General features: G+C 37.5%; 1 protein-coding gene across 1 annotated transcript; it reads right to left on the bottom strand.

The window, feature by feature from the left end:
• Nucleotides 1–28,843: 28,843 nt before the first annotated feature.
• Nucleotides 28,844–64,109, bottom strand: LMNTD1 (lamin tail domain containing 1). Its single transcript, XM_058557401.1, has 8 exons — nt 64,021–64,109; nt 61,056–61,147; nt 58,106–58,304; nt 44,359–44,545; nt 43,686–43,805; nt 38,733–38,947; nt 37,999–38,164; nt 28,844–28,891 (listed from the first exon to the last, which is right to left on the bottom strand). The coding sequence occupies exons 1-8, from the start codon at nt 64,107–64,109 to the stop codon at nt 28,844–28,846; spliced, it is 1,116 nt and encodes a 371-aa protein (XP_058413384.1).
• Between the last annotated feature and the right edge of the window lie 7,980 nt (nt 64,110–72,089).

Below are 72,089 nucleotides of genomic sequence, written 5' to 3'. Positions count from 1 at the left end.
CTTGCTGTGCTGAAATAGGGACCTTACGATGACATAAGGCTTATAGTTCACGTGCTTTCCGTATATGTATGTTATGTAATCCTAACAATATGCTTTCTCTCAAATAATTACCTAGGTTTAATATAAAGCAAACAAAAGTCCCAAGTATCTTATGAAAGAAGAAAAAATAAAGCTAATATTTGAGTATTTGAAGACTTGAGAGCAGAGCTTTGCTTTTATGGAGGGCTCTTGAACGTCACACTCTATTTCTGGCTTTGAAGAAGAACATCCAGGCTTGCATGATAGACTTCGTCTCTCAGGTTTTTAACCACTCTTCATCTAGTTGTGTATGCCAAAAGCTGTTTTTTCACAGACTCCCCTTTGTACTCGCTTTCTGTGGTAGAAGGCCTAAAATTAATATTATGTGCTGCCTTGACAGCTGGTAAAATTGGGAGGGCTTGAATGGCCTAACTACAGGTTCTCCTCCAGACTCTGCTCTCACAAATAAGGCCTGCTAGCCAAACCACACTCCTTATCAAGGCACAGTTCCTGCTTATTCCTGAGGAATGGGTTTTTCTGCCAGGCGGTAGAATTGTTCAAACAAGCCAATCACATCCTCCTGCGGGAACCAGGGGACACCCCACCCTCTTGATACTACAAACACTGCCTCCCACAGCCCCTGGTTGTTCACTCTGCCCCTGAGTGCAACCTCTCTGTGGCCCTGTGTGGGGTGCTGCGTTCTCTCTCCCTGGGCTCTGAGTGTATGTGACTAATAAACTGCTGTTGATCTCATCTGTCCCATGTTGGGTGTCATGTGTTTGGCTATCCTCATAACCCTAGGATGGGAATCTCTCCCTCGACAAAGGAATAGAAGGTGACTAAGACACCATCCGTGTCACCAACTTGAACTGCCTCTCCTCATCTTTCAGTGCTAATGGGGAAATGTGGAGGCAGTGCCTCCAGATTAACTCCATTGAACAAAGAAATCAATTTAATGGGTCTGAGAGGGGAAGAAAGGGCAGAGAGAAAGAAGGCACTTACAAGTGTGCTTGCTAATACTTTGAAAACTCTGAGATTATAAAGACACAGTTTCCCGTAATAGGTCAGGAGGGGGAATCAGGAGCCAGCCCCAGCTTCTCCTGCTCTGGCTCTGAGCGCTGGCTCTCCCACAGTGGGAGAGGATAACATGGAGTGTGGTGGGACAGGGTGTTCTTCCTATGCACTCTCTTCTTCCCTTCATCCTCACCTCTGATGGGGAAGGAGTCTTTTAATCTGATTACATATCTAAGATATGCTGTGAGACGTAGTCAGTATACGAAGAGGACGGCTTGCTTGTCTAATAACTTGGTCAAGTTGCTTGTATACGAAGCAGTATATGAAGAGGAAGTCTTGCTCGTCTAATTCTTGGTCAAGAATTCCACTGAGGATATTGGAAGCCACTGTTACACCCCAAAATCAAACCAGGAGCAATGGTCTGGTTGGCTTTGGGCAAGTGGTGGGTGGGAAGGATGGAGCCAGGGCCTTTGAGTGGGAAAAGGGATAGAAAAGGAAGAAGTATCAGTAAAGTGTCTGTTCTGTTGGAACTGATATATTTCAGGATATAAACTATAATTTCCACCAAACCTTTAAATGAAAGAATATAAGTAAATAGAAAGAAAAAGAAATATATGATGTGATTCTGACTATAGTTTATTCCCCTAGAAAATTCCTAGTTTTAGACTCATTAAATTGAATATATTGGGGACCCAAAAGTTAACTTCAGTTAAAGGAGAATTTGATGAATCTGGACATTTTTCATAGGCAGCTGATTATAAAAATCTTTCTGCTAGCTGGTAATTTAGTGTGGTTGTTTTAGTTGGTAAAGATCTCTTTTCACGTTGACTGAGTCAGATTGGTCTCTCCTAAGAGACTGAGGCAAAGAATCCTACTAGGACTCATTGTATAGTCTGGGAACCACACACATAATACACCAGGCTCTACTCCAAGCACTTGCTTACCTGCATTATCTCATTTAATCCCCATAACAGCCCTACGAGGTAGGTACTATCACTGGCTGTGTGACTTCTGGCAAGTTATTTAACATCTCTGAGCCCCATCTGTAAAATGGGTGGAGTCACAATAACTATCTCATAGAGTTTTTGTGAAAATTAAGTGATAGAATCAATGTAGAGCACTTAGCCCAATTCCTCGTATACATTAACTGTGGAGGGCAGCAGAATAGGCCACTCCAAAGTATGCCTCTTTGGCATAAGGATTATTTTGAGAAACTGCAGACACAGGAGAAAGTCTGAAAACAGACTAGAAGGGAAATTTACATTGGAAAGGGGGCCTGTATTACGAAGAGAGCTACTACCAGAGATAACAGTTTTCACCTGAGAGATTTATCTGCATGGCAGGGCAACCTTTGTTTACCAAACATTTCCTCTTCTTCACCTTGAAGCCCCAGTGCCCTATCTATTTCCTTAGCTCAGCATGGTATATATGCTTCAATTGTCTGGCTGCTTTTGAGTCTTGTATCTTTGTGGGGCTCATGTATGTATGTACATAAAATTGTTTTTTTCCTTTTGCTAATCTGTCTTTTGATTATGACATCACCTTAGAAAGGTAGAGGCAAAATTATTTTTCTTCCCCTATAACTGCTAAAAGTATTAGCTGTTAAAAAGCTGTGCTATTTTTATTCCTGACTGTCTAAGGGAAGTGTTTACAGACTATGGATGCTAAAAATATTTGAAATTTTAAAAGCATTCAAAACAGTAACCATTCCTTACTGGGCCCTCATTTGAGTGCAGCTCAGATTAGTACAGGAGGCAGGCCTTTTACTGCTTGACCATCTCAGACCACCAGCTGTGTTTGCATCTTCCAGCCCGGGGCACACAGTAGGCACTGTGGTGTGTGGTACAGCACAGCAGCTAAGACATGGACTGTGGAGCCAGATTGCCTGTATTCTAATCCCAGTCCTGCTCTTTAGTAGTGTAACCTTGGGCATTTGGTTAACCTCCTTGTGCCTCAGTTTCCTCATCTGTAAAACGGGGAGAACAGTGGCACCTTCCTCAGAGGATTGTTGTGAGGTTTGAAAGAGACAGTGCATCTGAGTGTGCCTGGATGTCGTGAGCACCCATGAATGGTAGCTGTGATGCCTCGGCGAACAGCATTTGAGTAGACGACCACTTGAAGTAGATCCTAACACAAAATACTAAAAAGGTGTTCACCGGGCATTCTCACTCCCATCATGCGGAGAACTCTGAAAAGAATGGTTCTGGGTACTTAAACAGCTAACATTTATGCACTTTTATATTATATTTTATATATGCAATTTTATATTATAACACTATTTGCACTTAACCTGTTTTAACTTAATCTTCTAATAATGCCATAAGATAGGAACTATTGTTCTCATTTTACAGATGAGGAAACTGAGGCACAGAGAAGTTAAGCACCCATTGCTCCAAGCGGTAGGCGGGACTTACTGTGCTGAAGGGCTATATGGATGTGGTTTGGGGCACTGAGCTAACTTAACCATATTCACATGCTGAATGCTGGGCTGCAGATCAGGAGGCAGCAGCCTGGTCTGGGAGGGAAAGGGGACATGCTAAACCTTTGCAAACGCCCTGACTTGTTAGCAGAGCGGGTGGTGGTGGTGAGAGCCTGCAGAGCACATTTCTTCCCCCCTCCCCTAGAAGCCTCCACAAGAAGCCACTTCACTGAGCCTATTAGCAGAAGAGACTGCAGAGAAATGCTTTCCCAAACCTTGGGTACCCAGCATTCGTGCAAACTGATAAAAGCAAGAGAGAGAGGGACGGAGTCAGCTTCGTGGGGTAACGTGCCTCTCAGTACAACCCTGAGATGAGTCGGAAACGGCTCCTTCCTGCCCAGAAATATCCATCCTACTACTTGTCTGAAAAACCCCTCTGTTTCCAGAATTTCCTGTTTACAAAGGGAAGGACAGAGGGAACGTGTAAAACTGTCTTCAGGTGACACTAATCACCAGTTAATCCCTTGGAAGCACTGCTTTATGTGTATTTGTCGAAAATATTGAATTTAATGTCATTGGGCTGAGAGCAAGAAAGGGAAAAAGAATAGGAAGGTAAATGGGGTGAGTGGTTGGGGGTGGGGTGGCGTGGAGAAAAGATGGGGGTCGGGGAGGATAGGGGATCTGAGAGGGAAATTGGTTGGGCACCAGAGACAATTCTGCCTGCTTCCAATTTCTCTTACACCGGCCTTGGAAATGCCGTCCAGGAGGACCTCATGTGATTCTTTGGCATGGATGTTGTATAACGCTGGCCCTTGGAGAGAGCGTACAGGAGTATTGTCTCTTTCATCTTTAAAAACACTTTACTTTCTATTCAGCAGCTGCCTTCTTGCAATTTAAGTTCCCATCAGTCAAGTAGACATTAAGTGGCTTCTTATATAAATACTTACAGAGTTCTGACTTTGCAAGGGTTTCTGAAAAGCTTTCTATTTCTTATAACTTCTTTGAAGTTTTCTATTGGCTCCAGCAAGTGTGTACAGATATATCCAGAGACAGAAATGTTCCTGTGAAAATGAACTCCACAACCTTAAAGTTATGTAAAAGAAAATATGCTCAAAATTTACTGCTGGAGCAGCCCCCAGAAAGGTCAACAGCAGGTCATGTGATCACTTTTGCTGTTAATTATTGTCCTCATTTAGAATAGAAACTTCAAGAATTTTTTTTTATTTTAAAATGTTCAACAATTTGAAGGATATGGATAAATGAATTGAAGAAAATAAAAATAACTTGTAATTACAATACTGAGACACTTTCCATTAATGATTTTCTTTCAGAATGTATCTGTATCTCTGTCTTTGTCTCTACTGACCTACCAATCTATCTATGGCCATGATAATATTGAGATATCAACCAATTTTTTTTTTTTTTTTTTGTGAGGAGGACTAACCCTGAGTTAACATTCGATGCCAATCCTCCTCTTTTTTGCTGAGAAAGATTGGCCCTGGGCTAACATCCATGCCCATCTTCCTCTACTTTATATGGGACGCCGCCACAGCATGGCTTAACAAGCAGTGTGATGGTGCGTGCCCGGGATCCGAACCTGTGAACCCCGGGCTGCCGTAGTGGACCGTGAGCACTTAACCGCTGTGCCACCGGGCTAGCCCCTCAACCAATTTTTATTGTAAGTTTTATCGAAGTATAATATACAGAGAGAAAGGTGTACAGATCATAACTGTACTTATGCATGAATCGATGTGTTTTATAAGCTGAACCCACCTGTGTGCCTAAACTAGCTCAAGAAACAGAAAGTTACCGGAACTGGCGTGCATTGTCTCTACATTTACTCACACTCTAAGGCCCTTTCTCTACCTTCAGTAGCTAGAGTTTTCCAACTTCATGTCTTGGAAGATCACAGATATCACACAAGAAGATCACATGTCTCAGCAGATCCCAGAGAAAAGAACTTTACTTTTTGACAGAGATCCAAGAATAGAATAAGAGATTTAGAAGAACGTGAATCAGTTTGATTTTTCTAAGCCTAAGCCTAAGCCTAGATAAAGGATTCTTGGATGGAAGGAGAGGAGAGAGGAAAGTAAGCAAATACAGTAAAGACATTGGTGGGTCTTCTAAAAGGGGCATTAGCCCTGCCCTAAGTTCAGCAACTCTATCAGAGAAACTGTGGATAGGAATTTTGATCCACGTGGAAATGTTTCTAGATCCAATAACATCCTGCTTTCAATCCAGTGAAGGCCTAAACCCTTGTTCAACTTAACTAAAGCAGCCCCCACATTCCATTTCCCAGTGTAACTTTCCGTATCCTAATGTGCTCATCTCAGACATGCAGGTGATTCTGATGCGTATGGTCCTTGGGCCTCACTTTCAGAAACACAGGTGTAGGTATTTGTCCAGGCCATGACCATTGTTCCCAAACTTGTCTGTGCATCAGAATTACCTGGGGACCTTGTTAAATAAACAGATTCCCAGGACCCACTACTAAATTTAATCAGGCCTGGCAATCTGAATGTTGACCAACTCTCTAAGTGAGTATTATGCAGCCAGTCTGGCATCCGTTGGAGGATTAGATTAGGGAAGTGCTCTTCCGGTGGCCTGTGGTCTATACCATTTTATGAGGACAAAGATTCAGTGCAGTGGTGTCCAAGTGACCCAGTGGAGACCATTTAGAAGCTGGTGATGGGGAAGGGAGCAGCCCAGGTGGTAAGGCTCCTCTCTTGACCCTCGTTCAACCAGACCAGAGCCTTCTACCTAAATGTACTTGCATAAAGAATTCCAAGGTCAAGAAAGGTTTGCAAACGACTGTCTATACCACAATATCAACCATTACCAACCACATCTTTTGCTCTGTCATTTATTATATCAGCAGAGGAATTTATGTGAGGATAAGAGTACCCCTGGGAATAGCTTTGCAGGCCCAAGTCCTCTCCTCATTCCCTGAAGAAGGGATGGTGCAGCTGTGACACTGTTGGTCTGTCTTTTCTAGCACCATGCCAGTGTCTGCAGGCCTCCTGAGGCTCCTGAGAGATGCTGCTGTGGATTAGGTTGTGTCCTTCTGACTAGAGGGTCCTCTGGGCTTAGCTATGGAGGCTTTTAGACCTCTGTTCTCAATTACTAAAAGCATAGCAAGGGTGCAGAGAACATTTATAGTAATAATAATAATAGTAATAAAAGAACATTAAAAACCAAGGCTGTAATAGACGAATTTTTTTTAACCCTTCTAGAAAAGCTAATGTAAAGTGAGACCTCCAAGTATAATAACCCACTAGGACGCTATGTGAGCCATTGGTCAGTCACATTTAGAATATGTACTGCTAAAGCCAGCGCAGGGACTGGGCAGATCCTGTTGAGGGTTGCCACTGAGTGGGATGAAAGTACAGTTGAGGTTCCCTGTCTGCCAATGGGAGCAAATGGGAAAAAATGGGAAGAGAAGGAACAGGATGGAAGGAAACCTAGAATTTAGGAGCCACCCCGCCCCCAAAATAATCCTCCAAATGTGGTGCTGGAGGAGAAGTGAGGAGACAAGAAAGCTCACAGGAACCAGGTGATTTTCATTCAAAATACAGGACTATCTAGGAAAAATAAAGGATGGAGAAGAGGTGATCATCTGTCACTCAAAATCCTGGTGCTGGCTGCAGGGTCAGATGGTGAATGTTCTAACTTAACCAGATTCAGGAAGCAAGAATGGGAAAATCAGGATCAGGTGGTGGTTTTTTAAAAAATTTGCTTTCATTGAGGCTGGCCCTGTGGTGTAGTGGTTAAGTTCGGTGCTCTCCACTTTGGCAGCCCAGGTTCGTGGGTTTGGATCCCAGGCGCAGACCTCCACTACTTGTCAGCCATACTGTGGCAGCGACCCACATATAAAGTCGAGGAAGGTTGGCACAGATGTTAGCTCAGGGCTAATCTTCCTCAAGCAAAAAAAAAAAAAAAAGAGAAAGATTGGCAACAGATGTTAGCTCAAGGCGTATCTTCCTCAGCAAAAAAAAAAATTTGCTTTTATTAAAGTAAATTTCTTATTGAAGTATGTCTTACATCCATAAAAATACAAAATCATAAATGAAAAGCTAGGTGAATTTTTACAAAGTGAACTTATCTCTTTTACAAAGTGGGCCCAGGATAAAGAAATAGAACACTAACAGTTCCCTGGGGGGCCCCTCTTGCCTCCTAACCACTGCTTCCCACAAGGGAAACCGCTATCCTCACTACTAACATGGGGGGTTAGTTTTCTTACTTTCGAACTTTACATAAATGGACACATATGGTACACACTCTTTTGAATCTGGCTGTTTTACACTACACGGTGTTTGTGAGTTCATCTGCGTATTTGTGTGTAGCTGTTCATTTTTGTTAGTATACAGTCTTCTATCCTATGGATGTACCACAGATTCTCTGTTCTGTTATCAGGCCATTTAGGTTATTTTCAGTTCCTTCCTGTTACAAGCAGTGCTGCCATGAACTTGTTTGTGTGCTTTTAAAATAATCTTTATCTTTTAAGTTATTATAAAAAGAATTTAACTATTGTTACTTAAGAAGAACACGTTGAATATATGGGAAAATATGGTCTTGGAACTAAAAGTCACACTTTAGCACTACCATTTTCTTTTAATATAACAATAAAATACTATTAGTTGCCTGTTATCAGTGGTACTCATCACGATCTCCTCTTTTACTTTTTGAATAGTCAGAGAAAACTGCAAACATATGATTAGAGGATTGAGACAGTATTAAGTATCAAGAAAATTACATTTACACGTGGGGATCCTTTGGTGGAGAAGAGAGATTTATAATGTAGTTTTCTGCATTTCATTATAGTCCATAATCTTGGCAATCTTTTCATGATAGCAAATCCTTAAACCAACTCATAATATCTTATAACTCTACATTAAAGGTTCGTTTAAAATTGTTCCCCATGCGTGTGCTCTAACTCTGGTTGTCTTGGTAAGGGCGTGATGGATGACTGCTGCTTTCTTCCTGTGTTCTATAACATCTATGTTGTCTGTATGTATCAGGTCAAGTTCAGCTCCATATTACAAAACAAGTCTATGAAACAAAATAAAGTAACAACAGCTTAAACTTGATATAGTTTGTTTCTCTCTTAAGCAGTCTGGGGATATAATATGATATCTTTAAAACAATATCAGAGATTCAGGATTTTATTTTCCTTATCTATCATCCTAAGCACATAACTTCCATTCTTTTGGTCACCCTGTGGTTCAGTAAGGTTCTAGTGATCTAACTGATAATATGTCCATGTTACAGGCCAGAAGCAGGAGAGAAGGAGGAGGAAGGCATGGCCTCTGTCTGGAAATATTTCCTGAAAGTCACGTGTACTTCCATTTACATATGTTACTGGCCAGAATTTCATTGGGAAATATGGCCCTTTAGCTGGTCATATTGCCACCCCATATGAATTGGGGCTCTGTTAAGGAGGAGGAGAAAAAAGTATGTTGAGTAGAGGTAGGCATTTAAAGTGTTTGCAATACCTTTTAAGATCCTAGGCAAATGCTGGATTTTGCTCAGGGGTGTGGGCCAGTGCTGTGTAGCAATGTGAGAGTTAGGACAGAGGGGCACAGAAGACTGTAAAGAGAAAAACACACGGGAGAAATGCCAGGCATTAGGCGTGCCTGACTTGGCATAAGGAACTCCGGATAACTGTCTTAGGACCACCTTACTTAGTAGCATGTTTTTTCAAAATATAAAAGATAAGGAAAGTGAAAATAAATTCTTTAGTTTTATCAAGAGCATGAAGAGACAATGTGTTTTTGTTTGTTGGTTGGTTTTATTTTTGCCAGCGAGGCAAAGAAAGGAAAACGACAGAATCTCCTCTGGTGATCTTCATTTATAAAGGAAAAAAATCTGGCTAAGTTGCTTTTAAGTGTGGTCCTGCCCTAAAGTGGGAGGATGAACTAGATTACATTTTAATGGGTTTTTTGAAGTAGTAATAGAAAATAAATCAAAGTTTAATAGCTCTTATTGGATTTATTTTATATTTACCAAATAACTATTAGCAGTATATAGTGTTCTCACATTTTAAAAACTTTAACATTTTTTAGCACATTTAATTTTTTTTGAAATATAATATTCACTCTATTTCTGAGTATTTTTTCTGAAGTGACTTGGATTCTGTACTATTCATTCCTCGAATAATTTGTTTGGTGTGTTTGTAATAATAGCAACAGCAACAAGAAAAATAAACGATGATGAAACTATGTTAGTTTAATATTATCACTTAAGTGAAATGGGCATGTAGGCTGAGAACAATCTCAAACATCAGGGAACAATGTTGCTCCCTCCAGCTTTGTGCTTGGGCACAGATCTCGTTGTGGAAGGCAAGCCTCCGCTGAATATTTAATGAAATGTGGCGCGGTTATGAGGAAAGATATTTACCAGTCAATGTAAAATGGCTAAGTAATTGCACACGCTCTTCTTTTGTGAGGTCTGTACCCAAAATAACTTCACTAAAAAGAGAAATCTAAGGCAAATAACAATTGTATTCATTAATAACACTAAGCGTCAGCTTGTTTTTCTCAGGAGTTTGGAAGGCACGAGTGGCAGAAGTCTATATTTCATCGAGTATCTACCACGCACCAATTTTATACAATTATACAGATTTTTGGATCCTTCTTGCCTACAAAAATGTAATGTTTTCACCTTCTCATGGCATAGGGGGGAGGTTGCTGAAGTGGGCTGCGTGGACTTGACTTTTTTTGCTTTGTTAGTCACTAGTTGGGGGTCGACCCGATTAGTAATAATCACACAAAAAGGAGAATTGTCTCTTATTGAGTTCTGTGTGTCAGGCACTGTGCTGAATTCTTTACATTCCTGTCTCAAGTAATGGAATCCATTCCATAGCTCTATGAGGTGGGTGTGTTTACTGGCTCCATTTTACACATCAGAAAACCAAGGAGGTAAAAGGTGAAACACTGGCTCAAGGTCACATGGATGCCATGGGGTTGAACTGGTAGAACTGAGAGATCTAGACTAGATATTTCTAAGGTTTCCCCCAGTTCTGACCTTGCTGTCTCCACTTTATTTACACGGATGTTAAAATCACGTTGGAAAGGCATCTGTGAGCTTGCTGGGCAGCGCTCCTGACTGAAAGCAGGAAACACAGCCCAGGATGACTCAGTAATGGAATATGGTCCTCAGCGTCATCTACCAGACTCATTCACAGAAATGATTTTCGGACTTTTCCGGGATTTCCAGGGCTAATCTAATAAGCAACCAAGGCGCAGCAACTACCAGTAGCCAGACTCGTCCAGTGTCACCACCACCACACCAGGTGAGTTTCCTGAGTCAGTGTAACTTATATTCCCTCTATCCTCATCCCCAGACCCTTGCAGGGGCCATGGATGGCTTCAGGGGATCCATTAACCTCCTGAAATCAGATGAAAATTTTGTATGTAGGTGATGTGAACATTTTTCTGAGGGGAAAGCCATGGCTTTCATATGAAGAAATATTATATTATTTTTTTCCTAGAAGTTTGGCATCAAAGAAAAAGTCAGATATCTTGAGGGGTAAGTGGAGTTGATGGGAAGTTTATTTTAACATATGAAGGAGCCTGGGGCATCTTTGATCTCAGGGGAAAGAGGCAACAGAGAGGGAAGGACTACAGAAGCGGGGGAAACAATCAATAGAGCATTGTTCTGTTGGAGGTTGGTGGAGAGAAAACCAAGATCACAGATTGTGGTAGAAAGTAGCAGGGGCAACTTTTTCTCCTGAGAGGAGAGGAGTGACGGTGAAGATAGAGAATAATGAGCTGGAAGGAAGAAAAGTTGAAAGATAAGTTACTAGTTAAAAGTAAAAGGCCAAGAAGGAGATTAGGGATAGGAGAAAAGTAGGTAAGATTTGGAAAACCTGTCTTGGGGGATGTAACCCGCACAGAGGCCCAGCTGGGATGGAAGAACGTGGATTGGTTGTGGAATCAATGAGTGTAGTCGTTGGATTTTTCCTGGTCATTTTGAGCAGCCTCAAAATAGTTCCTGCCTAGCCTTATTCACAACTCCTTCTACATACACGGCTGCCACACATGGTTGTATACTTTGTGCAGTGTGCAACTTGAGAGGGTGCGCTCCCATTGTAGACATAGTGCATGTATTTTATCATGACTCTCTGGTAGATGGCAGTAAAGCATCTTGTTTTCACAGAATCAGTATGCTATAATTTTCCAATAGATGGAAGTAATGCGTCTTGAAGAGGGGGAGCCTTTCTCAAATCGGCAGAAGGGTGCTGTGTGGTGTGGCACAGCTCTGCGTGTAGAGGGTAGTAGAAATAATATGGTGGGTGGTAGGACGCAAGCAGGCTCTTGGACCCTGTGCTGCCATCAAACAGATCAGGCCTCTGCCTGCAGAACAGACCTGTGCTTTTCTCCTTTGCCAATGCAGAATTGTCCTACTTTGTGCTGCCCTTTTCCAAATACCATGGATTGTTGAAAACCTAGCCTCATTCTCCCTTCCTCCTCAAATCCTTTTCTGATTTCAATGCCTGATTTTTTCTCTGCTGAAGTCTATTTGCCAGCATCTTGTCTGCTACTCACAAGGCACTATCTTATATTATGTATTTTCAGATGTATACATCTCTATAGTCCTGAAATGATTTGAAATCTACAAATAACAGCAGAATGATGGTTGAGCCACTGAGGCACCATTGGTCCATGTTGTCCAACCGTGGGCTAGAGAACCTCTACCTCACAACCTTTCTCCCTTGTTGCCCAAAGATCAAGGCTTGTGACGTTCTTTAAAATCAAGAATCCTTAGGCATCAGAGTAATTTATTCCATAAGGCTCTATAAGACCTGCTTCACCCCTTGCTCTCTAATATGACATTCTTCTACTTTCCTCCTCTACTCCACAGTTCCAGTCATGCCTCCTCCCTGTGCCTTACACACAGCAGGCACAAACCTACCCCAGAGTCTCTGTACTTGCCATTCCTACTGCTGAAACTCTTTCCTCTGTGTCTCCACATGGCTTGTTCCCCCATCTTCCTCAGTATCGGCTGACATGTCACCTTCTCAGTAACATCTTCCCTGTCCAACTTACTTAAAATTGCAATAAACCCACTTTAACATTCCCTTATCACCCTTCCCTGTTTTGTTTTCCAGCATAACATCACCTCCTAACATGATATATTAATGTACTTATCTTGTTTGTTGTTAGTCTCCCACCACTAAAATATGAGCTCTCTGAAGGCAGAGATTTTTGTGTTTCTTGCCCCCCTGCCCCTATCCAGGATACTCCCACCATGGAGAACAGTCCCTGTGACAGCAGGCACTTAATCACTCTGTGTTGAATATATTGCTTGCAAATGGCTTCATCTGTTACTCTTCTAGATTGTATGTGGTGGTCTAGTGGTTAAGATTCGGCGCTCTCACTGCCACAGCCCTGTCAGGGACCCACACCACCCATCTGTCAGTTGTCATATTGTGGCAGCTTCATGTTGCTGTGATGCCAAAAGCTAGGCCACCAGGATTTCAAATACCAGCAGGGTCACCCATGGTGGACAGGTTTCAGCGGAGCTTCCAGACTAAGACAGACTGGGAAAAAGGACCTGGCCACCCAGTTCTGAAAAAATTGGCCATGAAAACTATATGAACAGCAGCAGAGCAGTGTCTGATATAGTGCCGGAAGGTGAGAGGATGGCACGAAAAGATCGGGCAGGATTCTCTCTGCTGTCCACAGAGTCGCTAGGAGTCAGCTATAGTGACTCCATAGCACTAACAACAAAGATCATATGTACAATGATGAAAGTATTTTCTAAACCAAAATTTGGTCAGATATTTTTAAGTCATTTCCAGATTTCTATGCAACCTGGGACATAGAATTTGGGCACTAATGCTCTTTTTTTTTTAAAAGAAATTTTGATGATTCAAAGACAGTAGAACAGTGATTTGAGATCAGCACGGTCATATAAAATCTTTAGAACTTATCATAGCTAAATTGTGCCTAGTTAAGCAATAGCTAAAATCCTAATAGAAATCCTTTAAACCCTAAAAGAGTCTCTGGTTTAACAGTTGTGACAGTAGAGAGATTCTTGAGCAGTCAGATTTCTCAAGACTTCTTTCAAATGAAAACTTAAGTGACCACTTAGTTTACTTAATAAGTTAGGTCAGTGGATACATACTTAAGTCACCAACATATATTAACACATTGTCTCTTGTTATCTATACCTATATTTAAAAATAAATTCCTCTAGGTTTTCAAGTAAGGGCCTTAATTAAGCAAGAAACCCAAATCTCTTCAGCAGTATTTTTCTTTGTGATTAATGAAAGATAGCTGAGTGTAGACAATTAGACAGAAGTGAAATATTTGAAAAGAGTTCAGAATAAGTATAAGAATAAAATGGAGGCAAAACCAAACACCACCAAAGAAAGAATTCCTCATACCATAAACTTCAGGCTATAAAAAGCTGTTGTCAGTAGTACACATTTGAACAGTTATGAGGTAAAGTGATTAATTGGCTGACCTTGATTAAAATCAACAGAAGATAACATGTTGAGACCAAATAACTTAACACTGCTTATTGATCCTAGAACCACATTACCCTCAACGGTCTCCATCTTTAATTTTACACTTCTCAGTAATTATATTTTTTATAATTGTCAGAGATCATTAATCTTGAAGGTCTAAGACAATCTACTTTCATGAAGAAAAAAAATTAAAACCCAGGATTTAAGACAAATCTAACTGCGACAATAAAGAGCTGTTAATACTTATCTGTTGACCCATTATACATAGAGGCAATGATTGGGAGTTGTCTCTTTTCCTTGTGAACAAAATCAGTTAAATTTTGGATAGATTCTTTGCTATTGTTCTCAAGTGAGATTCAGTAATAAAATTCAAGAGGTAGAGACAAGTGGTTCCTCCCAAAATGAAGAAACAGGAAGTAAAGTGGGATCAGTCACGTTTTCGATTTTTCCAGAAGACGCCACTCGCCTATCTCCAGAGCAAGCACAGCATGTTCACCCCCAACTCCCATCCTCCTAGTGCCTATCTGGGTGATTGTGTTTCTTTTCAGCCCCCTCACTCGAGAAGGCACACGCTTAGGAAACAGCTGTTCACAATTAAATTAATTATCATTTGTCAACAGCATTTGAGGCCCAGAAATTCTGTGTTCTAGAAAGAATGCTGCCAGGCCACAGTGCACTTCAGAATGTGTGTTCACTTACGTTACCCATCTAGTTTGGGAAAGCACGTATAAAGTATTCAAAACAGTGACAATATCTTTTTACAACTATTGCCACACAGTCCACTCATCTTTTTCTCTTAACTTGAGAGCGTTTGCTCATCATTTGTCAATTTGTCAATTTGAGAATTTTTTTTTCCCTTGAGCTTTAACACACCACTTAAAAATGAAAGACGAATAGCAGAGAGTAAAGTGGGTATAAGAAATGTCAGCGTGGTCCTCTAAGAATGAATAGTTAATGGCTGAAGCTAAAGTTCCTTGAGTAGTAACCCTGCAAAAGTTTTGAATTGGAATTCTAACCATTTAACCCCTTGGTTAAAACACTTCTTTGCTGAAGTAAATAATCTGAAGCTAAATAGGACTTGGAGGACCAAGAGCTTTAACTGTCCCGACTAACCCTAAGGATTGTGTCTATTCACACAAAGTTTAGCTAGGAAGGGGGTTAACCTCAAACTTGCTAGGTAATTGAGAAAAAAAGCAAGTGTGTTTGTTTATCTGGATAGTTACTTTTGGATTTTTCTTCTGGAAGTTAAAAAAAATCTTTTTGAGTTGAGAATGGAAGATTCAGATTTAGAAAATATTCATGTTTTATCCAATTAGCATTTTCAATTAAAGTTAAATTCTCTCTAAATTATTTTTATTTTTAAAATAACTATGTTCATTAGCACTTTTGGACACCAAATAAATAATCCAACATGTAGAAAAACAATATGCATGAGTGTTTCTTGAAGCATTGTTTACAATAGGAAACATTTGGGAAATAATTTAACTGTCCCATAGGTAGATAAATAAATAATTATGAGATACAACCTGATGGCCATTTTCAGTAGTTATGAAGACTCTGATGCAACATGTACCATGCTTATGATAAAATTACAAAAGAAAATCCAATGATATTATTGAAAAACAAAAATGAGAATAAATCAGGATATAAAGATTGTGTGTACTGATTTCAAGTACACTTATTTTTATATCTTTCAAAATCTTTATGATGTGGCTATAAACTTATTAGTTTAATTTGAAATAATATATTAGATTTATCTTTATACCAAAGAGAGACTGTGAAAACCTTGCTGATAAAATCTAAAGGAAACTGGAAAGTTTAGTTTCTTTTTAAACTATTTGAACTTAAATAAAAACTGGTTCAGCAAATATCCTTTTGAGCTGTCTGCTCCCCTGCCCCTCATTTGTTAAACATTTAAGGTTTTGAATAATCCTATAATGTGTAATTTATTCTTCTGTAACACTATCCCATATATTTTTCTTATCTCTCCTTTTTAAAAAGTTAGCAAGAAATAAGTAAACAAATCTGCAGCTAGTAAAGAAACACTATGGATAACGACAGACATCTGTAGTGGTTTATTTATTTATTTATTTTTGCCAGCTGCAAAAGAACTAGCAAAAACACCATTTGGCAACTTCAGAGAGGGTTTACTTATATTCATTAAACTTTCCTAACGTAAGTGAAGTTTAAACTATAATACCTCTTTCAAGGACATCATTTCTGAAACACTTGGTATTTACAAATCTTAACAAGGTGTATACTCTTTAATTGCCAATGAACAAAAGTAACAAATCTGTTATCTAGATGGAATGGATCAATTTATAAAAGTTAAAAGTGAAAAATTTAAGATGTGTAAAAGAGGAAAACTTATTTTATGGGGGTGTGAAAGGGAACTAGAAACATGAAAATCACTTTTTAAGTTTTTGTGAATAGCTTAAATTCAGAACTAATGCCTTTCCTTTCTCTTTACTTTTGCACTATTAAACTATTTTGCTTTTTTTTTCTGGGGATATAAGGTCCTCAACATCCTCTTATGCTGAGCCAGCAGTGCTAGTTGAATACAGAGCTTAGCTAACAAGTATTTGTGAAGCTTCTGTGATCCTAGTAACATCCTGAGTATTCCAGATTAGTGTTTTTCCAACTTTGATGTGCGTACTAACCAACTAGAGATAAATAGAATTAAAATGTGGATTCTAATGCAGTAGGTACAGAGTGGATTCTAATGAGATGGATTGCTTTTCTTTTTTTCCCTTTTCATTTATTTAATCAACGTTTATTTTTTCCAGTTTTATTGAGATATAATAGACATGCAGTACTATATAAGTTTAAGGTGTACAGCATACTGACTTGACTTACACGTATTGTGAAATGATTACCACAATAAGTTTGGTTAATGGATTTCTAACAAGCTCCCAGGTGATTCTGTGCAACTGCTCCAGAGACTAATCTTTGACTAGCACTGCTCCAGAATATCAAAAGGCAAAGCCGCATGCCTTTGTGAAAGTGAAATAGACAATTGACTGAGGTGAACCATAGAGCCCTTGGCCAGATGTAAATGGAGCAGCTGTGACTGAGTCCTAGCTGACTGCTGGTGTTGGGGACCAGTGTTGTCTGAGGATAAAATGAGAACTTAAAGCATCTAGTTCAGTGGCTGGTACAAGGTAGGTGCTCAAAAACTGTTTTTTCCTATAAAAATAATTACCAAATGAAACTATTAGGGAACATGACCAAACAACATTTCAGCATTTTATACTGATAAAATCAAATGCTGATTAAAGAACATGCCAATGGGCTAATGTAGTGTGTAGAGGCATTACTTAATAAATCTGAAATCAGTGTTCCTTTTGGAAGAAGATTGACTTTAACCAAAAAAAGCTAGAAAGATTAACTTGCCATAAGAGAAGTAATAGGAAAGTCAACTGTGGTGGTGGTGGGGTGGGTGGAGAATTAGAACTGGATTATGAAGCTAAGGAAATGAGGCTAAGAAGGAAGGTTGATGGAGCAACATGCCTTTATGGGGGGAAAGTCCTTGAGAAGTTCCCAGAGATGGGAATGCCGGAAAGACTTCAGAACAGAGATGTTAAAATTCAATTCGAAGTTATTTGCTGTGCTGTAGACTAAGTGACATAAGTCCTCTCTATTGCCCCAAGGCAATGTGTGCTGGACACATACAGCCTTTTGTGGGAAGTACTTTGGGGTGTGGAAGATTCTGGTGGTGTCCGGCCTAATGGTAATACGATGCAGAGAAAGGACAGCGTGTGCAGAAGGCACGATAATGGCCCATGCAGAATTCAGCAGGAGGTCAGTAGTGATCAGGGGAAACACCTCCTAAACAGTCAACAATCCCCAGAGACATTGGGAGAGAGGAGGGGTTTCCCTTGATGGGGGCAAGATAATTGGAGTCTTTGGGAACATTTAGGGTGTTGAAAATTTACACAAAAATAAGGTGCTAGTTGAGGCAGTATTGTACAGACAAATACAGCAGGGAGAGACATAATGTGGCCAGAAATCAATCAAAAGACATAACACACCTTAGATTTCACACTATAGGGGAGTTAAGAGTCATTGTGGGCTCTTGAACAGTAACGTGAGCTAAGTGGTACAGATTTTCACTTTGGCAAAACTGATAGGACAGATTTAGAAAAGCATATTGACCAATCTTATTAGCCCATTTTTCAAAAGTCTTTTTAAAATTGGAATATTTCCCCATCCCCTGTGAGGTTTGTACCCGGAAATTTTATAACATATGCTTAGAATAATTCAAGTCGACTTTTCAATTGAGGTTCACACATCCAGCCTTTCGCTTTAATAGGATACCTTCCTCACCTCCTGAGACAGCTCCTTGAAAATGGTAATTTCCCAATAGTGTATTTTCATAATGGAGATTGGACAATATGTCAATTATTAATTAGGGAACACGAGTTACTTTGTACAGATTGATACTGGCTTAACACTGAATACTGGGGCAGGGGCAGGGAACCTATCACACAAATCAGGGCTGCCTTCTTTGAGTACAGATTTGTTTGCTTTGTTAATGTAAAGTATGATGATGAAGGTGAGAATTTTAAGAGACCTATCCTGATAGCAAAGACACACTTTAACTCTGAAGCCAAAGCTAGCTGTAATCGAACACTGTATTTGCTCAATGATTTTGAGGTTTTAAAACTATCTATATGTAGCTAGAAACGCTCTACTCCCCATTTTTTTTTCTCATTGAAGTTCTTTTGTTTTTTTTTAAAGGAAGTCTTATAAAAAACAAGTTTGGAAAAGTTGAGTTTTCTTAGAAAAATATCCACCATATTATATGTAACCAATTCTATTTCCATCTCTCACTATCTAATGTACTGCCAGATTCCAAAGGAGAATCTGGAATTACTATTTCCCTTCTGTAATGTATGGAGGCAAGTTCAAACACTTGGCCCCGGAACACGAAGCTCATGATTTGGCCCAATCTACCTTTCTATCCTCATCTCCTTGATCCTTCTCTCAATCTGTATTCTAAACACATCAATATAAATGACCAATTCTCAAAACCATCCAGTGCCTTCCATTTATTTGCTGCAAGTGCTGATCAGCCTTCCTTTTCTCCATTTGCGAGAAGCATCTTAACCTGTCTCTTAAAATCAGCTCCATGGCACCTACCTGGAATTCTTCATGCTCTGAAGAACCCACAGGATTTTGTATTTAGCTTTATTATAGTACCTCTTTGATTCTTTATTTTGTTACAAGTGTGTTTCCCACTTGTCTATGACTCCCATAAAGTCACAAACCATGTATTTTTTAAACTTGAGCGCTTAGCATATAATAGATGCTCAAAAAATATTTAATGTTTAAGAATGCGCAAGAGGGAAAAATAAGCTTGCAAAATACAAACTAAACAGACAGATAACTACAAGTCATTCAATATATATCTTCAGCTAATCCACGTAGATCTTAGTGATTTAAGGAAGAGGGAGAGATGTTGAGGGGCCCTAGAAAGGTGGTGCAAGAAATTAAGAGGTAATTTATAATCTTTAGTGCCAATTATTGCTTCAGGGCAATATTTCAAACAGGTTTCCCTTGCTTCAATTAAACCCATAACATACCCCAATAAAGATGAGGGGTCCCAGTTTCTTGCCTGTTTTTTTTTTTTTTTTTTTTTAATTTTATTTATTTATTTATTTTTCCCCCAAAGCCCCAGTAGATAGTTGTATGTTATAGTTGCACATTCTTCTAGTTGCTGTATGTGGGACACAGCCTCAGCATGGCCGGAGAAGCAGTGCGTCTGTGCACGCCCGGGATCGGAACCCGGGCCTCCTGCATTGGAGCGCACGCACTTAACCGCTAAGCCACGGGGCCGGCCCTCTTGCCTGTTTTGTTGTGATTCTTTGAAACATCAGGATTCAAAGGGTCGACTAACCGAACTTGAGGATATACTTGATTTTCCAAGATTGGGGCAGATATTCCCAGTTTAGATTAAGAAGGTTTAAAACGGCAAGATCAAGTTGAAAAGCAGTATGTATTTTCTTGGTGATTTACATACAGTGGTGGTTTTAAAACAAGGCCACAAAATTCTTTGATGGGCCTCCCATCGGGAAGTGGGGTCTACGTCCTCTCCCCTTGAATCTAAGCTCTATAACTGCTTGACTAATAGAACGTGGCAGTGATACTGTGTCAGTTTCTGTGTCCAGATCTTAAGAAACTGGTAGCTTCCACTTCCTGTTTCTTAGGCCATTCACTCTTGGAACCTAGACACCTTGCGTGAGGGAGCCCAAGCTGCTTTATAGAGAGACCAATGTGGACATGAACGTGCAGTCAGCACCAGTTTGCCCGCCATGTGAATGAGACACCTTGGGAGTGGCTATCTTCCCCACCTCACATCTATCCCTAAGTCTCTTGTAGTTCCCCTGTTTTCTGCAGGGCAGAGTAAGAGACATGAACTTGAAAACCAGTTCCTATGGTATTTCTGCTCATGGTTACTGTGTTCCTCCGTCTAGACCTGAACTCAAATTATTAGTTGACTAATATAATGTGTGATGCAGGTAGAAGGTAGGGAAGAGTATTACTACTCACCTTTGCAATTGGTAATCGTATTGATCTCTCAGAGAAACCTTTTACCCTCTTTCTCAGGACCACAATACAGACACTTACACAACCTATTTAGAATAGACAATTTTCTCAGGACCACAATACAGACACTTACACAACCTATTTAGAATAGACAATACTGCTTTCAAACAATTCTAAAAGTTTTACATTTTTTCATACTGTGGTAAATATAAACAAAAGGCTGATAATTTCATGGCATTCAACATACTGAAACTGTCTTTAGTCTAAGAAAAGTAAAACATTAGGAAAGCAAAAATCCTTTAAAAATAAAACAAAATTTCTACTTTTATCTGGTTTGTCTTATAATGTATCCCAAAGAATATAAATATATTATGAATATATCTATATAGATACATTTCAAGTCAGTATTTTCATAAACATAGGTAACCATTTATATTATCTTAAGCACAAAGTCATACTGTTACTACACATTTTAAACTGAGTACATTTTAAACGTACTCAGACGGTTAGATTCTAATGTCTCCTCTACTTGGACTCGGAATAAAGTGCCAAGAGTAGTAGGAGTTTATCCCTTAAAAGAACTCTAGCCCTGATGCTGATCTGAAAACTTGGATTCTTCTTCAAACTCATTGGCAATTAACCAAAAACACTTCATCATCAGAACAATGTTTATCCTTTCACAATATCTTTCACTGTTTCCTGCCAAAATAATAAAGTGTGTGTGTGTGTGTGTGTGTGTGTGTGAGAGAGAGAGAGAGAGAGAGAGAGAGAGAGAATGTGCAGGGATAGGGCTTAAAATGTTCACCTATTTTGGGGAGTGTTCAGCAGTAGGTAAAGTTTTGAATTTCTTTTTCATTGTAAGTCATCTAGTTAATCCATTTGTAGATGAATTTGTTTCCCTAAATGGTGAATATTATTTAACGCTGCTCATTATTCAAATGCTTTATGAAATAATTCTCACAATTCCTGTAAGGTAATTATAAGCAGAGTGCTGCCGCTCACTTGCAGAGGGCAATAACTAAGTGGCAAATTTCTAGGACCATAAGGTAAAGCTCACTGCTGTCTAAGGCTGCTATAGCCTAAAGGATCAATCACTTTCCTACACTTAGGAAAACAAAATGCTCCAAAATGCTCTTTCCATGTAATCCCTGAATAGTCTAGCCTGAGTATTGACATTGAGGCAGTTAAAGATTCATTACAGCAGAGATGGGTCTATCTTCCCCCATCCATGCCGTTGTAGAGAGAGACTGACCGTCCTTGAGCAGGAAGATAGTTGAGGCATTGTGCTAGAACACTCCGTGGTGATGTAACTGACAAGGAATCTACTACAAATCCCGACACTGAGCATTTATTTGTCTTTTTCTTGCGGGGGCAAAAGGTTACACTTTCTAAGTGTGCGCTTCACGAAAGGAAGCAATACTTAAACGTACCGTATTTTCGACCACCCAGAGAGGGAACGATCGCGTAGAAGAGCTCAGAGGAGATATATTATGTTATTGATGAAGTGTCAATGAATCAGAGCTATGTAGATGAAATTCTCCTGAAACAACACAATCTTCAAATATAAGGAAAATGATGTGAGCTGAAACATGTTTTGGATTTAGGAAACCTCAGCTCATAGGAGGGAAATAATTGGAAACACCTGAACTTTACATGTCACTTGTTTCGTGTGTTCCTATTACAAACATTTGCGGGAAGGCAGTCAGGATGGAGTCTGTCACGGGTGAGATCGTTGTTGGCTGTAGTTACCAGAGCCCTTTTGGTTGTGTGTTTATACTCCCAGAGTGAACTTGAGAATCACAAATGGAGACAGCTGGAAGAAATTATAAACCATGAAATAAGTTAACTTTTATTGTACACTCTCAGATGCCCTTGTAGTCTCCTCACAACACCATGACTACGCAGTTTCTATAGTAACCAAGAAAAAGACAGAACAGCCTACGCAATTTAGCCAACGTGTGATTCAAAGATCATACTTAATGGTTCAAAGTGGCATAAGGTGTTATTGACAGTTTTCCAAAAATATGTGTCTACTCCTAAGTGTCCAAAGAATGAGGAAATAACGTGATCAGTGTGGCCTGGTGATTGGGAAATATTTATGCTGCATTATTATGCAGGAATTAATGTGAACTCTTTTTATATCAAACCAAAAAGTATAGGACAAATTATTTTGTCAAGCAATGTATGTCTTCTCAGATGCTTTAGACAAGCCTATGACATTTTTTTTTATCTTGGAAATACTAATCAGATTTTATTAGAGGTATTTTTTTTCTTACCATTTTAACTATTTTTTTTTTTTTTTTGTGAGGAAGATCAGCCCTGAGCTAACACCCATGCTAATCCTCCTCTTTTTGCTGAGGAAGACCGGCTCTGAGCTAACATCTATTGCCAATCCTCCTCCTTTTTTCTCCCCAAAGCCCCAGTAGATAGTTGTATGTCATAGTTACACATCCTTCTAGTTGCTGTATGTGGGACACAGCCTCAGCATGGCCAGAGAAGCAGTGCGTTGGTGTGCGCCCAGGATCTGAACCCGGGCTGCCAGCAGCGGAGCGCACGCTCTTAACCGCTAAGCCACGGGGCTGGCCCCATTTTAACTATTTTTAAGTGTACAATTCAGTGGCGTTAAGTACATTCACAATATTGTGCAACCATCATCACTATCTATACCCAGAACCTTTTCATCATCCTGAACAGAGATTCTGTACCAATTAAACAATAACTTCCCATTCCCCCTTCCCCTGGCCCTGGTAAACTCTACTATAGTTTCCATTTCTATGAATTTGCCTATTCTAGGTACCTCAGATAAATGACATCATAGAATATTTGTCCTTTTGTATCATCTGGCTTATTTCACTTAGCATAATGTTTTCAAGGTTAATCCATGTTGTAGCATATATTAGAATTTCATTTTATGGATAAATAGTGTTCTATTATATGTATATACTACATTTTTAAAATCCATTCATCTGTTGGTGGACACTTGGGTTGTTTTCACCTTTTGGCTATTGTGAATAATGCTGCTATAAACACTAGTATACAAGTATATGGTTGAGTCCCTTGGCACATGACTTTTTAAAAATAAAGTATTTTTAGCTCTCGGTGTTTGGATCTAACAAAACAAAACTCAAATGTCGCCACTGATGTTTTTTTGGGTTATTTTACTTTATTTTTTTAAACAGATATTGGGGAAAAAATCCTACTTTTCTCATTCCTTCTCACATTCCAAGGCTGTATGTACCCTATCTTCCAGCATACGCTATATAAATACACATAAATCAAATTAAATTAAATTAAGAAGGCTACAGCTATAGACAGGATTTGTTGTCAGAAACTGAAGCAATCATACCTTCTGACCACCAAGAAGGTCAAAATTAAAAATGAGCATATTTCATTATTTCTTCAATTTCTATACTCTTGATAGGTATAGAATAAGATAGCTAACAAATAAGGAGTAAGAATGGTTAAGAAAAAGTAGCTCCATCAGATTATTTAATTGAAAAATTCTTGGCCTTTGGCATTTTCTATCCATGAGATTTTGTACCTTGTATCACAAGCTGGAAGGTAAAACTATTTTGGCTGAATTTGAGGTAAGTATAGGCAAGTTTAAAAACTCCCAACTAGTTACTCCATGTAAACTTCACTTATTACTTACAGTCATTAGGAAGCTAAATTAATCTATGTTTTAAGGACACAGATTCCAAGTGTAGAGAATCAGACCACAAGATTCAGAATTTCTGAAACATGTGCTTTTGGAAAATGCATCTGCAGAAATGGCAGAAGTTGTCGACCTAACAGCTGTGCGGCAGGGTACAAAAGACTCAAATTAGTGATTGGGAAACTCCATGTGCACAAAAGGAAGACTGTGACGGTTTTACTTTTGACCAATGTTTTTCTTCTTTACAGCCTAGAAAGCAAATGTTGTAACTTGTCCACAAACCCTATCTCCTTTTTTGAGAAGTGGTTACAGTAAAGTCGGGAGGAATGATTTTTTCTAAAAGAATCCATTTTTTTGCTTGCTGCTGGCTTCCTCTCCAGTGTGATGAAGGCTGGCTGGACATGTCGGGCATCCTTGTGTTCTCTAGGCTTGGATATTATTGTTCTGAATAAAAAATAAAATGGCAATGCATGGTGAAATATAATACAGACTGTATCTGTGTTGAAATAGCTATAGCAATATAAAGTAGAGATGTTCAGAGTCTTTCCTTCACACTAATCTTAAATTAAGACCTGGAAATGGCAGATCTGGAACATACTTGAACATACTCATGGACGCAGGACAATAACAGGAGGGAGGAAATTATTTCTGTGATACCTCAACTTTTGGCAAGGTGAAAGGATTATTCGTGTTTTTCTCCTTCTATCTCAACTCTCTAACATGCGCACTTGTTTAGGTGACAGTTTTAATGGGGATTGATGATGTGCAGGGCTCTTTGACTCCTAAGGAGCTTGGCTGTTTCATCAGCTGGTCACGGATGCTGCTTACTGCTGGTGTTGTATATGAAGATCCGCACGGTTCTGGGGAAACCAGTTTAATGACCCATTTCTAAATGTTCACACCTTTCATTTCCTTCTTGGTGGTACTTGAGTAATACCTAATTATCTTTTCCATTAAATATCTAAGATGTGCCCCAAATTTAAAATATAAAGGTAACAGACGTAAAAATGTAATAAGAAAAACAAAGGAAAGTTACATTTTGCTATGTGCAATTGGCTTGAGTCTTCTTTAGATGTCTTAGTAGGAGGCCTCACAGTCAGAGATGCTTTTGTTCTACACCTTCTTTATGGAAGTGGAGCTGGAGACATTTGCATGGGCATTTAGTTTCCTTTAAACTGTGGACTACCTCTGACCCAGCGTGGCGGGGAGTCTAGACTGCAGGTCTTTGTACTCCTCCCACCTGACCTACCTGTGACATAGTAACAAGAGGCCGGGAAGACAGAGAAACAGAAGTGGCCAACAAGCTTTGAAGGAAGGAGGTTGTGGGAAACCAATATTCACGAAATTTCAACTGACTGAAGAATTTCAGGAACAGATCACTTTGAGGGCTGAGAAGGGAAAGATATTAGGGTATAGATAGTGTAAATAACAAAGTATAGATAGATAGAAAAGTACAGATAGTATAGATAGAAAACACTGACACCAAAAAATTTAACCATTAGACTTTCAAAACTCCTTTAACAAGGTTTCACATTAAAGAGTATTAAATATCAGTCGCTCTTTCTGGGCTGTTAAATACTGACTCCTCACTCACAAAAACTGGCCCAAGGAGAAATTGTTAAGGAAAGTTCTTGTCAGGGTCCCAAGGAAAGCCCCTTGGAGGGCTAAAAGGACACCCCATGTTTGGATTGTCCGGTTCAGACCATTCAGAACAGTAAGAGATGTATGAACATAGCTCAGTTCATGAAGGGAGTGCCTCACCAGTACTTTATTAGGAGTGCCCAATACAATACACAGGAGTGCCTCCTGGGTACAAGAACTTTTACGGATCATGACTTTAATATCCCATGTTTGCAATTTTGTGTCTTCTTCCCAGGTCCTAAGCAAGTGCATACTCTTGAGGACAGTGCTGGTGATATGTAACAAGTCTCACTGCTGCCCCTGTTCCTTCTTCCCTCTCTATTCGCTATCCTAGATCCCTCAGTGTCTCCTAGCAAGTTTGAGAGTTCATATGGCAGGTGACAGACACAGAGGGAAATTACCTGGCCTTTCCAGAGTTCTCTAACTCTAATTTGTGGAAAGTTCTGTTTCTGCAGCATTCTGTGGCGTCACCCACCTCCACTGCCCATTAGTCACACAGTAGAACTCCTACACATTCCTTGCAAAGTACTGAGTATTTGAGAGCTGTGACTCCAAGTACAACTGCATGGTTTTGATCAGTTGTAGCATGGAAACGTGATTACCAGTCAAAGACCCCTGAGATTGAACTCTGATTTGCTGTTTGTACCAATAATTGGCACTCTGTTAAATTAATAATTTTGGAAATAGGACCTGAATCTTTTTTGCTGTATGGAGTAGCCAACTCCTTTTTTTGTGGGTAAAAATGTCTTTTTACTAGTCCTACTTCTAAATGTGTAGTGTTTTCCCTTTCAGACAAGTTGGGAAGGGGGCAATAAGACAAAGACAATCTTAAGGCTCGATTGGCAGAGCGGTGTGGAAGAGCCCTGTCATTAGCTAGGATTGTAGTCTTAACTCTGCCACTTACTAAGTGACTTCAGGTACGTCACCGAATCTCTCTGAGCTAAAGTTCTTCAACCATAAAATGGAGATAAAATCAGCCTTACTTATCTCATAGGCTCAAACAAGGTAACGTAAAAACCGTGAAATTCTGCACAAGTGTATAACATTACAAACTGCCAAGGAATGGTCATGAATACCAATGAGAACCAAGTGATAACTTCATCTCTGAACAACTTTCCATGAACAGACATGCCAGATTCAGGAGCTGACTGCAATATAGAAGTCATTCACTGACAGGTGAATTAAAATTTTGCTCCCAGTAAAGGTTTCAGAAATATTCTGAATTGATGATCAATCCTAAGGATACCACCAGATGGAGGTGGAGGCTCTGAGAAGACAGAAATAAAGGCATCTCAAGAGGCCTGGAACTTTTCAACACAGGGTAAGGAAAAAAAAAATCCAACCTACCAAAGAATCTCCCACAGAGAGGATCAATGAACAAATTTGTGACCATGGTTGTTAAGCAAAATAATAACTGAGGAAGAAAACAAAGGCTGAAGACCTTTGCCGAAAGTATGTTATTCAATATCCAATGAGAGGATTCAGAACATTTTTTTCCAACCAAAACCAACAACAAAAAAAATCCTTGTTTTTGTATATAATAAAATATCCCCTTTCCAACTCATTTGCAGATTCTGTATTCAGTATAATTCACTTCTGGCTACAGAAAGTGAATGGTAATTGAATTGTAGAAATGCTAGTTGCTAATGTCTGTGGTAGATTTCAGATCCCATCCTTTGTATTTCAACTACACCCTGCTCAGGGCTATACCAACTGGAGGAAGTGGATCCCAGTGTAGATATATCTCTAAATCTTTTGGGAACATGAATTTTATCAGTGAGGGCAAAGGCTGGATTTTCCAGTTCTTTGCACTTCAAAGACCTTGGATTTAGTTTTGGATTACTAGATGAATTTCGGTGACTCGTATCTACAGACTTCAGTTTCTTTTGCTCTAAAATGAGGTGGTTGGAATAAATCGCTTTACAGTCTCAATGCCCTTTAAGAAGTGTCTTGAGAAAAAAGCTTCTCAGAAGAAAAAAGAATCACATTTTTAGGAAGTTGGAAGCTCAAAAATAATAATAGAGAGAGTGGACTTATAGATGACCTTCAGAAAAATAGAAGATGATGATTAGGGAAAATCTGGGAAGAGAGAAGCTGAAAGAAATTGGACAGCTGAACAATCTGAGGAAAACTGAAAGATCGGTACACAAACGTGGGTAGCTGGGCGAATGCTGAAAGGCTAGCCCGCTGGGTGGATAGTAAAATTAAGTCATTTCTGCCAGCATATACAGCAGAGTCTAGAATACTAACAAGTTAGGGATTGGGTGGCTGTAGATTTATTCTTAAACCAAGGAATGAACCTAAAGCCTAATCAGAAACAAGAGCAAGAAAACATATACTAGATGATTCATGGACTAGGGCAGTAAAGGATGTCAACTAGAGAAGGATACGGACCAAAAGGAATCCTTGACCAAAAAAATCACCTTGTCATCAGCTCTTTGCGGAAGAGTTTAAACACAACCACTTACAAAACAGAAAACCATTGAGATCGTCCTCAATTACTTAGATGTTGATATCATCATGAAAGAGATGAGGTAATGTAGAAAGTGATTGGTTAAATGATACAAGGTCATTTATCAACTGAATAGCAGAGGCCAGGCTTCCTAATCTTCCCTTTCATCGCCATTTAAAAGATACATAACTACAGAGCTTCTGCAGTCTCTTTAGCCAGAATAATTTCTGCTATACTATTAACAATCTGTTGCTCATAGCAGTTAAAATATATTAGTATAGTTGCAGAATTGTTTTTTGAGTATTTGAAATGACTCTGGTTTTCAATCGCTCTTACTCATCCATCAACAAGGATAGGATGAGGATATAGGGCAAAAAGTAAAGATGTGGTATTTCCTTGTTTCCCATTCTTAGAAAGTTTATCATACAACAGAGAAGGCAAAAACTGATGGCTCCAAAAGCAATATAAATATTTAACAGAAAATTAATGACTACGGGATATGTGAGAACAATCCATGTTAGGACATCTCTTAAAAATATATCTGCAAATTATTTTAGTCATTATTTTTCTGCAGAGAAGGCAAATTTGTAATAGTTACTTACCTTCAATGGTTGAGTTTGCCTATTGCTTTTGTAACTGAGATGTCTTGTTTTTCCTGGTCCCTGCAAACTCCCAACAAAAGAGGGTTGGGGGGATGGGCAGGAATTCAGTCCAATATTCCAAGCACTGATTTTCCACATTAAAACAAATCTTGGAATAAACTAACCACAGAAGGATTTTCTTTCATTTGAAGAAGAAATCTAAGGTTTAAGGACAGTATTTAAGGTATCTTGAACCAAATGGTTTAAAAACCACTTGAAAAGTATTATTTGATTATGAAGTCCAAGTTTTCAATGAACCATTTTAAAAGGAACCATATATTTCAAGTCATATTTAATGAAGACTTTCAGAGAGGAAATATCCATCTGGAAGATATATATTTAAAAACTGAGGTTGCAGAGTAATTTTACCAGCCCGTAAAATTCCTCAAATGCTTTCTCCTTTCTACACTTACAGCTGCCCTAATGCTGAAGTAGCTGGTGGAGGGAGGTACAGGAGTCAGGTTGTATTAGGAGGGATGCAAGAGGAGATGTGTGGACAGAAGCAGATGCTGCTTAGCTGCCACTTTAGCCAACTCCACCGTGGTGATGAATGAGGTGACAGATATGGTGGCCTCCCTCATTTCCATCTACTTAAGCAGGGATTGAAAGTCACTTTGTTTAAATACAGTTTCTAAATAGAAAACTAGTGTCATCAAATTGAAATAGTGATGAATCGAGTGATCTCAAGTACAAATTACTTCTAGCCCAGAGATGGGATGTTCTTTCATTCCTGTAAAATAAAAGATAAGAAAGCAAAATAATATTTTAGGCAAAGACAACAATGAGCTCTTCTGGAAAAAACAACTACAGGAAAAGCTCCTCTGTTATACCTAACTCTTTCTTTTCTTCTGCAAGCTCAGAAGAAGAATTTATCAAGTTAAATTGCCAGTATTTGATTACAAAGAAACAATATCCAGAAGCTGGATGTGAAAATGTGATCTGCAAGGAAGATTAACAAAAATGCAGGCTGTTTCTGTTTAACACAATGCTTCTCTTAGCCGCTAATAGGTTTCTGAATCCAATGTATCAAGATGCTATTTGGCACATCGCAGTGTAAACTTTCTGAATAGTAAGTTATGAACCTGTAATATAAATAGGCTTCTAAGATATTTTCCTTACCATAGGCAGTGGCTTAGATATAAGAAGAATCTAGCTCATCACTGCTCATCTTCTGGAGTGATTTGTTGGCATGCAACAGACCTTGTAAATATTTTATGTATGTTCTTCCAGACTGACTAGCCTGAGGATGAAGATTTTGAGTTTCACCCTGAAAGGTTGTTCTTTAGCAAACAAAGTACTGTATTTTAGTAAATGGGAAGTTACTAAACTTACTGTATTTAGTAAATGGGAAAACATTTATTAAAAATTCCCATCTATAATTTCTTGAAATTTAATGACAGGATTATTAGTAGTAGTGTTGTTTGTTTCAATTTTGGTGGGTGATGGCAATTTCTTGGGTTATTTGAGCCTGAATCCTTCAGCACCTGATAACTTGAATCCGAATATTCTGACTTTGTGAAAGAGTGTTTCTCACTTGTGTGAAGAAATGGATCATTAACGACATATATTTCCATAAATGAGATTATAATCTTTCATAACTACAGGGCAATTAATTAAAAATACTTGTATTTTGTAATCTTGAAATGTTGTGAAATAAAAGATGTAGTCATGAAGTTACCCTTGCCCCTTTCCCCATTCTGTTATTAGGACTAATATCTTGGAATTCTTTGTACATCCATTAAAGAAACCTTTATTTCAGCTGTAAGATGAGACATATAACTGGTTCTCACTTGTCTATTCTTTTAAAAAAAATTCTACAGAAATATGGTGATATTACAATCTAAATTTTTTGAGAGCAAGCAACAGAAGAGAAAAATCATTACCCTTGAATACATGATGTAATGTAATTTTCATTTATAAAAAAGTTCCTAATTTTTTATGTTATTATTTGATAACAAAAAATGGACAGAAACATTTGACAGTTTGCAGTGTTCCTTCAAGTAATTATTTTCCACTCAGTCTGATTGTAAGAGGTCCAAGTAATTGACCTTTTCTATTCTATGGGATAGTCAGATTATTTGTTTAAAAATTTCCATATATCAATTCATACAATTTCGAGTTATATTATTGACTAATACTGTCATATATATATAAATATATGTATATAATATTAACTGAAAATCTGCCCAGTCATAGAGATGTGACATTGAACATTCCAAATTCTTAATCTGATAAATTTAAACAATGCAATACAGGCATAAACATCAATAAATAGAACAGATACTAATATGGAAGATATGTAAAGAAAATTTATTCCAAACTTGTATTTTTTTCCTTTGTTACCATAATGCATTGGAAGCATGTTCTCACGGGAAAAAAATACTTTGATCCCAGGATATATAAGCCAGATCTATTGAACTATAATGAGTAAGGCCCACAGTCCAACTAAACTAGAATTCCATACATGTGATCTTAATGTAGAGCTTACATTGATGAGATTTTAAATGTTTCATTCCTGCATAATGTTATCTATGTTCTAGTTTCATTTATTTTTCAACAGATTGGCTTTTATAGTGTGGCTTTGCAACCGTCAGAAACAAAGAAACATTATTATTATTATTACTGTAATAACATTTGTATGGAAGACAGTAGCAGCTGTAGAATCCACAATTAAAATGAATCCCACTTCGTGTGCAACATGGATCACAGATGATAGGCAAAGTGTATTAGACAGTATGCAAATAAAGTGCATTAAACACTGCACACACCTACACTGTTAGCTTAAAATAATGTCTGTAGGATACTATCTTCAGATTAGTTTCTGCTATTTAACTTGAGTTGCAGAAGACGACTGACAAAATTGTCCACAGTCTGTAAGCTAATCATAGCAAGAGGAAAGCACATTCTCTCCAGGTCTAGGAACAATAGTGCCAACACAATGCAAATGCATCCGCTTTGTTAACGGGTCTTTAGCCTTCCCAAGAGCTACTCTTTAGGCTGTGGTCAGCGCCTTGCCTCTGTGCTCTAATAGCTCCAAGTTGTTACTACATTCTATCAAAAATGTCTTTCTTGTTTATTTTATTTTTTCAAATTTTTATTGCGAAAAATTTCAAACATACAGAAAATATGAAAGAATAATATAACCAAGACCTATCACCTAGATTCAATAATTAATATTTTGCCATAATTGTATCTGTCTATGCTTATGTCACCAAACCATTAGAAATTAAGTAAAGATTTCTATATGAATCTATAACCACAACACAATAAAGAAAGAACAATGGCTCATCAATATCTAATATTCATTCTATATTCAAATTTATGTAATTGTCTTAAAATGTCCTGTCTAGCTGAGATTTTTGTTTTCTTTATAACCAGTAGCCCATTAAGTGAAACTAAATGGTAATGATCCTATGTGGGCCATCTGGTTCAAACACAACTTAACGGCTTAAACAAGATTATTTCTCTCTCACTTAACAGTCTGGAGATGCGCCAATACATGGCATTTAGGATGGCTTTTCCATCCTCAACATTTGGCTTTATCTCTGAGTTGAAAGATGACAGCTCCAGCCCTGTTATCACGGCCGGGAGGAGATACAGGGGAGTGCACACTCCAAGGGCGTGATCCAGATGTTGCATACACGATTTCTGTGCACGTTCTATTACACAGAATGCAGACACATGGTCCTGCCTAGCTGCAGCAGAGACTGAGAAAAACAGGCTTTATTCTTGGTGGCTGTGTGTCTAGATCTCCCTGGACCTGTGAGTCTTGCATCTAAAGGAACAATGATTTCAGGGGTCAGTGATTAGCCATCTCTGCCATGAGATGCTCCTGGAAATGACTGAGCTACAACGAACTATATTAAAATGAATTCCCAATACATTGCAGTATAATGATAGGCTTAGACTTATTTCAGATGACTATTTTTCTCCTACACCATGTAAGTCTCGTATTATTAATATTCACTCTGAGTTCGTCAATCTGTTTTTTTAGGTTTTCTTTTTCCTTCCTTGTCAAGGTATAAGCTGTCAGTGCTCATTACTGTAACTGTGCTTTCTTTGCTTTCTAATTTTCCTTTTTTTGTCGTTGAGTTTCTAAAAATAAACTTTTATTTAGGTACAATATTCATGCATAAAAGTTCACAAGTCATAATTGCACAGCATAATAAAACAGTGATTCATGTAAACACTACTCAGATCAAGAAATGGAACATCATTAGTATTCTAGAAGCAGTTTTTGTGTAACCTCCAAGTACTATTCCATTCCTTCTCCTGGAGATAACTACTATTGTGACCTTTAATACCATGGTTTAGTTTTGTTTGTTTTTGAATTTTATATAAATGGAATCATACAATATGCATTCTGTTTTGTCTGGCATCTTTTGCTCAATATTACGCTTATGAGATTCATTGATGTTATTGCATGTAGCAGTAGTTTATTCATTTTCATTGCTTATGGGATTGTATTAACATATCATAATTTATTTATCCATTATGTTGTTGATGAACAATTGGATTGCTTCTAGTTTTTGGCTATTACAAATACAGTTGCTATGATTGTTATCATATTTGTCTTTTGGTGCACGTATGTATATATCTATTAGGCATATATAATTCCTGGGAATGGAGTTGCTGGATTATGGGGTAACGATTTTTCTTTCCTTATTGCATTCAGACTTCTAGTACAATGCTATGCTGAATAGAAGTCATCATAAAGAGAATTCTTATCTTGATCTGGATCTCAAGGGGAAAACTTCCATTACTTTCCCATTAAGTATGATAGTTTGCTTTAGGATTTTTGTAGATACTATTATTTGTCAGATTAAGGAAATTCTAATCCTAGTTTTCTAAGGTTCTCTCTTCATGCTTGGGTATTAAAGTTTATCAAATGCTTTTTCTTTATCTATTGAGATGGTTATATAATTTTTCTCTTTATTCTAAGATGATAAGGTTAGTTGATTAATTTTCAAAGCCTGAACCAACTTTGCATTCCTGAAATACACCCACTTTGTTTGTGATATATTATCCCCAAATAACCCATGTATCAAAGAAGATCACATTGAAAATAGAATATATTTTTACAGGATGATCATGAAAGTATGACATTACATCATGTCACAAGAATGACATTTATATACTATTCTTTTAGTGTCTATCCTAGATTCCAACATGCATTCTTGATTTACTAGAATCTAATATAAATTGTTACTTTTACAACATATTGGACAAATAATGGAATTTAGAGTACTTTAACTCCCTTTACTATTCCTCAACTTTAGTGCTATTGCTGTTGTTATGGATTAAATTGTGTACCCCCAAAATATATGTTGAAGTCCTAACCCCTTGAACCTGTGAATATGACCTTATTTGGAAATTGGGTCTTTGCAGATGTAATCAAGTTAAGATGAGGTCATACTAGACTAAGGTAGGCCCTAATCCAATGAGTGGTGTCCTTATAAGAAGAGGCAAATATGGACACAGATACATAGGAGAGAAGGCCATGTGAAGATGGGAGAAGAGATTAGAGTGATGCATCTACAAGCCAAGGAGCACCAAGGAATGCAGGCAACCACCAGAAGCTGGGAAGAGGCAAGGAAGGGTAATCCCCTAAAGCCTTCTGACCTGGGCCCTGCTGACACCTTGATTTCAGATTTCTAGTCTCCAAAACTGTGACAGAATAAATTTCTGTTGTTTTAAGACACCAGGTTTGTGGTACTTTGTTACAGTAGCCCTGGGAAACTAATACAGTTGTCATGTATTTAATTCTACATAAATTTAAAACCCTACGAGGTAATATTAGTACTGTTTTGTATAGTGAATATTCATTTATGTTTACCTATGTTTTGCCTCTGCATTTTTTTTCACTTCTTGCTGCATCTCTGTGCATCCTTCTAGGATCATTTTCTTTCTACTTGAAGTATTTCCTTGGTGTGGGTTTGCTGTTGATGAATTCTCTCAGTTTTTCTTTGCCTGAAAATCTCTTTGTTTCACCTTCACTTTTGAAGTATATTTTTGCTTGGTATAGAACTCTAGGATGGTAGTTCTGTTAGCACGTTAGCACACTGAAGATATTATTCCATTGTCTTCTGACTTCCATTATTTGGTTTTCTGAACTTTTATTATAATATCATATACGAAATACAATATTATTATATTATATATTGTATATTATATATATTATATTATTATATGAAACCACATAAAGGTGTGGTTTCTTTGAATTTGTGCTGTTTGTGGTTTATTCTTCTTGATTCTGTGGCTTGATGTCTTTTAATTTTTGAGAATTTTTGTTATTATTTCTTGAAATATTACTTCTGTCCCAATCTCTCTCTCCCGTCCTTTTGGGACTCAAATTACAACTCTACAAGACCTACTTGTCCCCAATCTCTTTTTCTAATCTGCTTTGTTCTTTTTTTCCTCCTCTCCTATTCTTTCCTTCCTTCTTTCTTTCCTCCTAGATTTTGGAATTTTTTCATTCCACTTCATTTTCAACATTGCTTCCAAAATCCTCTTTAAGACACATGTCTAACTCTATGAGATGCCTGCTTTAAAATCTTTTCTGTCTGTCCTCATCAAACATGTATTAAACAACTATTGTGTGTCATGCACTGTGCTTAGTGCCACTTGTATAAATTAAAAACACATCAATTATACTATATATACTTTATGGATCCATATATATGTAATTAAAGTATGAAAATGAGAACCAGAATGATTTATTCCAGTTTCATGTCAAAACTGGAAAGAAGATCCAAGGGGATTTCAAATTTATGGGGCTTTTCTTGGTAATGTGAAGCAATATGACAAAATATTAGCATGCATTAATCTTGAATGATTAGCATGTGGATACTTTTAACATTATCCTCTATACTTTCTGTATTTTAACATGTTTTAAAAAACAAAATGTGCTTGGTATAAATTAGGCATATGAGGTGTAGATGTTTCTTTAAAATTATCTTAATTGTTAGTCTCGAGGCTCCTCTATAACATATTTGGGAGGCACAGTTAAAAACAAGGCAATTGTTTCCAGATAGAAGAGTCACATGCAACTAAGACTCTTTCTTCTGTAACTCAGCAAACTAGCCTATTTATTAGTGTAGGGAGAAAGCAAGACTGAAGAAACTATGAGTAAAATTGATGAATTTTTCTTTTATCTCTTTTTTTCTTTGTCAGTTATTAAGGAGTGTGCTAATGATAGCAAATAATCCCATGGGAGGCAAATTAAAAAGAAACTGGATAATTAATAAACTAGGTAACTTTCCCTTGAAGAATCACTTTACACATTCTTTCAAGGAAATGAACTGGTGATTCAGAGATTGTTGTTGTCCAATCAATCATCCTCTAATCATTCATAACATCTGTCTCTTTGTGGCCATCTTTTGTGATCGAAATCAAAGAAAAGCTCTTACAATTCTGATGTATAAATGCTCATATTCAAAATTTAATGAATAGAAAATTAAACAGGTATATAATGATGAACAGAGGCCCTAAAGATATCAAAGCAACTATCTTTTTGAATTACTATTACAGAATATACAAATACAGTGAAATGTTTTGTGTTGAATAGCAAAAATTTTTGAATAATTAAGGAGAGTTGCTACCACTCTAGAAAGGTAAATCAAGAAAATTCAAAATCAAATTTCTTTGGAAAACAAGTTGTTCAAAATGAGTAAAATAGTGAAGGCTACCATTAATTGGAGAAAAACATAAATTAACGTACTTCTTGAGAGTCTCAAATCTAAGTCATAAAGTACTAAGGGTGTGTGCGTGTGTGTATATAGAAAATAATATATTACATATATATATAATACATATTTTCGTAAATAAAACTTATTGCTGAAAGAACGCTTTAAATTTCAGAACCAGATCTCTCTCTCTCTCTCTTTTTTTTTGTGGGGAAGATTGGCCCTGCCCATCTTCCTCTACTTTATATGGGATGCTGCCACAGCGTGGCTTGACAAGCAGTGAGTCGGTGTGCTCCCGGAATCCGAACCTGCAAACCCCGGGCTGCCGGAGAAGTGTGGACACTTAACTGCTGTGCCACCGGGCCAGCCCCAGAACCAGATCTCTTACTTTACAGATGAAGTAACTCTGGCACAAAGATATAGGGTACTTAATTTTATGAAGTGGAATAATATATTTAGGAATTTACAAAATTTCCATCATTCTGCTTCTAAAAGGTATTATTTTGGGGGTACTATTTCCCAATGATGTGTTAGCATACTAGCACAGTTGTTCTCATACTGTTGTGTACAGAATCCTGTGATTCCAGAGAGGTGCCTCAAAGATCACAGGGAAGGAGGGAAGAAAAAGAAGGGGTAATGGGCAGTGGGAATCACTACCTTCTCTTCAACTTGGACAGGTTTGCTTTTATCCATTTTCTATATCGGGATTCTGCCCAAGATTTTGTTTAAAAAAGCATCTCTCTGCTAAATAAAAGTTTGCAAATCATTATAACTTCACCAGGATATAGCTGTTAAATGCAACAGACTTTCTCCACAGCTTAGGATCTGGCATTGTGGTCTTCTAATCAGTTCTTCTTAAACATTTGGGGGCATCTGATAAACCTCATGGACTCTCTTCCCAGAAAACATCATAGAGGCATACATTTTTTGAACCAAATTTCGCAGATACATGGACTTCTTGAAATCCATTCACAGATCCTGGGTTAACAACACCAACTCTAAAAGCCTTATTTAGAGGACCTAAATAAGAAAATTCTGGTTGAAAAAGAATAAGAATTTGGGATTAATATTTGAGTGTGTTTGGAAAAGATGGATATTTTTTATTACAGCATAACTTGTAGGACCAGTTTTTTCTGCCTGGTGAAGAACAAAATGTACTTTTGACCAGACTTCAAGAATCCTATGTTCTCTTGCTGGCCACACTGTTCTTTTGATTCATTGATTCATTCAATAGATACTTATCAAGACCAGCAAAAGACACTGTGCTAAAGCACATGTAAGCAAATGGCTTGTAATACTTGCTTTAGGAGCCGTCTATCCTTGAGGATATGTATAGTTTTTAATACTTAGCGAATTTTACCACTTACCAACTTTTCACCAGTTCTCAACACACATCCACACATCCACCTTACTCTCCACTGGAATAAATATCCCTTTGACTTACCTGCACTGGATTAGGCCTGGCTGACTGACGCCTGGGCTGTCTATCTAAGCTGCTTCCAGCCATGCTGGTATTGTGAGGCTCAATCAGAGAACAGTAGGGATGTGCAGGGACATCAGGACTGTGGCACCAAGGGCTGCGCTTGGGGAAAAGTGTTGGTGGCATTTCTTTTTCTCTGTAAAAGAAAAATTAAGCCCAAATTGAACCCATAAAGCATTTTATGCGGTGGCATTAGTAATGAAGGCTCAATCAAAGTGAAAGCATGTTTCAAGACCAGAGAATATGGCTTTTCTAGATCTTGTGAGCAGCACTTTTATCACAACATCAGAAGCATTTGCCTACACCTGAATGACATAAATTCTGCACCTCCAGCCACATCAGCAATTGATCCAAGATAAAATTTCTAGATGATGCCTTTTTCCCTCCACCTGAGCACTGCTGAAGACATAACTTCATCTCTTTGCCTTTCCCCAGCCTTGCCTCTAACAACAGTGTCATCGAGAAGTGAAATGGCCAGAGGGGTCTCGATATCGCCCAGCAGAAATCACCAGCCTTTATTGTCCCATAAGTATAACTCTGCTTATGAATATATGATGGTTTTTATGGTCCTCTTCAAAATAGGATTTTTTTGGTCATTATTGATTTATGTAGTCATCACATATCTACTTGTCACCCAGTCATTCCTACCTGCTTAGTTACTAATTGTGGGGATTCAATTAAAAAAAAAATCAAGTGACTTTTACCTCTTAAGAAAAGCTTGAGCTGGTTCCATCTGACATTTTGAGATACCTTTCTTAGACTGATCTTGTTCTTCTTTAGCTGTAGTCATAACTTCGTGCCAATGAAACATGTGCCTTCGAGACGCTGGACTTACTACTGAGCATCTGTCAAATTCAATGTCAGTCTCTAATTTCTCCAACGCTTGCTTCCAGTGAATCGGAGTGTACCAGGCCATGGCCTAACCAAAATGATTCATTAATATCGAATAGTGTTGGAGTTAGATTTCTTTAAATGTCATAGGCTTATTGCAATAAAACTTCAAAATCAAACTGTATAATGTCACTTACCTACTGTGTATGGATTAGTGAAACACACAATGAGGATGCAGTTAGACAGCCTGGTCTTAGCTTCCAATTCTGACAATTGCAAGCTCAGGTAGGTTAGTCACTTAGTCTCTTGGGCTGTCCTCGTATGTAAGATGGGGAAGGTGGAAGTGGGGAATCGCTGTATGAGGGTTTTGTGAGATTCAGTTAAGCTACTGAATTTTATAACATGAAGAACTGTGTAAAAAGTAGTTGTAATATTAATAAATTAAAATTTTAAATATGTAAGACACTGTGTTATATACATATGTCTTATTTGAGATGGGGAAATTGGCAGTAGATCTAGAGACAAGGAGAAGAAACCACGTTCTCCAGGCTAGAATCCTAGGTGGGACTAGTGAGGAGACCCATGACCACTAAAACTGGAGTTCGTTTAGGTTTCTTGTCTATATGGCATGTGCATAACATATATGGGCAAAAATTAATCAGGAAAATCATGTGTAGGGACTAACAATTACGTGTTTGTTCAACATGAGAAAATTAAGCACCACAGTGTGCCCTAAGAGTCTACTTGTTCTTGTGATCTGTTTTTAGTTTATAAAATTAGAGGTTTGGAGTTTATGTTGTAATCATTGAAAAACCCTCTGCTTGGCTTGACAAATTAAATAGATGTAAAGGCAACACTAGGCAAGTTCAGCTAGGCTAGGCCTACGGTGGAAGAAGAAAGAAAAAACCCTAAAAAATAAAGTTCAATTTCATGGATCACAGCAGGAAAACCCCACTTTTGCTTCAGATCTTCAGTTAGGGATTCTCCTCTTTTAGTGACTCAAATATAGATATTCGTGTTGAAAATATGTTCATGATCCTTTTAGTACAATCTCCCTCGATTAGATTGTAAGCCTTTCCTAGACAAGAGCAATATTTTATTTCTCCCCCTGTACTATAGGGACTAAAAAATATTTGATGACAATGACAATGATAATGTGACAAAGTAAAATGATATAGTTTTAATTTCACCTCTGGAATGTTGGCCACATGAACCTTGTCTTTAGTACAATAGAAAAATTCTTGGAGTTAGAATATCTGGTTTCATTTTATTTCTGCCATTTAACTAATCATGTGACCTTGAGCAAGCCATTTAACTTTCCAAGCCCCATTTTCTTCCTTTGTAAAATACTTAAACAACACTGAGACTCTAATGAGATAAGGTACGTATAAACAGCTCTTCAATGAGCTCCTACAGCATGGGAGCGGTCTGTTCTGTATCTGAATCTCTAATGCCAAACAATGTATTGGGAAAGTACCAGGTGTTGAATAAATATAAGATGCCTATTAATTTTTCGACGTACGCTACTGAGGCTACAAATCCTATAGGACAACGATGTGACTGGTGAAAAGCATCTAGCCCTATTTAAAAATCTATAGACTCATAGAATCTTAGTGATTTTACTGTATAATCTCTTATGTTACATATTAGAAAACAGAATAAAGATGACATAGTTAACTCATGGCACAGCAGGACTAAATCTACCTTTATATTACACCATCAGATTTGTAGGTGCATTGAATATTAACTGTTGACATGTTAGTGATGACTCAAAAAGCAGTCTGCCATACTTTATTTTAGAGTTTTTTTTTTTGATGACCCATAATGTAACTTCTGTTTGCCATGTCTTTTTTTTTTTTTGTGAGGAAGATCAGCCCTAAGCTAACATCTGCCAATCCTCCTCTTTTTTTTTTTTTTTTTGCTGAGGAAGACTGGCCCTGGGCTAGCATCCATGCCCATGTTCCTCCACTTTATATAGGATGCCGCCACAGCATGGCCTGACAAGTGGTGCGTCGGTGCGCACCCAGGATCTGAACCGGTGAATCCCAGGTTGCCGCAGCGGAGCACAAGCACTTAACCGCTTGCACCATGGGCCAGCCCCTGCCATGTCTTAAAAAAAACTATTATTCAAGTCCAGAAACAGGAGCTATTCTAATCTGTATGGGTGGCTGTTATTTTAAGCAGAAGACTGCAGGCTCTGTAACTTTTTCCACGAGATATGGGTTATTTTCTATATACAAGCTACACAAATAGAAAGCAATTCCAGGGTCATGATGAAACCTTGGGTCTGTCTGTGTTTCAGCATGTCTATGGGAATGTAGCAACCTATCTTTTCAAGGAAAATCTATCTAGCAATTGCAGATAGTGAGATCCAGTATTATTGAGGTGAGAGCAGAAATGAATTTGTTAAAAAAAAAAAGAGAACTCTGTGCTTATATATGGTTTTAGGTTGACTTAAAGTCACATTTCAGTGTATTTAATGGAAATATTTTCTATTTGAATTAAATAATGCTAAGTGCTTTACCATGAGGTGGGAATTCCAGGAGCATGTGACCTCACAAAAAGAAAGGCTTGGGCTGAGGTATGAAAGATGAGCAGGATTTAATAGGTAAAAAGGGGAGGAAAGAGAGTCTATGGAAAGGCAAGACCATGTGCAAAGGCCCTGTGGCTTGAAAGAGCAATCAAATACTGGATAGCAAAACAAGTAAAAGAAGGCCAGTGTGGTTAGAGAAGAGAGCATGGAAAACCATGGGGAGTGGTGAATTAGGGAGGAGGAAAGGGGCAAGACCACTATAGTTCAGGTCAAGTGGGTGAACTCTCTCTCATCCTGCTGCAGACTCTGGACAAGTGTTTTCTCCTCTAATGCTTTTCTTGATGTTCTCCTTTACAAAGTTGATATCTCTAACCTGGCTGCCATGCTCTGTGAACATACTGCTATGAAAGCATTGTTTCATTGTAATGCAATTATTTATTGTTACATACCAATTTCTATGGCTAGACTCTGAGTTTCCTGAGGACAAAAACCAGGCAATATTTTTGCTCTTTCCTCCAGCAACTAGCACAATGCTTGGCAGATACTAAATATATGTAAATATTTCCATACAAGTCAATCAATCAGGCTCAATCTTTCACTGGCAAACAGTTATTTGTATTTACGTCACCCAGCAGAAGTGGTCTGATTCTATATGTTCAAAGTAGCTCAAACCACTCAGTAAAAGGAGCAGTCTAAGTACAAAGTCTAATTCAGTTGTAGAAAATGACAATTTACTAAAATGTGCATTCCAGGAGCTTAGGGACCTGGTCTGTCTGGTAAAACACTCAGTGCCTGTAACAGTGTTCATACGAAGTAGAAACCCCAAACGTGTTTGCAGAGGGATAAACGTGATGAAAGGTCTGAAACGAGAATGCCTTCATCCTAATCTGGGTTTGCTAGTGATTTCTTATGAGGCCGAGTGAATAACTGAGATTGCATAGCCTTATTTTCCTCATCAGTGAAAATTATTGGAAGTATTATAAAATTCAGTTTGACCCCACAAAAATATCTAAGGGTGAATGAGAGAAGGCTGCAAACATCACATCTAGCGAGGGTTCGCTCCATCTGGCGACAACTGCTTGTTCTCACAGAAAGACACTAAATGGTGGCTCTTAATAAATTAGCAAGTCTATTCTAAAGGAATAGTCAGTCTAAGCATCAGGTATAACGGAGCAAGAAAGAAACTCGTAAGTCGATTCCGATCATCATATTGTGTGGATTAGTAGTTGTATGACATAGTAAGTTAGACTAGGGGTGAGGAAAAAAGGCAGATCGTTAAGAAAAATCTAAAGGATGATTTTGAAAAAGGAGTAACTTTTTTGTTGTAAAAAGAGATACCTTTAAATTTTACTTGTGTGTCTTTGGGCATATATTATGCTAATGTCATATCGAGAAAAAAGTAGAGTGAAAATATAAAATTATCAAATATTGGGAATGAGTTAAACAACGTTATTACTAATACACTTAATTTTATAGTGAATAAAGTATAGTCATTATAAATTAGAGCGTAGGTTTTTTCACTAGAATATTAGTCCCGGGGCAGGCCCCGTGGCTTGGTGGTTGGGTGCGGGCACTCCGCTACTGGCAGCCCGGGTTTGGATCCCGGGCGCGCACCAACGCACCTCTTGTCTGGCCATGCTGAGGCGGCGTCCCACATACAGCAGGTAGAAGGATGTGCAACTACGACATACAACTATCCACTGGGGCTTTGGGGAGAAAAAGGGAAAATGAAGAGGAAGATTGGCAATAGATGTTAGCTCAGGGCTGGTCTTCCTCAGCAAAAAGAAGAGGATTGGCATGGCTCTTAGCTCAGGGCTGATCTTCCTCCCCGCCACCCGAAAAAAAAAAAAAAGAATATTAGTCCCTTGAGAGCAGATTTCATGTCTTACTCTACGTTATATTCCCGACACTATTGCAGCCCTTAGAATAGAGGAGAATCTCAACAAATGTTTGAGAACTGAATAAATGAAAAGAAAAGGCCTGTATGTAGTTCCGTCCTTTCTTATCCTGCTCTTCACGCTAAATACCATAAATAAAATCCATCCTTGACTCTGAAATTTGAAATAGCTTCTTAGAAATATGGGCTATCAAAATGATTTTCACCAAATTGTAAGCAGCTCTTTGGCACTGGGAAGAGGTGCTGTTGATTTGCCTGACGTGTTATGACAGTTAGTGATGGTTCTATCCAAGCTTTTAAGGAGGGAAAAGTAATTGAGTGAGCTAAGAGGAGAAGGAGAATATAAGGAGAGCTATCCAATCTTTTAAAAACTATTGTTAAGAACTGGACACTGACTTCACCATTAGGTTTGCACAGGATTGTTGTACAATTCGGGCTTGTTGTAAACTTGTTTTGTTCCTTCCAAAGAAAATCTGATGGTGGCTGATGCTTTGCTTCAGATGCTGCTGCCCACACCTGTAAGAAAATAGTTTGTTAATGACCATGCCATTGGTGTTAACATAGTTTTGTAAATGTCAGAGGGTGATTGCAATGTATCTTTCTGAACAGATGAGGTTTCAAAATATAATAACTGTATAATATATAATGTCAAGCTGTGTGACACTAAACAGCCACTGTACGTGATTTAAAGGAAAGTAGCAGCAAGAGGGGAAAGCCTCCAGCGTCAGCTAATTACCTGTTCTTAAAGCAAACAATCACTTTTCTTTTCTTTTCTTATAAGCACTATGTTTGCTTAGTTTTAGGAACTTAAGTATTTCGTTTTAATAGTTAAATCATAAAAACAAAAAGTATTGGACAGTCAATTGAAGAAAGCTATGGAAATTTAATTGTGGGTATCAATTTACATCCAGAGATGCACAGTGGCACAATCAACCACCACCAACAAAAAATTACCTTTGACATGGAGATTGAGTGATGATGAGACCACCGGTCCCGAGCTGCAGTCTCACTGGGTAAATGAGTTCTTCCTGCACAATTCTAGTTCATAGTATTTCTATCTTATACTCACCGTTACTGTGGAATTGGCTTGCAGTATGATATTTGGAAGGAAACGGTACAAAGAGATTACTTGTCCATTCACATTTTGCTGGAGAATATGATCTCCAACATCCACTTCTTTGTCAAGGGAAGAGTTAACGAACTTCACGAATAAACCCTTGACATTCACTTCAGCTATTTTAATGTCTCCCAGAGCACTAGAAAATAAAACACTAGGATTATAAGGTGACTTCAGAGAAGCGTGTTTTTACATCACTTTAAGAACTGAATAATAAATATTCTTTGGAAGTTGTTCCTAAGGTGTATATTCTATTGGACAAATTCTATGTAGAAATAGTGTCTTTTGTAACCTAAGACAAATGGCTTGATCTCTTAGTTCTGTTTATCTGTGCAATAAAATTATCTATTTCACATAAAATAATTAAAGAAAACTTAAAAAGTGCTTTAGATGTCAAGGAATAATGCCATAGGAAGGTGTGATTATCATTATTTAAATTTCCTACTATTCATCATAACACCATTGAGACATGAAACCCTCAGTAGGTCAAGAGGAAAGTTGAATTTAGTTTAATTCTGATAAAGTTACTGGGAAGATTAATAGCAGCTATGTGCTTAAAAGAATTCTGCAAAGTTAAAACATTATACAAATATAAGATGGTATTTTTTTTTCCTTCTAGCATGTGTTGAGAGCTTAATATGCAGCAGGGGCTAGGTTAAGCATTTAGATATTAGCATTTTTCAGAGTATGAGTCACAACCTATTGGTATGTCATGAAATGCCTTTGGTGGGTTAGGGTCATCATTATAAAAATGAAATATATCCCTACCAATAATAGTAACCAGTACTTATTATGTGCCAGGCACTTTAAAAAGATTATATCTATATCTATATCTATATCTATATCTATATCTATATCTATATCTATATCTATACAATTTCATATCCACTATTCCAAAATCCAAAAGGGTCTGAAAAAACCAAAAACTTTTTAAAAAACACGTTTGAAGCAAAATCTGACCTAAATTCCTTTGATGGCAAAAACCTGATCTGAAACTGAGGTGAGGCTATTTATAGTTTTAATTCGTGGTTTATGTGAATATTCATATGTTTGCCTGTGGAAAGATTTTTTTTTTTTCCTTTTAAACATTGGGCTTTTTTTTTGTGAGGAAGATCAGCCCTGAGCTAACTTCCATGCTAATCCTCCTCTTTTTGCTGAGGAAGACCGGCTCTGAGCTAACATCTATTGCCAATCCTCCTCCTTTTTCTTTCCCCAAAGCCCCAGTAGATAGTTGTATGTCATAGCTGCACATCCTTCTAGTTGTTGTATGTGGGACGCGGCCTCAGCATGGCCAGAGAAGTGGTGCGTCGGTGCGTGCCCGGGATCCGAACCCCGGGCCGCCAGTAGCGGAGCACGCACACTTAACCACTAAGCCACGGGGCCGGCCCCTGGCTGTGGAAAGATTAATGTTTGATTTTGGATACTTCTCCAAGCCCTGATGGCGTGTTATGTAATATATGTTCTAGTCACTATATTACCTTCCTAAAATCTCCCAAATTCTGAGTTTAGAAACATGTAAGTTCCCAAATATTTTTGTAATATTTTGGTAAAGGCATTGTGGACTTATGATAACTCATTTAGTTCTTACAGTAAGGCTCCATATTCTTATTGAAGCCCACAATAAAAGAAATGAAGAACACTGTATTATCTCATTTAATTCTCACAAAAACCCAGTGAGACAGATACTATTTTTAGCCCCATTTTACAGACAAGGAAACTAAGGTTTAGAGAGATTAATTCCCAAATCCAAGGTCACTCAATAAATGGTAGTGCTTGTTCTTCTGTCTCACTCAGCTAGCAAAATCTCAAAGAGGTTTGATCCAACCATTCAGATTGTTTAGTATATACCCTGGTGGTTGAGCACTGCTAGAACACACACACACCCCCATATGCAAACACACACACACACACACACACACACACACACACAGATTGCTGCCACCAAATAAATGAGTGGTCTCCAACTATCCCTGGGCCCTTGGTGATTCCCTTAGTAATTGGCAGCAAGTTGTGTTCTTCACAAGCCAAGCCAGCACCTTCTGTCATTCCCTCAGCAATATTCAAATCTCTACCCCAAATTTCTAGCCTCACTCTCAGCAAATGATCTCACTAAGAAAATAGGGCCATTAGAGAGAATTGCATTTCCCTGCTTCCCACTTAGAAACAGGGTCACTCGTACCCACACCTACCTCTTCCCTGTTCCAGCCCACCTCATTGCAATGGAAGAGGGACCCTTCTCTCACCTAAAGTGAAACCCTCTGGTTACCACCTACTGAGGCTTTAGTGTCTCAGTCTGTTCACTGTTCTCCTTTAACACCAATCTCTCCCTCTAGACTGCCTCTTTCCTCCAAATATGTACATATCCTCGAAGTGCTACCACCTTAAAAAAGAAAAAAAACATCCTTCTCCAGTTTCCACTTCATACTGCCATCACAACCAAGCTTTTGGAAAGACTACATCACTAATTCTTCATCTCTTTTTCATTCCTCAATCCACTACCATCTACTTCTGCCTTAGACTAAGATAACCAGTGCCTTCTCAGTTGGTAAATTGAGCGGTAACTTTTCAATCTTTGTCTCTTTTTTTACTGAGGTGTAATTGACATATAACATTACACTAGTTTCAGGTGTACAACATAATGATTCAATATTTGTATACATTGTGAAATGATAACCACAATAAGTCTAGTTAAAATCTGTCACCATGTGTAGTTACAAATATTTTTTTTCTTGGGATGAAAAATTTTAAGATCTACTCTCTTAGCAACTTTCAAATATGTAATACAGTATAGTCACTATATTATATACTGTAGTATATATAGTATATATATATATAGTGTGTATATATACATAGTGTACATATATTATAGTCACTACAATATACTATAGTCACTATGCTGTACATTACATCTCCATGACTTATTTATTTTATAACTGGAAGCTTGTACCTTTTGACCCTCTTCACCCATTTTGCCCACCCCCCACCACCTGCCTCTGGCAACTGCCATCTGTTCTCTGTATCTATGAGTTTGGTTGTTTTTTTTAATTCCACATATAGGTGACATCATACTGTATTTGTCTTTCTCTAACTTATTTCACTTAGCATAATGCCTTTGAGGTCCATCTATGTTGTCACAAATGGCAAGATTTCATTTTCATGGCTGAATAATATTCCATTGTGTGTGTGTGTCTGTCTGTCTATCTATCTATCTATCTATCTATCTATCTATCTATATATCTCACATTTTCTTTATCCATTCATCAATGGACACTTAGGTTGTTTCCATATCTTGGCTACTGTAAATAATGCTGCAATGAACATGGGAGTGCATATGTCTTTTCAAGTTAGTGTTTTCATTTTCCTTGGATAAATACTCAGAAGTGGGATTTTTGGATCATATGGTAGTTCTATTTTTAATTTTTTGAGGAACCTCTACACTGTTTTCCATAGTGGCTGCACCAATTTACTTTCCCACCAGCACAGCCTTTGTCTTGATGTCTCTGTGGTATTTGCCTCTGCCAGATACGTCCTCTTGATTTGGAGCTCCTCTCCTTGTTTCCCCAAATCCATTATTTTCCTTCTATCAGTCTGGTTTCTCCTTTTCAGTCTCTTTTTCCAATTTCTCTTCCTTCACCCATCTCTCAGATGTTGATCCCTGGGATTCTGTCCTTAACTCTCTTTTATTCTCATCACACTCCATATATGTGATATCACCCATGAAGGGGGTTTCAATAACCATGAATACACTGACAACTGCTAAATTGAAATCTCTTGCCTAGACTTTCCTGCTGAGCTTCAGACCTATAGAAACAATTGACCACAAGACCCCAAAGACACCTCTAAATCAGGATGCCCCAAACTGAACTCATCATTTTGGAAGAATGAGAAACCTATTCCAGTGAATTTTATCACCATTTATCCTGTTGGCCATGCCTGAAAGTTCCATTACTTTCCTGTTCTCTTATCCTTCTTGCCTTATCTGGGACCAAGTTCTATTAATTCTACCTCTTTAGTATCTTCTATGTCCATCCTTAGTATCTCCTTCTCTCCATCCCTACTGCTGCTGTTTTCTTTAGGCTCTTATCAGCTCTGCGTGATGCTGTAACAGAGTCCTAACTGGTTTCTCCAGTCTTGCCCCCTCCTAACTATTCTCCATTTTGCTTCCAGAGCAATCTTTGTACAAAGATAAATCCTTCAATGTCTGATCATTTCCTTCCAGGGAAAAAGCCACCTTCACAGCATGGAAACAATGCCCCACATAATCTGCCAGCCTCTTTAATCTTTTTCCCTACTTCTTACCTTTGCTTAAACTGCAACCACAAAGAACTTCTCACAAGACTTGTGATAATCTGTGCCATTGCTTGCTTCAACCTCTGCCTACACATGTGCTACTCCCTCCTCTTGCCCCTTGCATCCTTACCAACACTTGAAATTTTAAAACTTCTTAATACTTTAAATATCATGGATACAAACTGGTATCTCATGTTATTTTAATTTGCTTTTCTCTGATTATAGTGCAGTTGAATAAGCTACTTTTGGCCACTCAGTTTTCTTCTTCTGTGAATTACCTGTTCATATCATTTTGTCCACTTCTATAGGGTTGTTTTTACATTTTATGATTGATTTATAGTATTTATAGTATCGCAGTTAAATATATACACATATTTTTGGAAGAAGAACAGTGTGGTAATAAATCAATATTACTCATGTTATTCTAAGTCTGCTATATTGGTGATAATTTGTTACGGCAGCAATAGAAAACTAACATATGCTTCTTATGAATTTTAGAATCACTGTGCTAGAAGTGTTGTCTTTAGTTTTGATCCCAGTGCCCTCACTGAAGATTTATTCCACAGTCTTCTGTTTTCTATTTTTCTGTTGATAAACCAACTACCAATCATTTTGTTTTTCCTTTGGAGGTAAATGTCCTTTTTCTCTCACTGACTAAGATTTTCCTTATGTCTTCTGTTTTAGAAGTTTTCCTACAATGTACCTAGGGTCATTTTTTCTGTCTTTTATCTTGATGGGAGTTGGTAGTGCTTCTTGTATCTGTGGCTTGATGTCTTTCATTAGTTTGGGAAAATTCTCTGCTGTATTTCCACCAATACTATTCTACCTCAATCTTTCCTCTCCTTAAGAGACGTCAATTACAAGTAGTTAGATTTTTAAAAAAATCTTTCTCTATTTGTCTTTATGCTTGTTTCTGTTTTTCTAATCTCCTTGCTCTCTATAATTCAGTCTGGATATTTTCTTCTGAGAATGTTCCAGTTTAACGATTCTGTCTTCTGTTGCATCAAATCTATTGTTAAACCCATCTACTTCTGAAACAATAATTTCTGTTATTGGATTTTTCATTTCTAGAATATTCTATTGATTCTTTTATTTTTCATTTCCAGTTCTATGCTAAAATTTTTACCTTATTACTTAATTCCTTGAATATTTTAGTCATTGTTATTTTAATTTTTTTAATTAATTAATTTATTTATTTCTTTTTCCCCAAAGCCCCAGTAGATAGTTGTATGTCACAGTTGCACATCCTTCTAGTTGCTGTATGTGGGACGTGGCCTCAGCATGGCCGGAGAAGTGGTGTGTCGGTGCGCGCCCAGGATCCGAACCCGGGCCACCAGCAGCGGAGCGCGCGCACTTAACCGCTAAGCCATGAGGCCAGCCCGTCATTGTTATTGTAAAATCCCTGTCAAATAAATACAATATCTGGATCACCTGCACGTGTGTTTCGTGTCCATTTTTAATCTTAGTTTTTGCTCAACTTTTATTGGTCAACTTGTTATTGAGTCAACTTGTTATTTTTGACTTAGTGCTAGTGTTACAGATAAGAAACTGCAGAGATAATTTAAGGCTTTGTATAATATTTTCTCAATCCAGAGAGGACTTACTTTAGCTTCTGGCACTCACCTAAACTGGGGGAAAATCACTTTAATCCAATTAGGGTGTGAAATGGTTTGACACTAGGCTGCGGCCCCAATGAGGCTGCTCCCTTTTGAATACAGCTTTACTATTGGGTGTACTCTTCAAAGTTTCAAGTGAAAGCCTGGAGTGTTTATCAGTGACCCTCCTTCTTGACAGGCCCTGAATGCTAATTTTTTTCACCTAGTCCCATGAGCCTGTCAAAGTCTCTGATTAACTTCTCAGTCTCTTTAGCTGCTACTTTCAAACTGACAACTGTTTTGAGGAGAAAAGTGGCTCCAAATGCCAGGCTATCACTCTGAGTTTCCTCTCCTAGAAGAGGAATTGTGAGAATAAAGGATGTAAACATCTATGGAACCTCAATATACACTATCAAACTGCCTTCAAAATAGTGGTCTCGCTTTATACTCCCACTGCATTGTATGAGAATTCCATTTTGTAGAGGTTCACTTTTGAGTAATTTATATACCTATTTTTTTCTTTTGCATTACCATCATGGTTCTTACTAAATTGTGGATATAACATTTTACTCTTCTTTGACATCCCTACAATTCCTGTATGACATCATCATCCTACTGTTATTGAATTCTCTGTGGGATGTTTTCATTTGTTGACAGAATACCTTTTTTGTTTTTTAGACTTGCTTTTTCTGCCTGGGGTGATGAGCATTAGTTTGACTTTTGCTTTTAAATAGACAAGACCCTAGAATAGCTCAGTTATCCCTTTGTTATCATACTTGTCCTTGAATATGTACAATTGCTCTTCATAAATCTTTCATTGTCCAAGTAAACTGGTTATTCATTGATCTTAAATTTTTATTTTATGCACATAAGTAGAATAAATTAGCTTGTCCGAAAGAAGAAATAACATTGTCCATATCAGGGCTAGTCACTTCATTTGCCTTCCTTTTGATATAAGGCCAAAAGCTGTAGGAAAATATTTCATACAATACATGGAAATTCACAGAGGCAGGGCTGTTAATCTGCTATCACACAGCCTTTAGTAGTTATCTTTTTTCTCTTCCAAATAAGCCTTACCATTTTTCTTTAGCAGGAAAGTGAATTGGGACCTCTGCTTGTATGGCTGAGAGTACAGAGTGATGTGCCCATCACTCTGTCAGTAGCCTTTGCGTGGGCTTGATTTGTCAAGAGATTGAAGAGACATATGGCTGTGTCACTTTTTAAGAAACAACCACTTTCTATTATTTAAGCTGAATTGTCTAGTTGTCGGGTTCTCCTTGATAACTCCATGCTACTTATCTGCCTTTAGGTTTCTGCTACTTTAAAGTTTGCTAAAATTATCTTTAGAGTTTCGGTTCTTCCAATACACATCTATCTAACATTCTTTACACAGATTGTCATCTGTATTTATAGTTTGGTGGGGAGGAGGGGGGAACTGGTGAGAGGATGCAGCATTTAGGACCTACTAAGTTTATAAAAGGCAAACTTGGAAAGACTCAGGGAACTTGATTCAGTCCATTGGTACTACAAAAGAAAAGTTTTGGTGATAGATCCTTAATGTAAAAGAGAGGTAAGTTAGTACATCACTATTACTAGGTTCTAAGTCATCCAAGGGAAGAATAAATGGGACTTAGTCTAAATGAGAATCTTTTGGGAACATGAGTAGATTTGTAACACTGAAAGATGTTTGGGATCAGAACTATTCATGTAGTTATCATTATCTTGGTGAGGCCCATCTCAGTCCACAACTTACTAACATCCTGACTCTAGACTTATAGATTGCAGTATTACCTGGGGGTAGAGATGGAGGATGGGTAGGACAGTAGCCTTCTTAATATAGATTGGTCAACCCTAGGCATCTAGAACTGACCTTGCAGCTAAGATGTGATCTTAGATGTAGGGAGAAAGATCATGCATAACTAGTGAAAATTCTAATAAAGTCTCTACCTTGTTTCTTTTTTGCCTACTAACTCTTTTTTCCTCCTGCTAGAAGATATTAAACATCCCTAAAAATCTGGAAAAAATATATGAACCAATGTTTTTCAAGATATTGGACATTGACCAATGAAGAACAGTGATCCCTGAGAGACAGGAAACAAATGAGATGAGCCTTAAAATTTCCCCAGATTATTGCCTTGAGAGAGTTTCCAGGCTGCATTATAGAGAGGGGAAGCCAGGTAGAGCCTGGTGAATTCTCTGACTTGAGGCGATGGAGCTGAGAGCCTGGGGAGACCAAGGTGGCAAGAGGTCACAGGCAGAGTATTGGAGAGGAGATTGCTGCATAAAGAGAGAATTCTGGAGATTTTCAGAGGGTTTCTTTTGAGTGTTCAGCAGAGGATTGATCAGCACATGCATCTGAGTAAACTCTCCAAGACTAGAGAAAAAGACCATTTGAAAGGGTTAGGAAGAACAGTACTCAGAACTCCCACAGGATCAGGAAGAGGGCCTATTCCCATCAGCCAGACTGAAAAACCTCATAATTCATGGGGCATTGGGTAGAGTACTCATAGAGTCTTGCCTCAATAGTGAGGAATAATTAGCCGTGGAGTAGACATTGCTCTGCCACCACCTAACGAATTTTAAAAACAAGTCCCAAAAGGCTCAAAGTATTTCCAAGTATCTTAATTTCATTACAGAACAAAGCTCAAGAATGTTTATAGGAATATAAAAATATTCCAGCACCCAAACAAAGTAAAATTCAAAATTTCTGACATCTAATAAAAAATTACCAGGCATGCAAATACATTGGAAAATCCAACCCATAATAATGAGAAAAATAAACAAATCAAAACTGACCCAGAACTGGCAAAAATATTAGAAATTGCTTAAAAGGAAAGTTCCTTGTAACTGTATTCTGTAAGTACAAAAAGCTAGAGTAAAGATTGAACATGATAAGTAGAGACATGGTTGAGATGAAAAATACACTGGATGGGATTAACAGCAGATTAATCATTGCAGATGAAAAGATTAATGTACTCGAAGGTATAGTAGTAAATATTATCTGAAATGAAACACACTAACCAAAAGGGAAATTAAGAAAACAATCTCATTTACATTAGCAACAAAAAGAGTAAAATACTTTGGTATTAATTTAACCAAAGATGTGAAAGGCTTGTAAACTGAAAACTATATGACATTGATGAAGGAAACTTAAAAAAGACACAAATAAATGAAAAGACATTCCATGTTTGTGGATTGGAAGATCTAATATTGTGAAAATGTTCATCCTACCCAAAGTAATCTACACATTCAATGCAATCCCTGTCGAAACCCAATGACATTTTTTTACAGAAGTTGAATGAACAATCCTGAAATTCATAGGGAACCACAAAAGACCCAAATACCCAAAGCAATCTTAAGCAAGAAGAACAAAGCTGGAGGTATCATACTTCCTGACTTCAAATTATGTTACAAAGCTAAAGTAATTAAAACAGTACGGTACTGGCATAAAAACAGACATATAGACCAATGGAACAGAACAGAGAACCCCAAAACAAACCTATGCATTTTTTTTATTATATAAGTTTCAAGTGTACAGTATTATAATTCAACATCTATATACACTACAAAACGATCACCACCACAAGTCTAGTTACCATCCATCACCATACAGTTGACCCCCTTCGCCCATTTCACTCAAGTTGTATATCTTAAAAAAAACTGAAGGAAGAACACATCACAAACAGATGCATACTACAAGGAATGGTAAAAGAGGTCCTTTTCAGATAGTAGGATAATTTTACTGATGAAAACATGACTTACAGACAAAAAAAAAAAGGCACTGAAAAGCAGTGAAAATATATAAGGATAAATATATAAGATATTTCTCTTGTCATTTAAATTTCTTTTAAAATTTGATTATTTAAACAAAAGTAATTATGACGTATGGAATTTATAAGATATGTAGAAGTCAAATATGTGACAGCAAAAGCACAATGGCTGAGAGGAGAGAAATAAAAATATAGTATTGTAAGGCTCTCACATTATATGTGAAGTGGTGTAATAACATTTGAAGGTGGTCTGTGATGGGCTCCAGATGTATCCTATAAACCTGGAAGGAACCCCTAAAATAACAGTTATAGCTAATCAGCCAACAATGGAGATAAAATGGAATCATCAATAATAATTAATTCAAAAGAAGCCAGGAAAAGACGACAAAGAGAACAAAGAACAGTTGGGACAAATAGAAAACAAATAGCAAGATAGTAGACAATCTTAACCATATTAACAATTACCTTAAATATAAATAATTTAAATACTCAAATTAAAAGACAGAGAATGTCAGATTGGATAAAAGAGCAAGTCCCAACTACATGCTACCCAGAAAACATTCACTTTAAATATAAAGACATAAATAGTTTTAAAGTAAAAGGATAGAAAAAGATATACCATGCTAACATTAGTAAAAAGAAAGCTGAAGTGGTTATATTAATGTCAGACATAGTATATTTCTGAGCAAAGAATAATGCCAGAGATAAAGATATAGATTGATGTAAAGATCGATTCATTAAAAGGATGTAACAATCCTACATGTTTGTGCACCTAATAACAGAGCTTCAAAATACATGAAGCAAAAAATGATAGAACTGCAAGGAGAAATCAACAAGACTACAATTACAGTCAGAGATTTTAACAGCCTTTTCTCAATAATTGATAGAACGAGTAGACATAAAATCAGCAAAAAGACAATAGAGTTAACACCATCAACCAATTTGACCTGATCGACCACTCAACAACAGCAGAATATACATTTTTTGTAAGTGCACCCAGAACACTTACCAGGATAGACAATAAAATATGTTCTTTGACCATTATGGAATATTTTTAGAAATCAATAATAAAAAGATATCTGCAATATTATTGGAACTAGAAAATCTGTAAAATATTTGGAAAGTAAATAATACACTTCTTATTATTCAAAGATCAAAAAAGAAATGAAAATGGAAATTTGTAAATATTTTTTAATTGAATGAAAATGAATATAGAACATATCAAAATTTGTAGGATGTCACTAAAGCTGTACTTAGGGGAAAAGTCATAGTATTAAATGCTTATATTAGAAGAGAAAAAGGTATTAAATCAATGCTTTCGCTTCCACCTTGAGAAACTAGAAAAAGAAAAGCAAATGAAACCTAAAGTAGGCAGAAGAAAGGGAATATAAATCAGAATGGAAATCAATGAAATAGAAAACAAAAGCAAAAATATTTAGCGAAAATCAATGAAACCAAACACCAGTTCTTTGAGATGGTGGATAAAACTGATAAGGTTTGGGCAAGACTGATCAGGAAAAAGAGAGAAGACACATATGACCAATATCAGCAATAAGAAATGTGACATCACTACAGATTCTATAGATTCTAAAAGGATAGTAAGGGAATATTAGGAACAACTTTATGACAATAAATTTGACAACTTAGATGAAATAGACAAATTCCTTGAAAAACACAAACTACTCAAGTTCACACAAGAAAAAAAGAGATAACCAGAATATCCTGATATCTATTGTAAGGAAATAGATTTAGGGGCCGACCCGGTGGCGCAAGCGGTTAAGTGCGCGCGCTCCGCTACAGTGGCCTGGAGTTCGCCGGTTCAGATCCCGGACGTGCACTGATGCACTGCTTGGCAAGCCATGCTGTGGCAGCATCCCATATAAAGTGGAGGAAGATGGGCACGGATGTTAGCCCAGGGCCAGTCTTCCTCAGCAAAAAAAGAGAAGGATTGGCAGATGTTAGCACAGGGCTGATCTCCTCACACACACACAAAAAAGAAATAGATTTATAGATAAAAACTTTCCTGCAAAGAAACTCCAAGCCCAGATGGCTTCACTGATGAATTCTATAAAACACTTAAGGAAAAAATAATATTACTTCTACACTAACTCTTCTAGAAAATGAGAAGAGAAGGGAATAAATCTCAACTCATTCTATAAAGCGAGCATTACCCTCATACCAAAGCAGACGAAGACATTGCAGGAAAAGAAAACTACAGACCAATATTCTTCACAAATACAGATGTAAAACTTTGAAACAAAATTTTAGCCAATCAAATTCAACAATATATTAAAAGGATAAACATTATGACCAAATGAGGTTTATTTCAAGAGTTTAGAGTTGCTTTAACATGAAGGAAAAAAATATGATCATCTCAATAGATGTATAAAAAGCTTTTGACGAAATCCAATTCATATATTCATCAGCACAGATTAAATATTCTGAATCACAATCCTGTCACTCTTTTGTTTAAAACTTTCCCATTGCTTTCCATTGCCCATAGTGAAGTCCACATTCCTGTCTGGTATTCAAGGCTCACTGTGATCTGACCCCAGCCCTGGCCCCTACAGCCCTGTTACACCTCTTCATGCACTGCTCAGTGTAGCCATGTTGTAAAATGCCTTGTACTCGATCTTAGCTTTTCTGCTTCCTTCACTATGTTTATGCTGCTCCCTTGCTCTAGGCTAGTGGTTCTCAACCCTAGCTGTGCATTATAATTACCATAAGATGTTTAAAGAGCAAAAAATGATGCCCAATTCTACGACTAGAAATTCTGACTCAAAGAGTCTGGGGTATGGTCAGGACATTAAAAACTCCCCAGGTGATTCAATTGTGTAGGTTGAGAACTAATGGTCTAGGATGTTCTTATAGTCTCCAAATTTGCATATCCAAAATTTACTTACCTTTCCAAGATATTCTAAATGATAACTCCTTCACGAAATCTTCCCAGATCATTCTCTGCTGGAAGAAAGCTCTCCTCTGAATGCCTCGATACTTTATTTGCCTCTCTCGAGCCTTACCTGCAGGTCTTCCCTGATCTATCTGAGTGAAAGTTCTTAAAACCATATTCACAAGTCTTTTTTTGAATTATTGCCCCAGATGAGTCATCATTTTTAACATAGTAGGTACTGAGCGAATAATTTGATGAAGTGTTTTTAGATGGTTGAGAAAACACTTAGGTATCCACTACAGTTAAATGGTCATAATGGTTGATTTTAGGAAATCTGGCTTAACGGACCTAATTGTCTGACCCTCAACTCTGGCTAACAACATCTTTTAGCCCTCTAACAACCTGTGTTTATTACTAACAATTCACAATTCAATCTGTTGTTCATGCAACAAGAAAAGCAGGGTTAAGTAAATGTATACGTGACTCAGCTCTTTTATTTTAGTTCTAATATCAACTTTCTTCCTGATCAATTCTTTTTGCCATAGATACTAACAACCATAAAAATGGATCAATGAGGGGCTGGCCCCGTGGTGTAGTGGTTAAGTTTGTGCACTCCACTTTGGCAGCCCGGGCTTCACAGGTTTGGATCCCAGGCGCAGACCTATGCACTGCTTATCAAGCCAGGCTGTGGCAGGCGTCCCACATAAAATAGAGGAAGATGGGCACAGATGTTAGCTCAGGGCTAATCTTCCTCACCACAAAAAAAAAAAAGGATCAATGAGTTAAAAGTCTACCTTTCTCTTTCTGTGTTGAACTCGAGAGCCTAGTAGAGGAAAAAAAGATACTAAATCCATCTGAATGATTTGCCAATAATAAAAAAGCTCCTTGAATAATTGAGTATATTTTATTTGTAGGGATTATGTAGTTCTGTTTTCTCTGGCATCTTTGAAGAATTAACACTCCTTGTTTGGTTCCCTAGAAAGTTGTATTGATTCCTTTTAGCTGCTCAGAACATGAAACAATTATATTTCAATCAATTGCTTAGGGTTTTAGATGAAATCATGGATCTAACAAAAGACTGGAACTTTATTTCCTACTGATTTGTTGCTCCCACCACAACAGAAGATACTAAATAGTTCAAATAGAATATGTACCTGGATCTAGAGGAGCCCACTTCTTCAAGAATCATAGAAAAGTGCTTCCAAGTTTTCTCGGCATGGAATGAGCGTGCAATAAGTTTCTTTGAATCACCAAACAAAGATAGGAAATAATCCTCTCCTTCCCCAGTCACAGCTGGCTCAGGAGCAAGGACTGACAGAGGCTGTTTCTTTGGAATTATGGAGCTGTCAACTCCTTTCAAAGAAACCAAAGAGGGAAGCAACAGAGAGAGAAGTAAATAAAAGGACATTACCCAAAGCCACTCTCTTTATTCTTTGCTTCTGCAAAACTATATTAGTTATACATTTTACTGTTACTGTCAAACTCAATGAGGATAGTTAAAAGCTTTAAACCAAAGTCTATAAAATAATCAGTAAGTGATTATTTTTAGTGACACTCAATTCCTAGAGGTTATTTCAGTTATCTTAAACTATCAATTATATCATCAGAATAATGACTGTTCAACTGATTATTTATTTGTCCTAGAAGCATCATAAATTTTTGAGTAGGTAAAATATTTGTCTCAAATTTGGATATGTTATATATAAACACAACTTTATTCTAGTTCATCTTAGCTATTCTCCTCAAATTACTACCCATAAATTAAAGCTTTTCAAATGAGTCATTTTCTACCAATGGTTAGTACTTCTGCCAGGAAAAGACTTAAGTTTCCTCTAATCAACTAAAATACTTTATTAGAAAGATAAAGTAATGCTTAATCAGATTTGGGTATCCTTTTGGAAATTTGCTCTTTTAAAATTCTTACCACTATGATTCAAATATGAAATAGGTTTCAAGATTTTGCATAGAGAGAACCATACTGGATAAATCTAATGATGTGTTTGTAAAGAGAGACTAACACTAAAGAGAGGCATCATGATAAGTGGATAGAGCAATGCATCTTGGATTTAGACAGACCTGCAATTGTATCCCAGCTCTGCCATTTACTAAGCGAACTGATTTAAACTTTCCAATTCTCAGTTTTCCTGAACCTAGAATAGGGATAATACTACGTTGTGTAAGGCGATGTGAGGATTGAAGACAATGTAGGTAAGTGTCTAGCACAGTGTCTGGTATGTAGCAGGTACTCAATAAATGATAGCTATTATTGTAGTACAGAGGCTTTGGTTAATGTGACTCTGGGTCCAAAATCATCAAAGGATTAAGACAATCTAGAGTTTTTTTTAATATTCTTGTATCTTTAATAAAACCAAAGCAAGGTGATAGATGGAAAGTAATAAATGCGTAGTTCCTAAAGAGGATTCCTTAAAGTGTTTTGTTTAGAAGAAATATTTGGAATTAAATTAGTTCATTCTCAGTCAAGTGTTTACTTAACCCTTAAATTCCCTTGGGGAAGGAGAACATATAGCATACTTTTTAACAGCTCATCCTGAGGGATGAAAACTTTTGTATTCTAAAAGGAAAAGAGACACATTAATTTTAGTCCCAGTTGTTATTTCATCTAAAGGAAATGAACCAATGCAACAAGTCTCAGCAGACCCAGACATCTATCTACAGAAGCAGAATCAATAGGTACTGAAGGAGAAGACTACATCTCAGCTCAAGTCTCATCTTGCAAGGGGAAGCCAATATATTTTGTTTTATCCCCCTAATACTAGTAGTTTTCACAGTTTAACTGAAATATGCCATGATGATACAGTGCCAAAGGATGGAAAATATTCCCTCCTTAGATCTAAAGTTTGTATTTGCAATTTTAAACATATGGATTTTGGTCATTGCTAATGGTCAGTGTGAACTTAGGAGGCTTCTTTGAAAAATGTATCTCAGGCATACAAACAACGAAGCACAGGGAATATGACAATAACGGCAGCAGGTCAAAATCCTACTGTGTCCTACATATAACACTGTGTCAAAGGCTTAGGAAAATACCAGAAACAAAATGAAATATAGATAAGAAGCAGCCAGGCTGTAAATGTCCACAGAATAGAGGAAAACGGAGGCATCAAGTAGTCGTGTGTGTGTGGGTGCTACCAATTTTGAAACTTGTTAGTTGACTGGCAACTGAAATACAGACCCCAAATCTAGCCTTTTCTATGAGAAGGTGCTTACCAATATGTTCAGATTCACAACTAAGTCCTTTGAGTACTTACACTGTGCTAGGTGATTTTCATAAATATCTCATTTAATCCTTAGGATAGCCCTATGAAGTTGATATTTTAATCCCCATTTTGCGGTTGTGGAAAATGGAACTCTGAGATGCTAAATACCTCACCTAATGTCTCACACTGTAGGGAGTAGAAAGGTAGTTTGGACCTAGGTCCTTTGTTTCCAAGGACAGTGGTCTTTTTAGTAAATCGTGATCATATACCCTCAAAGTTCCCTAAACAAGGTAAGGAAGAAACATCCTATAGCGTGCGTATTGCTGAATGCATTGTTGACAACTGCCAAAACTTTACTTCTTCCTACCATAGTACTGTTTTCATTTTCCTCTCCTCCAAATTCTGTATTGTTTCTCCCTTTTCTCTCCACAACTTTATTGCCTACTTTATTTTTCTTCCTTCTCTTACCTATCTGTCTCTTTCTTACTTAAGCCATAAGTCTCCTAAAGGCACAAAATACACAAGACATTGCTTAATCTTGCTGGTAGCGTCCAGAGGAAGGGCAGTTAAGGATACACGTTAGAATTTTAATTATCTAGCAACTCTAGAGCATCCAGGCAGTCAACCCATGAGCGATTATGATAATTCAAGATATTTTAATCACGGGGGTGATATATTTGGCCACATACATTTATGTGACCTGAATATGACTCCAGTGCTAGGATCAATGGTGACCATAGTCAACTGTCTCTGCATATGACATTAAGAAATTAGTATTATTGGAGATAAATAATAAAACATCATTCTGGCTTCCAGGCACATAAAGAATCTATCGAACTATATACTTTATAAATAGTCTAAAACTTTTGGTACATGTTTTGCTTACCCAAGCTCTTTTCTGATCGGGAACGGCTCACTATGATAGATTTAAGAGACTTTTTTCCAATTGTTGATATAGTTTCTCCACTAAAATGAGGGCTAGACAGAAAGCAACTGAGAAGCATTTCATGAGATAATGACCGTGACAATGGCAGTGTTGTGGTATCTGAATCTGTCGTCGTTGGAAAAAAATGTACTAAAGATCGCTGTGTCTTTGGGAGATCGTCATGTGTATCTTCTCTTCTGGGTACAAAAATCAGCATAATAAACTAAGTAAGAAAGTCAAAATTAATAGACTATGAACATAAGAAGCTTAAACTATCATTATTACCCAGAGTTCTGCTTTTCAAAGGTATTATGCCTCTAACATAAGCACAAGAACATCTTATATGTTCTACAATCTAAATAAAACACTTTAGTGTCAAGTCAAGACATGCTTTTCTTTTTTCTACTTAAAAATCAATAAATCTCTACTGTAGATGGTTTTAAGAAAGTGTAAAAGTAGAAAGAAGAAAGTAAAAATCACCATAATGCCACCAACCAAAAAATTTACCATTTCCTCCCAAGCTTTTAATGCATTTTTTACTCAAAGCTGAGGCTGTATAAACCATTTATATCCCACTTTTATTACATCATATTTCCCCTTTCCACTAACATAAAAAACATTATTATAATTCTTGTTTAATATATCATTTACTACACTTTTTTCCTTTAATTCCTGCTGCTGCTTAACTAATTTTCCTATATTTATAAAGATTCTAGAGTTAATGTCTGCTTTCAAATACACTTTTCAAGTAACTATAAATACAATACACGTGTATATGTGCCTGTGTACTTGTGTTTGTGCGTGTGACTGTTGAACAGCAGAAAAGAGGGAGAAGAAAGATGTAATTTCCAGGCATTATTTTTATAAGTAAATCTTACTATGAACAAAGATTTTCTTTCTTTCTTTTTATAAATATAAAAGCATTTGTTAACTAGTGCACAACCATTTAAACAAAGTCCCTAAACTACCGTACACTTATTTCACAAGTAAACCAATTCTCATGGCGTGGCTCGTGAAAAGGCTTATGACAGCTCCATTTTATGAGTCACATTGAGACTCAGTAACTTCAAAGCAATTCGTGTGTGTGTGTGTGTGTGTGTGTGTGTGTTTAATGCTTGAATTGTGAACAAGGTCCTGGAGTCCAAAACCCTCTAGCTCTCTGAAAAACCGCATAAATGGCCAGCTCTAGCACCCTCTTTCTGGGGGCCACATGTCTATCCACTATAAATTAGGAGCTAAGTATTTTGCCTCCATGGATTGTCTTTATTTTGATCTCTTTGTTTTCCAGAGTTCCTGTGAAGTTATTTCAGCCAGTTTTCTGTTTGTTTTGTTTCAAGTGTTTCCATAAGGAAACAAGGCCCTGGAGCTTCCTCATCTGCCATCTTGCGACGTCAGTCTCGATCTCTTTGTTTACCAAGGGGTGTTCACAATCATTTTGTTCTACAATTTGTAAGTTCTTTCATCAGACAGATTATATCTGGAGAGCTTTGTACTCAAAATCACATTTCTCTAAATGTACCTGTCAGAAGGCACAGGCATCTCAGGCAATTTTTTTTAATATAATTAAATGTCATTTGCTTTGAAAACTGCATTAGGACTAACCCAGTACTTATTAGGCTTGAGCATTTGCCATTCTGCTGACACCCCGGCACTTGTCTTTGTCTGGAAAGCTCTAACCCATGAAGATACGCTCTTGAGTACGACTGTGGTGCTGGTGCAAAGGAGACTATAGAGGTCGATTGTCAAATTACAAATATTTCATCTCTGTCCAAAATGAGACAGCATCATATGACATGACTTCTCCCTGACACTGGCTGAAATAAGCAGGAAAAGTAATTTCTCTTTTAAAGTTCCATACATCTGGGTTTCATTACAAACTGGCTATATCTTTTCAGTATGTTCATTTTATAAGCTCCAAATTTTTTTCTTCCTCCAGTAAAACAATAGCATTTCCAAATAAATTTCATTCCAAAAGAGATTCCCAATAAGCCTTCACAAACATGATCAAAGATATCTTGCCTAGGGCCACAGGGTATTCTATTTTTGTAGTTGAACAAGAAATTTCTAATGACTGCACACCTTTGGAAGAACTGAAACATGTCAGAAAGAGATCTGTGTGATGTAGACCATTATCTGAACCCTGCACTCACTGACCTATTAGACTTCTTTTGGAAGATGACAGAATTTTCCTAGTGCTTAGTTAACTTTTCCTTTAGCATATGGAATTTTCCAAGCCCCTGCTTGTTATTTTGGTTCCTCTGTAATTAATTAGCACTAAACCAGGGGTGGTTATAAAAACTCAATTCCAGCATTTCAGTGTCATTTTGGGAGGTGCTGCATTGGTAATCCTGACAACAGTCATTTCTCAGATGACTTCTAAGAACAAATATTTAAAAAGTGAGTTTGAACTAAACAGTAAACACAGGACATCTAGATGCAAAGTAACAGTAGCTTTAAATTATGTATACTCAATACTAGAAGTCATTTTTTAGAAAACATTGGAAAACTAATGCTAATGCTTTAGTTGATAGAATGATTTACATTAGTAGTTAAAATAGGGCGTTGTAGTCTTTATTTAACATCTTCACAGACATTTCCAAAACCAAAATTCGCTAGCAGTTCTTTGTCCCCAGGTTAGTAAAGTAGTTCTAATGAAATTGTCTGCAAATTGCCTTGACGTGTTAGATATGAGCTTTGGCATCTCAACCAGGTCTGATGTGATGGAGATCTGTCTAGGTGAATTGTTATATTACTCAAGGACTGGAACCTTATAAAACAGTGGCTGGGGAAATAGTTGTATGTTATAGTTCATTAATTTCAGAAAATTTGTGAAATCGATTCTAGTTCTAACACTTCATAAGATGTTTTGAAACAAGAGGTCAAGTACTCTATCATTATCCTCTCCTCTCCTTTGTGTCATTCTTACCGTGCTTGATTGTCCGTTTTCTCTTCCTGCTCATGGACGTCAGTCTGTAGGGCCACTGAGGGTTCCTGAATGGCTTGTATGTCTTTCATCTTGGCTAGAAGAGAAGTCTCTTTTCTTTCCTGCGAAAACAAATCATGACATTAGGCAATGAATATAGCTGAGGTTCAAGGCAGATTCTCTTTCAAGTGACCTCACCTGTTAATCTACCTTAAAGCATCTGCCAGATTTAATGATTTCTTTACCAAGCTGTTGACAAAACCAAGATTCTAATGGGAATATGTAAGTACTGACATAGCCAATGCTGATATTGGCTAAGGATATTAGACAAATCAAGGTGAAAGTATGTAGCATTCACTGGAATGAGCTGAAGAGGTAGGGCAGTAACCCAGCAAAGCCACCTTTGTGACTACAACTTTCACATCTGGCCAACACTGCCTGTTAGAACACTATGAGGTAATGTCTCCATAGTTACAAAGTTCCAGTCTCTGAGCAGCTACCATGTTGATGCTGCACCTGCTTTGCAGTTTGCAGACATTAAATAATGTAACTTGCTTTTGAGAGACCCGTATATCCCACCAGACAAACTTTGCCACCCAAATGTTTGATACCCTGTTTTGGATTTCTGAAGGTCAAGGTTAGTACGTGAATATTGGGGGAATTAATCACTGTTTTTAATTGTTTATTTAAAAATTGTTTTTTGTTTGTTTTTGTTTTGTTTTGACAAATGCTCTTTGAACATATGAAAACAGCCGGGCAGCAGGAACAGAAAACTTGTATACTTTTAAGGCAAAAGGAAACCTGTTGGGAGAAACAGTGAAATCAAAACCAGGAGACCTAAATTCTTCTCTTAGTTATGCCAGCAGCATGATTTAGAAGAAATAAATTAATACAGATTCTACTCTGAGTAAAAGACCCACACAATGTTTCATGACAATGATGGTAAGAGAATAAAATTAACACATATGAAGTAGATAATTGTATATAGTAATAAGATCTATTAATGACAGTAATTACTAGTCGGGTAAGTTCATTCAATAAATCTTTAAATGAGCAGCTACTAGGTACCAGGAACTGGCTAAGTACTATGAATAAACAATTCCTACTGCAAGGAATAATGATAAAATACCTTCCAATGTGGATTTGAAAATGACTTCCATCTTAGAATGATGAACAGTATTTAAATACAAAGGACCATGAACAAAGTAACTGTTTTAATACCTCAAAAAGATAAGAAGTATATCACACAACGAGGCAATTAAGCTAGAGGAGGATAAACTTTTTTTTTTCTTTTTTTGTGAGGAAGATCAGCTCTGAGCTAACATCCATGCCAAGTCTCCTCTTTTTTGCTGAGGAAGACTGGCCCTGAGCTCACATCCGTGCCCATCTTCCTCCACTTTGTATGGGATGCCACCACAGCATGGCCTGACAAATGGTGCATCGTTGCGTGCCCGGGATCCGAACCCTGGGCCGCCAGCAGCAGAGTGCGCGCACTTAACCGCTATGCCACGGGGCCAGCCCCCAAGCTAGAGAAGGATAAACTTTTGACTATGTCTTCTCCATCTCAGAGATGAAGCACAATTCCTTATCAGTGTTATGGGCCAATTACGTAAATATAGCATCAAGAGATTTATAAAAATATACTTATGCTTAGAAAAGAATTAAAAATGGATTTATTATTTCTTACCACGATCCGAGTTTCCCTAACTCTGCCTGTCTGGATGGTTTCCTAGCTGTTAAATATTTCTGCACTTGAACTACATATGTTAGCATGAAGTCATTATGACCTCATTTGTTTTATCAGAGGGCCTATTCACATTTTCCAACATGGTTTGGAGAAACAAAACTCTGTCAACTGAGAAAAACTTTGGAAAATTTTAAATTTGTGAATATTTCAATAGTCATTCCCTATACAAGATATTTTCCTTATTTCCTTTCCCAAAATTATAGTGTATATACAACTAAAACCAATTTCCTCTTTTGCTACTGCTCAAACTAAGCCAGTAGTTTTCAACAGGGGACAAAGTGAACCATAGGGGGCATTTTGTAAGTATGAGGAGACATTAATAGTTGTCATAAACTATTGGTGGGGTGCTACTGCATTTAGTAGACAAGAGCCAGAGATGCTAGACTTTCTGCAATGTGGCAGATAATCCTATTTAGCAAAGAATTTTCCCATGTACCATATGACTTGCCAAACATTCTTGCATATAAAAAATAGTTTATAATTATCTGAGCCTAAAGCCTAACTCCGTATTGCATAAAAATAGAAAATATCTTTGCACACTTTTAATATATACCAAATTTTCCAGGAAGTAACTATTGTCTACATTGAGGGCAGATTTTATATTGGTTTGTTCAGAACTTTTCCAAGAGTTGTTCACCAGTTTAGAAAAATTACATCCTCAGGGGCTGTCCCAGTGGTGTAGTGGTTAAGTTCAGGTGCTCTGCTTCAGTGGCCCGGGGTTCGCAGGTTCAAATCCCAGGCGCAGACCTATGCACTGCTTATCAAGTGATGCTGTGGCAGGCGTCCCACATAAAGTGGAGAGAGATGGCATGGATGTTAGCTCAGGGCCAATCTTCCTCAGCAAAAAGAGGAGGATTGGCAACGGATGTTAGCTCAGGGCTGATCTTCCTCACCCCCCCAAAAAATTTACATCATCAATGTCAATACAACTTGGTAGAATTGATGTGAACATAGGTGATAACAGTAGCAACAACAACAACAACAATAGCAAAATCAACCTGAATCTGATGAATCCTCTAACTTACATAAAGCACAGTCATGTGCCTCATAACGATGTTTTGGTCAATGACAGACCGCATCTACCACAGTGGTCCCTTAAGATTAGTACCACATAGCCTAGGTGTGTAGTAGACTATACTATCTGAGTTTGTCTAAGTACACTCTATGATGTTTACATGACGAAATCGCCTAAAGACATATTTCTCAGAACATATCCTTGTCATTAAGCAACACATGACAGTACAGACAACAGAAGAGCACATTAACTAATAGATTAAGAGATTTAAAAGAAATCCTTTGCAATGGATTATATAACTTATGTCCTAATTCAAGTAAACTGTAAAAAATGTATGAGGCATTGGAAATTTAAGCATCCTGGATATTTAATGATATTAAGGAATGTTAACTACTTTAGGTATGGTATAGCACTATGATTGTGTTTTTTTAAAAGAAATCTTATCATTTAGGGATACATACTGAAACATTTACAGATAAAATGATATGATTCTGGATTTGCTTCAAAATTATGCAGAGAGTAGGGAGTGGATGGAGATGTAGATGAAAAAGATGGGCCGTGACTTGTAATTGTGGAAGCTGGGTAATGGGTACGTGGAGGTTCGTTATACATCATATCTTATTTTTTTCTGTAAATGTTTGAAATTCTTCACAGTAAAAAGGCTAAGACAGGGAGGATGATTTGGGGATGAGTAGACTTCAAACATTGATGGCATCATCATCATCGCTGTCTCTAGCTCAGGAAGGATAGAGTCAAGCAAGAACTGAAAGGGAAAAGCAGAAACACTGCTTATGAAGTGCAATACTCTTTACACGGATTCTTTCACCACAGCTTTGGAGGATGGAAATTTCCCCATTTTCCCAAACGAAGAAGCAGAAGTTCAGAGAGATGAATACCTCTCTCTGAGGTTATATGGCCGGTAGATGGCAGAGCCAGGATTGGGTCTCACATCCGTTTGTTACAAAGACCCCTTCGCTGTACCACTCCCTGTTTCTCTACTGTAATTCCCGTCCAATAGCTTCCTAACTCCTTTCCTGGTAACTGCCTAACCACTCATCCACTCCTGCACTAGCTGTGTCCCGATCTCTCTCTCCAATCACTCTCTCCTCCAGCTTCCCGACCCTGTGTCAATTCTCTCCTTGGCCTTACCCTCTGTTGGGAAAACACCAGAATTTTGCATGAGAAATTGAAGCCTCATAAGAGTAAATATAGGATAAAATAGGATGATGAAAACTGAGTTTTATATAGTGAGCTTTTCCCTTGATTAAGAAAAAATTAAAAATGGCAAAATACCATATTCAGCAACTTAAAAAAAATTACAATGTATATAATTTTTAAAAAGCTGAAAAACACAAAGAAGAGGCTTTATGCATTCTAGTCCTCTGTCTCCACATATGGAGAACATTTGCACAGTAGAGGATTTTATTAAATCAGTAATATAAATAAAATGTCTTGTGTGAATGAAGACTGTATACATAAAGAGAATTTTTCTCCCTTCTCAGGCCATGGGTGGGAATTTCCAAATTGAGTAATATGCAGTTGAGGATTATAATTTAAAACATGTCATGTTCCACTATCTAAGATTCCAAGAGTTTGCATATATAGTAATACAGTTTCGTATTTGCACCCATATAAATAGTATAAATTCCTATTGTAAAGCATCTTGCTAGTGTAAAAACGTAGCGGGTTGATTCATTTCCTTCACACAGATTCACATGTAAATAACACAGCCTCAAACACAGATGCTATTATTTTACCTTGAAGTCAGGGTCACGTTAAGGTCCTACTGGAGTTGTTCACAGAGAAGATAAAGGACGATTTACTGGCAGGTTCAAGTTTCAGATAGTTTGTCCAATTAGCCTTCCTGGGCCTCCCCAGTCACCAAATTCTGTTGCAAAACATCACTAAGGTCTTAGATCTGCATGTGTAATACCAAGTGTCAATGGTTTGAATCCTCAGACATTCATATCAATCTCAGCAATGGTTGATAAATAACTGCATAGTTACTTCACACATAGGGTACGTGTATTTGAGGCTTAGCTTTTATCTATGAATCTTTTCTATTCACGTTTTTTAGAGGAATATAAAACTTATTAATCTAAGACAGGGCATCTTGGGCTTGTTCAGGGGGCAGTGATCTAGAACATATGATCTTATTTGCAGAACACCGTGTTCTTTGTAAAATATTTTAAGAAATACAAATCAATATATTTTTTATTTCATTTATACACTATTTTTATATATTTTACTAGCAGAAAGAAATCCACCCTAAATTATTTGTATACCATATAAAATCACAACCATCAGTTCACACGTCTTAAAACAAAAAACACCTAACAAACTGTTGAACCAAGAGCAAATGATTGGTTTTGAGTTTTCCTATTGACGTGAATTTGCCATTTTGTTTTCGTCTGTCATCTACTGGGAACCTCTAGCAGAAAAGTGGTGTCTGGAGCCAAAGACTTGTAAAACATTATTGGTGAACAATTTGAATTAAGAAAATGATATCTGTTAACTTTTTTCCTCTGCGAACAGGGTAAAGGCAGTCATTATTCAGTGTTACAATGGAATGTTCCCTCTTTGCAGCTCACGGAACACTGGTGCCCCATAGGAACACTATGTGAGAAGCACTGGGTTAAAGGGGGAAAGAGAGTTACTAGAAGCCTGAACATGTGCCCTTCGAATGGCTTCAGGCACAAAAATAAGACTGTATGGAGCCCAGCCAACCTCACTGTGGAAGCACAGCCAGGCAAGGAGGGGCCTCAGCCCTGCCTCTTCCTCGCACACATAATAAATTTGATCAGATAGATTGGCTCTTAGCATTATTCATTAGGGATGATGGCAATAGGTGGCAATGAGGGGTACAGGTGACTAAGGGTGGATTAGGTATTCTTGAAAAGTCCCATGGCACTATCTACATAAATGAAGCTGCTTTCATTATTCTCCTGACCATTTGAAGTATAAACAAATTTAAGTTGGTAAATTTAATTTAAATTGGTCAGTAGCTTTTCTTCTCATGTGCAAATGAAAGAACAGAAGAAATTGAGAGGCTTCTAAGAATATTAAGGACCCTGAGTTTTGAGTTATGTCTTTTGCAAGAGAAGGACACCTCTAACTTTCGCGAAGAACAGAAAAGAAATCCCAGGGTGGGTAATACTGTGTCTGAAATTACATTGTGTCATTTGTTGGAGACCTTGTATGGTAGAAAGAGGTGAGAAGCCAGTCATCTGAGAGGGGAGGAGAACATTCACGCAGTGTTAGGAAACGGAACCCTCTAAAAGACTTCTGGGCCACATGTAGGTTAGTCTGTAGTAGACGAAAGACAAGCTGGACATTTTTATTGATTTGAAATTTTCTCTAGTTGTTTCTATTATTCTTTTGTTGTTGTTCTGTGTTTGTGTTTGTTTCTCTCTCAGTTTTCCGAGTTAATGCTTTTACAATTCAGAGTCAGCCATAATCAACAATGAATACTACTACTGCTGCTACTGTTAGCCATCATTTTATCACGTTTCCTATCTAAGTCCTTGATGTATACTCTCTCATTTCATCCTTTGGTGGATGTATTATTATCTGCCTTTCACAGATGAGGAAATTGATGCCTATAGTAGTCAGGTAATTGCCCAGAGTCACCAGCTATGAAGTGGCAGAACCAGGGCTAGAGTTCTGGTCTGTCTGACTTTAGAGATTGCATTCTTAAACATGACACTACACCGTTCCCCGCAAAATATTGAGCACCACTGTTTACAAGGCAATTGGATAGATACTTTATAATATATAGACAGGCGTCAGACATGTTCCTTGCTCTTCTGGAATTTATTCTTGTGATAGGACAGTAGTATCTGTGAATATGAAAAAAATATATATATATAGTGCATGACAGAATGCGATAAGAATCAAAGGAACGGTTCTGTTAAGAGCTAGAAGATCTTGGGGAAGAATTACTTTTGCTGTTGTCATTAGGAAAGACTTCACAGAAGAGGTGAGATATGAGTAGAACTCAAAGGATAGATAGGATTTCAAAGGGCAGAGAACAAGAAGGAAGGCATTTATTAACTTATTCTTTCACGCATGCATTCACTCAACAAGTGCATATTAATTATCTGTCATGGCTAGGCAGTATTGAATGCACTTTTATGGTAAGCATCAAAATGCAGGGGCAGAAAGTACAAGCAGACATGGTGTAGGCATGTTAATAGCTAAGGAAGAGAGATGGCCTGGGTGTGCAGTGTGAGGTAGAGCCAGAGAGATATGGGGAGACCAGACTGTGGAGAGACTTGAACACCAGGCCAAGGGGTAGAATACATTCTCAGTGGGCATTATGTAGCTGTTTATTTGTTCCTAATGGATCAACAATTAATTACAGAACACTTCAGGAGTTTCTTGCATCTCTTTGTATGTAAATGTGTGTGTGTGTGTGTGTGTGGTTTGCTTATTTTTATTGATTTATAGAGGTTCTTTATATATTCCAGATCAAAGTTCTTTGCTGGATTTATGTATTACAAATATATCTTCCCAGACTGTAATTTGTCTTTTCACGCTCTGGATGGTGCATTTTATGAGTAGAGGTTCTTAATTTTAATGAAGTCCAATTTATCAATCTTTTTTGCTTAATGATTTTGTGTCCTGTTTAAGAAATGTTTATCTTGAGGTCATGAAGATATTAGGCTATTTATTTTCCTAGAAGTTTTACTTTTTTACCTTTCACATTTCTGATCCACCTTAAATTAATTTTTTGTGTATGATGTGCAGAAGGATTCAAGGTTTAGTTCTTTTTCCACATGGTTATCCAATAGACCCTGCGCTACTTACTGAAATGACAGGATTTCCACCACTGAAAGACCATGATCACTTAGTTGTAAATCACGTGACCATATGTGTTTGAATCTCTATTCTGTTGTATCCATCCATTTGTCTATCCTTGTGCCAATACCATGCTGTTGTAATTAGTGTAACTTTATAGGGTAGTATAAGTCTTCCAAATCTGTTCTTTTTCTATATTATGACTATTCTAGGTTCTTTGATTACCATATAAATTTTTAGAATCATCTTGTCAACTAAAATAAAATACCAGTTTAGATTTTGATTGGGATTGTACTCAATCTACAGATCAATTTTAAAAAAATGGATGACCTGTAATCTTCTTTTCTGATACTATCCACGTCAGGTTTTGGTATGAAGATTATGCTGGTCTCATAAAACAAATTGGTAAGTGTTTTCTCTTTTTCCATTATCTGGAAGAATTTGTGCAATATTGACGTTATTACTTCCTTATATCCTGGGTAGAATTTACTGGTGACATAATCTGGTTCT

The sequence above is a fragment of the Diceros bicornis genome, chromosome 17, assembly GCF_020826845.1.
Source record: "Diceros bicornis minor isolate mBicDic1 chromosome 17, mDicBic1.mat.cur, whole genome shotgun sequence".
In the NCBI taxonomy this organism is placed as follows: Eukaryota; Metazoa; Chordata; class Mammalia; order Perissodactyla; family Rhinocerotidae; genus Diceros; species Diceros bicornis.
The sequence above is the reverse complement of the archived record's forward strand: the minus strand, read 5'-3'. Positions and strand labels throughout refer to the sequence as shown.

Excerpts from the sequence above, each read along its gene's own strand:
- LMNTD1 (XM_058557401.1), bottom strand. The coding sequence starts at position 64,109 with ATGAAAGACATACAAGCCATTCAGGAACCCTCAGTGGCCCTACAGACT. Across the intron at positions 61,148-64,020 it reads AAAACGGACAATCAAGCACG|CCCTCATTTTAGTGGAGAAA; the intron begins GTAAGAATGACA and ends CTTTCTGTCTAG. Across the intron at positions 44,546-58,105 it reads GTGGGCTCCTCTAGATCCAG|TGCTCTGGGAGACATTAAAA; the intron begins GTACATATTCTA and ends TTTATTTTCTAG.